At 40.7% G+C, this 70,101-nt stretch overlaps 1 protein-coding gene across 2 annotated transcripts; it reads right to left on the bottom strand.

The window, feature by feature from the left end:
• Positions 1 to 25,960: 25,960 nt before the first annotated feature.
• On the bottom strand, positions 25,961 to 69,883 carry GXYLT1 (glucoside xylosyltransferase 1). 2 transcript variants are annotated; one of them, XM_037514138.1, is made up of 8 exons: positions 69,482 to 69,883; positions 59,827 to 59,919; positions 48,622 to 48,793; positions 44,117 to 44,242; positions 38,643 to 38,894; positions 34,336 to 34,459; positions 33,863 to 34,035; positions 25,961 to 26,661 (listed from the first exon to the last, which is right to left on the bottom strand). In XM_037514138.1, exons 1-8 carry the CDS (start codon positions 69,700 to 69,702, stop codon positions 26,500 to 26,502), a joined length of 1,323 nt encoding a protein of 440 aa, XP_037370035.1. In that variant the 5' UTR covers positions 69,703 to 69,883; the 3' UTR covers positions 25,961 to 26,499. The 2 variants fall into 2 exon arrangements, with proteins under 2 accessions (XP_037370035.1, XP_037370036.1); XM_037514139.2 differs by lacking the exon at positions 59,827 to 59,919 and having other exon boundaries at positions 69,482 to 69,762.
• Positions 69,884 to 70,101: the final 218 nt, after the last annotated feature.

Raw genomic sequence — 70,101 nt, 5'->3', positions numbered from 1 at the left:
CTTCGGTCTTCTCTGCTCCCTGCTCTGGTTCTGGTGAATTCTCTCACCCTCCCACGCTTATGACTGTATCCAGTGCTTGTATAAATAAGTAAATAAATCTTAAAAATAAAATAAATAGGTAATTTATTAAAAAATTAAAAAATAAAGATATAATCCTAAATAGAAAACTGTAGTAGTATTCCTTCTTTTTCAATTTTTGAAAGAGTTTGTGTAGGATAGGCACTAATTCATTTCTGAACATTTGGTAGAATTCATTGGTGACGCCATCTGGTCCTGGGCTTTTGTTTTGGGGGAGTTTTAATTACTGCTTCAATTTCACTGCTTGAATTGGTCTGTTTAAGTGTTCTATTTCTTCTTTATCTAGCATTGGATGATTATCTCATTCTAGGAATTTGTCCATCTCTTCTACATTGTTGAATGTGTTTGCAATAAATGTTCATAGTAATCTGATGATTCGTTTGATTTCAACTGAGTCTGTTTAATTTTTCCTCTTTCATTTATGATCTATTTATTCGTGTTTTCTCCCATTTTGTCTTGTGAGTCTGGCTAGAGGTTTGTCTATTTGTTTTGTTTGTTTTTTTTTTTTCCAAAGAACCAATTTTTGGTTTCGTTCATCTTTTGATTGTTTCTTTAATTTCTATTTTGTTTATTTCTGCTTTGATTTTTATTATTTCCTTTCTTCTACTGGTTGTTTGGGTTTTTTGTTGTTCTTTTTCTTCTAGTTCTTTGAGGTGGGAATTAGGTTGTTTCTTTGAGTTCTTTCTTGTTTCTTGATGTAAGACTGTATTGCTATACACTTTCCTCTTCTTCTGCTTTTGCTGTATCCATACATTCTGGAAAGTGGTGTCCTTATTGTCATCAACTCAAAGTACTTTTTTAATTTCTTCTTTGATCTCCTCTTTAATCCAATGGTCTTCAGTAGTGTGGATTTCAATCTCCATGACATGGGATGGCTCCTTTGCTTTCTTTCATGGTTATTTTTCTAGTTTAGTGTCTTTATGATCAGAGAAGTAGTGATTCTGATCTTAATGTATCTATTGATGTTTGTCTGTGGCCCAATAAGTCATCGATTCTGGAGAATGTTCCATGCACACTTCAGAAGAATGTGTACTCCGATTTTTTGAGGTACAGTGTCCCATAGATGTCTGTTATGCCCATGAGCTCTAGGCCTTATTTAGGGCTCTAATGTCTTTGTCTATCTTTTGTCTTATTGATCTGTCCATTAGTGAGAGTGGGGTATTGAAGTCCTCTACTATATATGTGTTTTCTTCAATGTCTGTTTTCTGAGCTGAAAATAACTGTCCTTTATATTTTGGTGCTCCTTCCTTTGGGAGTTATGTTGATGAGTGTTATATCTTCCTTATGTATTGTCCCCTAGATCATAATGTAGTGACCATCTTTGTCTTTTTTTTACCTTTTTTAGTTTGAAGTATATTTCTTCTGATGTAAGTATAGCTGTTCCTGCCTTCTTTTCTGGTCTATTTGCTTGTAGGATTGTTTTCCAATCTTTGACTTTCAATCTTTTGTAGTTAAATGTGTTTCTTATATACAGCAAAAGGTTGGATTTTGTTTTTTAATCCATCCTGCTACTCTGTGTCCTTCTATTGATGGATTTAGTCCATTTACCTTTAGAGTTAATATTGATATGTCGGTATCTGTATTTGCCATTTTGTTTGTCTTTTTGTGGTTTTATTTCCTTGCCTTATTCTGTTCTTCTTATTCATTCCTCTGTTGGCTTTAGTTTTAGGACTTCTTCTAGTATTTTTTGGAGTAGGGATTTAGTCGTAATGATTTTAGAAGATTCTGTTTATCTGATAAGGTCCTTATTTTTTCTTTATAGAGGAAGGAGAGCTTTGCAGGGTAAAGTATTCTGGTTGGAATTTGTTGTCTCTGAGTTTATTGAATACATCACTCCATTCTCTTCTTGCCCATAGTGTTTCTTTGGAGAAGTCTGAGGTCAGCCTGATTAGTTTCCTTTATAGGTTATCTCTTTCTTCCCCCTTGGCAGCTTCATTATGTTTTCCTTGTCTTGGACTCTTAAAAGCTTTACTATTATGTGTCTTGTGTAGTTTTTCCTTTCATTGTGGTAATTTGGTGTTCTTCTCACTTCGTGTATGTGTATTTTTCATCTCTTTTTTTCATGCCTGGAAAGTTCTCTTTGATTATCTCCTTGAGTAGTTTCTCGGTCCTTGCTCTCTCTCCTCACCACCTTCTGGGATTCCTATACTCTTGTATTTCCTCAGGGTGTCAGATATTTTCAAAGTGTTTCTTCATCTTTTTCCTTGTACTTCTCTTTCCTTTCTTTTTTGGTTCTTTTAATAGCTGTATCTTCTGAGTGTACTAATTCATTCCTCCATTTCATCTATCCTGTTTTCATTGCTTTTTCCAGAGTTCTTTATCTCCTCCATTAATCTTTTGATCTCCTGTGTTTCTTTCATTTCCTTTTTTAGGGACTCAATTTCATTCTTTAGTTCATTATTTATTTTTCTCATATACTTCTTTTCCTTTTCATCTTCTTTATGTTTTTTAATCATGATAATTTTAAGTTCTCTATCTGGCAGACAGAGAAATTCTTCCATGTCATTGTTATTGAGTTCTGGTTGCTGGTTTTCTTTTTTGTGGTGTGCCTTTCCCTGAGGTCTTACTTGCTTATTTGTATTTTTCCTTCTCCCTGTTGTTTGTTTTCTAATTTGTTCTATGTGGTGGAACACTGTGCTACTGCTATTGGCAGGCATCTCTTTGGAGTGCTCCTTTTGGGATGTTGGCAAATGTTGGCCAGGGCCAAGTCCAGCACTGTTACACTAAAACTCCACAAGGGTGGTGATGCTGTGGGTGTGCTGGTGGGTGCTGTCCTGAAAATCCCCTCCCTCTGTATTTACTCAGTTCCACAAGGGGAACTTGTTGTCCCTAGCTTTGTTTGCAGACTCGTCCCTCTCTCAGTTCCTGAAGGGGATTGTGGGGGCCCCGTCTTCCAATAATGGTGCTGTGCTTTCCTATTGCTCACAGTTTACCTTGATTGCAGATCCCACACCCCAGTTTAACTCAGTTCCACAGCTCAGGCAGGCACCAGAGGCCTGCAGCGGCTTTGCTCTGCATGCACTTCCCTACTGACCCTGTTTCGAGGCCCTCCTTCTCCCAGATCCAGAGGGTGATTGTGGGGGTCACTGACTTCCCCCAATGACACAGGGACTGTGCTTTTCTGGTGTCTGCAGTTTACCTTGATGGCAATTCCATGCCCCAGTTCAACTCAGTCCCTTGAACTTGTTAGTTTTTATGGTATTTTTTATAAAGAATGAACTGATTTTTATAATGGTTTCAGTAAAAACAATAGCTTACTGACCTCTCTCATATTAGGAAATGAGAAAATTAAAGGAGGAAAGAAAAAGAACATATCTTTTAACATTTCTCTTAAAAGAACTGAGAGCTCAAAATATACTTTCATAAATTGAGTTATCAAATTTTCAGAAATAGGACAAAAATTAGCACAAAATGCAATCAATAGGACTTAGAAGTTTTACCCTGACATGCTGATTCTATGAAATTTCCTTACATCTATACAGTATAAATCATCTAACCATATTAAAATTAAATGTAATTTGAAATTAATGATGTGAAGAATTTATTTCAGTTATCATTTAATCAAACCACTTTCATAATTTAGCTATTCACCTTGGCTTCCCAGAAACTAATGAAAGAGTCAGACTCTAAAATGGAAGGTGGGTAGGCTTTGGCACCTGATATTTTATCACGTATCACTGACCACTTCTGCAACCTTGAACTAGTCTCTCCACTTCCCTGGGTCTAGGTTCTCCTCTAAAAGAAGATACAACATTACTTACATCATAGATTATGTTTATCTCTAGGACCATATTTATCAAGTGTTCACTAGGAGCTAGTTACATCTAGAAATAGAATGGAATTTATATTATAGTAGGACAGGGAAATAAGAAACGGACAAATAGGGCCTCCCCTGGTGGTGTAGTGGTTGAGTGCTGGACTGCGAGGCTGCCTCTGCAGCGCCGGTTTGTACTCCGGCCACCAGCGAGGGTCCCAAAAAAAAAAAAAAAAGAAACAGACAAATAAGATAATTACATATCATGATCAAAATTATACAGGACAAACACCAGGGGTAAAACACTGGGAGTAATAGATAGGATCCAATTTATATTAGCTGAGTCACATTAAAGAAGAGATGATAGTAAAATGGAATCACAGGTATAAAGCACCTGGGATGTGAAAGGCATTTAACAAATAGTAGGTTTTGTTATTACATTGCTTCAGAACAAGATGTGGAGAAAATTTTGAAAGGTAAATAAGATTAGAAATTATTTTAAAATAGCAGATTAGGTATTTTCAAGAATTCTCCAAGATTCCAAAAGAAATTGGATAAATGTAATCACCACCCTTTCTAATGCATACCACAAATAAATTTCCAAAGCTGTTATCACTCACAGTTGCAGGGTGACACCCAAGGACAGTGGCCTTAAAGTGATTGCCAGTTTCCATTGTCTAATGACTTGGTCTTAATGGCACTCTGGGGCAGGAAACAAGGCAAAACTTTCAAATATAGGGTTTTGGAAAAGACATTCTATAAACAGTACTCACTTTCTATTAAAAAGGCTAGGGAAAAAATGTCCAGTAGGTAAGCAAGGATATTTTTCAAGATTCAAGATATTTTAAAACAAGTATCTCCTCAGAGATTTATAATTACAGGCTTGTCCTCATGCACATGGGGCTACAATTCACTCTGATTGGTTTTGGAAATGCCAAAAAGAAATGAACATGCCATGTTCAAACAGGATTTCACAATCCAAAATTACAAAGCACACCAGGAAACAAGCCACCATGAATGAAAATCAGCAGAAATAAAAAATTGCGTCCTCAGAGTCTTTAGCTACTGAAAATGTCCAATAAGAGCATACAAATATAGACTATACAAAAGAAGCAAAGTGACTATATTGTTAATTCCTGGACCCAATTCAAGTGGCAGTGTGGAGACTTGGTCACCAGCAGGGTGTATCAGTACTGAGACTATCAACCCAAAGATAGTGTCAGTTTCCAAATGCTAAGGGTTGGTCTCCCATGATATCCCTCCACTTGAGAGGCCAGCTGCAAGACCTAGGCAAGCCTCAGGCAGTGACAGACAGATTGGATGTTACCACCTCCTCTCAGATTTCAGGTACCTATTGAAAGTCCAGGCTAGAAATCAGAGATTCCCACAACCTGCTTCTCAAATTGAATTTATTTGCTAAAACAGCACCCAAAGCTCAGGGAACACGTTTACTCACTAGATAGCCAAGTTATTCCAAAGCCTATGGAAAGGATACAAATCAGCAGCTGGATGAAGTGAAACATAGGGTGATGTCCAGGAACAAAGGTGCTTCTATACTTGTGGAGATTGGGCTCAGGCCAGACAACACATGGATGTGCTCTCCAGCCTGGAAGCTCTCTGAAACCCTCTTGTAGGGTAAGGTAAAATGTATAAGGCTTTTCTGCCCTCCCGCCATCAGGATAGATGAGGGAACCCTGTGATCCTGAATGCAGGCACCTGAAGTGGGTACACCTGGGCTAAGACTGTGCTTTTAAGGGCGGCGTCACAGGGACACCAGAAGCCCAGAAAGCAGCAGCAGAAGCCGAAAGAGAAGCAGCAGCAGAAGCCGAGAAGCAGCAGAACGAACGCCAGAGAGCCCAGATAGAGTGAAGACTTGCTGGGGGCTGGGAGGCCTGCCAGCCTCCCAGCCCCCAGCCAGCACCCCTGCCTGCCATATGCCTGGTGAACCCCAATAAAAGACCTGCAAAAAACCACTGAGGACTCTGACTCCTCCTTTACCCGGTCTGCATGGGATCAGAAAACCTGCACTGTGGTCATTCCTGCCTTTACACCTCTCCTCTCAGATTTTTATGGAGCGTCATTACTTAGGCATGATTGATTAAATCATTAGCCATTGGCAACTGAACTCTACTTCTGGCCCCCTCCCCTCCCATTAAATCAAGGTGTGGGAAGGAAAGCCTTTCATACCACTCCCATTCATATTGGTTTCCCTAGCAACCAGGCCCCATTCCCAGGTGTTTTTAAGACTCCATCATTGGGTTCCTCTGGTGGTGCCGGGCTTAAAATCTCAGCACTATCAAGCTATTGACAGCCATTGTGGCACGAGTTTAATACCCAGGCATGGAGTTAACCCACATGGCACAGCAGACCTCTCCCATCTCACCTGCTGCTCCCCTCAGCAGTGGATTTCAGTAGATCTGCCTGTTCTACTCCCCACTCTGTCTCAGGTGAATCCTCTTATGCCCCCACACCTCTGGCCTGCACCCCGGTTCTTCTATGCAAAAATAAATAAAATCTTTAAAAAATGTAAATAAATAACAAGCACCCATTTAAATGCTCTGACTGAAATTTTCTCAGGAACTGAGGATCAGCAATTAAATATTATGACAAAAGTTGTTCCCAAAGTCTGTAATAATCAGGAATCTCTAAGGTTTGGGGAGAGCCATGAGAAAAACGATGTTCTCACTGGAAATTCTAAGCATTGGGAGTGGTGGAACAGGACTGTAGATAAAAACCAAATGTGTATGATAAGCAGGCTTTGGTCATCTGAATGGCAAAATATATGTTTCTTATAAATCATATCACTGTATACCCAAAAGTAAAAATATGGAAAAGATTACACTGTTGAGGTGGAACACACACAAATATTTAATCGGAAATATAAATTAAACTGAAAAAAATATGGGGAAAATAGGTGACTACAAAATATAATGGAATTTCTAAAGAATGTCTGAAATTTATTTATTTATTTTTTTTTTTTATAGAGGCATGTTTTATTTATTTGTTTGTTTGTTTGTTTTGTTTATACAAGCACTGGGTACACTCAGAAGCGCAGGAGGGTGAGAGAATTCACCAGAGCCAGAGCGGGGAGCAGAGCAGGCAGAAGGACTGAAGTACACTGCTGAGGGGAGCAGCGGGCGGCAGGAGAGGTCTGCGCGCCATGTGGGACCCTCCTTCGGTGGCCGGGGAGCAGCTGGGGATCGAACCGGCACCACAGAGGCTGCAGGCAGCTTCGCAACCCAGCGCTCAACCGCTGCGCCACCGGGGGGCCCAGAATGTCTGAAATTTAGGCAGATGTCCCAAACTGACTTGAACAGAATGAAATATAACACATCACAAATTTTAGAAAAAAATAAACTGTTGGAATAGTCTCTTCTTTAGTGAAGCAAAACCTCTTGAGCCTTTAGATATTCATTAGAATTACCTTTGAATTCATTAGAATTAATTCATTTAAAAATATTGATCAGGATAATTTTTACAAAGATCTCGAAAGGAGGATCTTTACAGTGGGGTCTCCAGTAGGAAGCCAGCATTTGCTCTTTGCTGGAAGGGCATCACCTGCTGTCAGCATCTCCAGAAAAGCAACCAGAAAAAGAGGTATTTGCCTTTCCCTGCATTCTTTTCCCAATGTCTAGATAGAAGGCAGAGAAGAAATCTAAGGGACACTGGGTGGGAGTTTTGAATCAGATGTGAAATTGCACTTTTGAACTGAAGTAAAGAGTTTTAATCACAGAAAGTGACGAGAAGGTTATGGGTTCTGCCCAAGATATTAGCAGATTGGAAAAGGACATAAAGGACATAGAATTATTAAAAATTACTTATAACCCAGTTTATTCTCATCTCAATAATGTAGTTACGATTACATAAAAATCATAGAAAACAGGGCCCTCTGGTGGCACAGGGGTTAACGCTTCAGTGCTATCAAGCTATCACCAACCACTGCTGAATGAGTTCGATCCCCAGCCAGGGAGCTGACCCACAGGGTATAGCAGACCACTCCTGTCTTGCCTGTTGCTCCCCTCAGCAGCATATTTCAGTCAATCCCCCTGTTCTGTTCCCCACTCTGTCTCTGGTGGATCCTGTCACCCCTGCACCTCTGACTTGTACCCCAGTTTTTGTATGCATAAATAAAAACAAATCTTTTTAAAAACCAGAGAAAACAGTAAGTACTCAGTTTTCAAACCCTCCATTGAATATTAGGCCTGCTTTAGAATAATTAATTTTACTTATAATTACAGTTTATAATCTATCTAAAAAGTAGAAGCATGGGAGCATAAAGTATTAATGCAAAATACTTCACATCATGACAGATGATTGCATGTTGACTGAATGGCATGTATTATGAGTTAAAAGATGGAAAAACACGTGAGCTCTCCAATGAGATTGTTGGGCAACAGGACCAAACTGTCCCTAGAGAGGTGGATGGAATTTGCATTGATAAAGAGACATGGGGTCGTGCAGAAAGAAGGGGTGGTGTGAACCAAAGCATAGAGGTAAACAACTAAGCGTTATGGTCCACTTTGCTGCTACTAGGTTCGTGTGAGGGAGTATTGGACATTAGTTTGGACAAAGAAGGCAAAACAAGATTTCTAATGTTATGACACCTCAGCCGAAGGAATTTGCATTTGATTGCATAATAAACCTTTTGCACGTAAGACTTTGAGATAATCTTCAAAGGAAAAACTGAGAAAGCAGTATTCAGAAAAGAAAAGAAGTGAGAGGGTCAGACTTCAGAAGTCCCAGCTGCCAAAAGTATTTCAGTTTAAAACTGCAAACTTTTCACATGCATGGAGCTGGAAGGGATTGTGATGAAACTCAACAAAAACAAAGAAAATAAGCCAGTCAAAAAATGGGCAGAATAGCTAAAAAGAAACTTCTCCAAAGAGGAAATGCAAATGGCCAACAGGCATATGAAAAAATGTTCAACATCACTTGTAATCAGGGAAATGCAAATCAAAACTACCATGAGATACCATCTTACACCAGTGAGAATGGCACTAGCAACAAAAAATGTTGGCGAGGTTGTGGAGGAAAAGGAACTCTTCTGCACTGCTGGTGGGAGTGCAAACTGGTCCAACCACTATGGAGAGCTGTGTGGAGATTTCTTGACCTACTAAAGACAAAACTTTCATATGATCCAGCAATTCCACTCCTAGGTATTTACCCAAATGACACAGAAACATTAATTCCAAAGGGCACCTGCACCCCTATGTTTATAGCAGCACTATTTACAATAGCTAAGCTTTGGAAACAACCCAAATGCCCAAAAATAGATGACTGGATCAAGATGTGGTACATTTACTCAATGGAATATTACTCAGCAATCAAAAAAGGTAAACACAAACAGTTTACAGCAACATGGATGGAACTAGAAGGGATCATGCTCAGCAAAATAAGTCAGAAAGAGAAACAAAAATACTGGATGGTCTCACTCATAGCAGGAATTTAGAAAACCTAAATAAGGAACCAGGAAAAAGACTAATTAATACAAAGTAAAAATCAAAATCAACAAGTAACTATAAACCAGAGACACACTATGGGAGGGGCAGGGAGAGGAAGGATTAGAGTCAAAATAAGGGGGGTGCAATTGTATGGGGAATATAACCAAAATGAAAATGCATACCATGTGCAAAAATGAAAAATGATGTAAGAATTATATAAAATAAAATATTTTTTAAAAAAGTAAAAATAAAAATGGCTAGTTATACATTTATAAATAAATAAATAAATAAAACAGCAAAATTACCCACATTAGCAAGTTTATATTATTCTGTCTGTGAAGGAAAAAGTTGCTTTCTTATATGATTATCCAATCTCCAGACTCCAAATGTAAGGGTAAATGGTTTACAGGAGATATTCAAGGTTTTACTATTATAAAGACAAAGCCCAGTCAAGGTGACCTTGTTTTTGTTATTCCAGAGAGTCCCTTGTTTTCTCTGTTATATGTGCAGCACTTAACGATATCGGAAGCCTGTCAGCATGTCCCTTTTTGCTTCCATTTGCTCAAAGTGGAATTGGGCCATGGATGAAAGGGGTGCATATGCATTTATTATTTTATTATTTATTATATTAATTTCATTATTTGTGGTTATTTCTGCAACCTTTTTTTAAGATTTATTTAAAACTGGGGTGTAGGCCAGAGGTACAGGGGGTGAGAGGACCTACCAGAGACAGAGTGGGGAGCAGAACAGGTGGATCGACTGAAATCCACTGCTGAGGGGAGCAGTTGGCAAGACAGGGGAGGTCTGCTGCGCCATGTGGGTCAGCTCCCTGGCCAGGGATCGAACTCAGGCCCCGGTGGCTGGGGATAACTTGATAGTGCTGAGACTTTAACCCCTGCACCACCAAGAAGGCCCCTATTTCTGTACTGCCTTTGACACTGGTGTTCAGTATGGGTAATTTGGAAGAACAGGTACATCTTCGTGCATCAGAGATGTGATCTTTTCCAGTTTCACCACAGAGAAACTGAGGCTGAGGGATGGACTGACCTGCTTAATAAATATGTTCCTCAGTCTAACTAGACCACAGCAAGCAACTGCAAGTGTAGCTTCTGGCTCCACTAGTCCAGCCCTTTATGTGAGCCTGCTGAGCCGTTTTCCTTCTCTTTCAGTAACCACCAGTAACTTAATTCAGGTTTGGGTTGTTTGTGCATTCTCTACCAACAAGGTAAACGACAAGAGCCTCCTAAGTACCTGTAATTCAATTATTCTTAATTAGGCATCGCTAATCGAAGGAGGAATCATCCTGCAAGATCCTGATGCCTCCCTGGATATATATCAGCACTGTTGTCAGAGCATCTGCTTCTTTAATTGCTAATTCCAAAACAGATGATGTACCTTTCATTTTATTATATGGTGGCGTTTTCTCCCAGAACCTGCAACATGCAATCAGTGTCCTGTTGTTATGTTTTTAATCTGGGCACAGAAGAAGCAAAGTGAAGAAACAAATATGCCTCGGAGGCGTCCTACTGAGTCAGACACGTAGCGATTCCCATTATTTCTGCTACCTGGCTCCATCTGTTTCTGTGCAACTGGAAGGAAGAGCTTTCTGAAATCTTGACTGTATTTGGCCTCTACTACACACACAATGAACTCCATGTTATTCAGCAATCATTAGCATAAAAAAGTATGATACTTCTCAAAATGTGATTTATTAAGCAGAGAATAATTTCTGAAACTGTTATCCAAAGATACAAAATTCAGACTTTCCCAGCTCTTCCTTTGGGTCACACGATGATTTTTTCAACAATATTAACTGGGACTTCTTGTTCTGATGGTGACATTCGTTCAAATTGCTCTCTGTCCCAATGATGCTCAGGACATCTTCTCATAACTTCATAACTTTGCATACACTTAAAACTGCATCCCAGCACTGATAGTTGGTGGTAGAAGTAGGAAGGGAAGAGAGAATAAAATGTAGATGTTTAGGACTTGGGGGTAAAAAAGGCCATCAAAATGTTCTAATAAGGGCCTCCCGGGTGGCACAAGGGTTAAGACACAACCTATGAAGCTATCCGCAGCCTCTGCAGCATGAGTTCGATTCCCAGCCAGGGAGTTACCCATATGGTGCAGCAGACCTCTCCTGTCTCGCCCACTGCTCCCCTCAGTGGCTGGACGAGTTTGCACTCCCACTAGCAGTGAAGGTGAGTTCCTTTTTCTTCACATCCTTGCCAGCATTTGTTGTTGCCAGTTTTTTTTTTTTTTTTTTTTTTTTTATTATGGGCTGGAGAAAACGGGACAGTCCCCTGTGCCACAGGAAGCTCCAAGGCCAAGGGGTGTGGAGAAACACCTGCCTACAAGGGGTTCCTGCAGGGCTGGACCTAGCCACCCGCCTCCCTGCTGCTCTTGGGATCTCACAGCCAGGTCCGCGGCCATCCACCACCCCACCCCTACCTACCAGGAGAAGGACAAACTTCCAGGAAAAGGATGAGGCCCATGGGCTGACCAGCGAGGGAGGAGCCGGTGTGATGGGAGCAGGAGAGAGAGACGGGGGAGGGGTTGGGGGTTGGGGATAAGTGGGTGATTTATTGGTGGGAGGGCTGCACCTAAGGGGAACAATAACTCTAGAAAGTGATCCACAATGTAAGAAAATAAATAAATATATAATATATATATATACACACATTTAAAAAATAAGCAAAAAACGAAGTTCCTAATCCCTGTTTCCTCAAGTCCTTTTCTTTCTTCATAAGGGTGGATGGATGTTCTTTGGCTGCTGATTTGTCAGTCATCACTACACTGTTTGAAAGTGACCAAACTTGGGCCTCCCTGGTGGCACAGGGATTAAGTCTCAGCATTATGAAGCTATCGCCAGCCACTGCGGCCTGAGTTCCATCCCTGGCCAGGGAGCTGACACACGTGGCGCAACAGACCTCTCCTGTCTCACCCGCTGCTCCCTCAGCAGTGGATTTCAGTCAACCCACCTGTTCTGCTCCCCACTCTGTCTCTGGGGAATCCTCTCACCCCCACACCTCTGGCCTACACCCCAGTTCTTGTATCAATAAATAAATAAAAATCTTTAAAAAAAAAAAAAAAGTGACCAAACTCTACTGTTCCTTCCAAAAGGAGGCCACAGTCAGACAAATTCCCGGCCTCCATGACTCCTCCACCCCACAGCCTGCCCCGTGCCCAGTCTTGTCAGTTCTGTCAGTTTAGGTCAATCAACATTCCAGACACTGAAACCCTGGCCAACCCACCCTGTCAGCAGGAAGAGTTGGGGTGATTTTTTTTTTTTTTTTTGAGCTTGTTTTCACAGAAGCAACAGGGTGTGATGCTTTGCTCTCCATCAAACAGCTGGAACCAAGAGGCCACTGAAACAGAACCAAAAATAACACATAAAATGACATATAGCAGAAGCAGGAGTGCAAGAGGGTAAGATGATGCCCAGCCTGAAAAAAGCAGCTCCTGAGAAGGAGCTTGGCTGCTGATCTTACTGGCTGGTGCAGCTGCCTCTATAAATTCTCACTGCAAAACAAACAGGTGAAAACTGTTCTCATCTTTCACTTTTTGCTGAAGACACAAAAAACCTTTTCAGATGTCTTTCAGCTGACAAAAACAGACATGATGTGAGCTCTCGAAGAGGGTACCCCTGTCTGTACACACACACTTACCCATACCCATTCACACACACCCCCACACCCCCACACACATGACTGCCAGCTTCGTCCACCTGAACTGCACTCCCCAAAGCCCCCGTCCCCGCTGCCTCGGGTTAGAATCAGCAGCCGTTCTCCAAGGGAGTTCTTAGATCCAGGCACAGACAGGCTTGTCCAGTGAGCTTCATCCTGTCCCCACTCTCCCCACTCCACACCCAGTTCTTCTGTGGATGCTCTCTGTCCAGCCTGCACCCTGAGAGGAGGTAGCTACACAGGGGGAGCAACCTCCAAGGACCTGCCCACAAGCTTTGGAGTGGGATAGGCTGGGGCGTCTCAGGTGTCCCTGCCAAGTTCCCACGTGTCTATCCACAGCACTTCAGGAAAATTGGTTTATGGTTCTTTTTATTTAGTTTTTTACATACAAGAACGGGTGCAGGCCAAATGTGGGGGGTGTGTGTGAGGAGATTCACCGGAGACAGAGTGGGGAGCAGATTAGGTGGATCTACTGAAATCCACTGCTGAGGGGAGCAGCAAGACAGGAGAGGTCTGCTGTGCCATGTGGGTCAGCTCCCTGGCCAGGGATCGAATTCAGTCTGTCGTGGTGTTAGTGCTGAGACTAACCCCTAGACAGTTGAGTAGCACTCTATTCTTAACCATCTTTTAGACAGGAACTCTAGCAGGAATGAGAAGGACAAGGCTGGCTGTTGCTGAAGCCAGGACTCGCCATTTGGACGTGTCCCACAACAGACCAGACCCAAGGCTGTCAAACAAAGAGCAGTTTTCATACTTGTAACCAATAGGAGGCTTGAGGTAGATCTCCAAAGACTGCCTCTCTAGGCAAAAGATTTTAAAGGAGATGGGAGGATGGGGGGTTGTGGAACAAAGAAGTCTTGGGTGATCGGCTGGTGGAGTAATGGGTGGTGTTGGGGTATCTGCGCAGGTGCTAAAGGGAGAACATGTTTCCACGTAGTTCCCACTGAGTCACAGGACAAGTTAGGGTTAATTAGGCAGCTTCTGGGACAGTGCAGGCAGGGACTTGGGAGAGTTAAAGAGGCTTCTGAGATAAGTAGAATAAATTCTAAGAGTTGTGCTAACCAAAACATGCCCCAGGGACAAGGTCAGAAAGTCCAGGAGGCCTAAACAAAGGCAGTAAAACTTGAGAGAGTAAGATCTTGGACAGGGGAGGTAAACTCTAAGATAAAAGAGAAAAAGATTCAAATACCTCTAGACATGGGCCCACAACGGCTTCCTTGACCCTTACTTTCTTCCTTTAAATAAACTTTACTTTCTTAAACAAAGTCTGTTTCCCTCTGCTTACTATGTAAAATGTCTACAGATTCCTTTTTATGGCTTTACGGGACAAGAACCAGCGGTGATTCAAGGGCTAAATTAACAGCGCACACCGGCATCACCATGTCCCAAAAATGGTGTCAACTTCTTCCAGGGCAAAGATTTCCATGAGCTGTTGAAGCCGATGGCTATTTCAGGTGGCTCCAGGTTGGAATCACATATGCTTGGGTCCTCCCTATGTCAGCTGGTTGTTCGAACACAGTAGAGGTGGTTAGAACCAGATTAGCAAGATAGGTTGAGATTTTGTTGAATGTAAATCCATTAGGCGTTTTAACTGCTGGGAATAAATCAAACAGCTGACCGCCTTAGCCATTTGCTTCTCAGTTCCCTGGCTCCAGGTTTGATAACACCCAACACCCATATCTTTAATATATGCAACCAGAGATACTAAATTTGTTCTTTAGTTCAATTAAGGCACCTCTGAAATACTGTGGTTTTTTTTTTAAGGGAAGGAGACACAACAATAATTAAATTTCGAGTTTGATTAACTCTACACTTTTTCATGAATTCTTTTCTCTCCTTGCAAAATAGATAATGTCTTAATTTTACAAAGGTTGCAGCTAACATGCACAGCAAATGAGTCAGTTCAAGAATTTGTAATAAAAATTTTATACTTAATGTTGCCTAAAACCATTCCAGATAAAAAAGGAAAAATTTGTTCAGATACACAAATTCTATACCTATTTGACCAGTCTCGAGGTCAAACCTCGTGGGGAGGTTGCTGTCAGGAATCCTTGTTTACTTTTATACTGTAAGTTGTTTTTTCAACAAAGTGGGCACATTTAGAATAATTCATATAATATTATAAATTAATTTACAGACATATTTTAGTATAAAAAATTTGGCAGTGATCAACAGACTTGACATTTCTTTACAAATGAACATTCTATGAACTCTTTGTGTGCAGTAAATAATTACAGAGCTATGGATATGGTACTATATATTAAAAGTTTGAGATAAATTGACCCCCTGGAGCATGAAGGTAGTGAAAAGCACATTGAGCACCTTAATAATTTGCCCTTCTCAAATGTCCTGAAATGGTATTAATAGAAAAACAAAGAGAAACTTCCTTTAGAAATGAAAATTAAATAATTCATTCAGTAATTAAGCCACATTTTCTCAAAAAGACAATAGAAGAATAGGAAAAAAAAAAACAACAAAAAAGGCAAAACAATGCAAATTTGTGTGCTGAGATTAAGAAACAAAAGTCTGGTTCTGCCATTTACAAATTTCTTTTCCTCAGGCAAATAGGAAACCATTCAGGTTCCCCAGCTGTAAAGTAGGATGATACTAACTCTGAGAACTGCCATGGCGATTTTATGAGATAATAAAAATAAAGTAAAAAGCATCAAAATTAGTGCTCAATAAGTACAAACTATTAGAAAAAACTTAGCTCCTGTAGTAAACTCTTTTGTGTAGAGTAAGGTTAGGCAGAGTAAGGTGTTTTCTGGAAGGAGACAGAGCTTAAAACAGTCAGAATTTAGTGACATGAGTCTTTGCCTGTTAGTCACTAAGATATTTGCAAATAATAAAATGAGGGGCCTCCCTGGTGGCACAGGCGGTGAGCGCAGCGCTGTGAGGCTGTCCACAGCCTCTGCAGTGAGGGTTTGGTCCCCGCCTGCTGCGGAGCAACCCACATGGCATGGCAGACCTCTCCTGTCTTGCCCCCTGCTCCCTTCAGCAGTGTATTTCATCAGTCTGCCTGTTCTGTTCCCTGCTCTGTCTCTGGTGCATCCTCTCACCCTCCCGCGAATCTGGCCTGTACCCTGGTTCTTATATAAATAAATCTTTTTTAAAAAATAGTAAAATGAGAAGCATGAATTAAAAAAGAGAATTAAACCTCCTATTTTAAATGGATGGAGCTGGAAGGGATGATGCTCAGTGAAGTAAGTCAGAAGGAAAAGAAAAATATCAGATGGTTTCACTTATAGGAGGAACAAAAGGGAACCATATAAGGGATCGGGGGTAGGGGGGGAAAGACAAAACTTGCAGGGAGCTATAAATCAGAGACATTCTGCAGGGGAGGAGGAGAGAGAGGGATCAAAATGGGCGGGAAGAGCACCAGGGACTATGGTGATGGTGCACGGGTGACTTGGTGTGGGAATTCTATGGGGACTACAGCTGAGAGGAGAAAACATACATTGTACAAAAATGAACAATAATGTAAAAAATATAAAGAAATAAAAACTCCTATATTAAAAACAACAAATTGCTAAATTCAACATAGTGAACCATATTTATCTTCGCTTCTAAAATCCACGAAAATGACAGTAAACAGGAAAGGTATAAACCCAAACACACAAAGAAAACAGGAAAGGAGATAAAAGCAGTAACAAAAATCCGAAAGCTGGAAAGTAAATGAATAAGCAGTTACTGACCTTTTGCCTTTGTTAAAATGCAGCAGGCAACAGACTTCCAGAAATAAGCTGCTTGAATCAAAGAATTCAGGGAAACATCAGGAGAGGGGAAAGAGCAGGACCTGGAGCCGTAGCGACAGAAATCGGGGGAGTGGAACTGAGGACTCGAGACCCCGTTTTTCACCTCTGGCTCAATTTTGTGCCATCAGGCACCTCCCTCCACTGTGGCAGAAGCTGGACTTGAACTAGCTAGAGATTTGAACAAAAAAAAAAAAAAAAAAGCAATTGGAGACACTCTTCACAGAGGGTGAGGGATACTTGGCAGCAGCCCCTTTCCCTACTTAGATCCCATAATGAGGAGTCAGACTCAAAACTATTGGGATGTCAGAAAAGTCATGAGAAATTTGTCTCGCCCTCAGCAGTGGATTTCAGTAGATTTCACCCCAGCTCTTGCATGCAGAAATAAAAAAAAATATTTTTAAAAAGAAAACTTAGAAAAACTACATGACGTTTCCAACAACCCAACACAGAAAAGAGGTGGTCAGGCCTGACCCCAGTCAGGTGCAAGCCAGGTACCCGAACATGCCCTGGGTCCTGGGCAGGGGGCCCCAGAACACCCCTGCATGGCCTAAGCTGCAGGTAGGAGTGAGGTAGGGTGAGCCCCGGGTCACCAGGATCTCAGGGTCTAGTGTCTTAAGAGTCTGAGGCTGGGGGAGCCCACTTTTGTACCTGTGTGTGTGTGGCGGGGGTGGGGGGGCATTGGGCTGCCTCCGCATGGGGTCTCAGCTGGGGGAAGGGAATGCAAGTCTCCTCCATTTGGTGGGAGCTGACCCCAGTCCCACTCAGGTCACAGGCAGTGAGTGGGGCCCCCCCGGTCTGACCCCCACTTCAATCACATGGGTGCAAGGCACCTGTAAGTCAGGCACCCCTTGCTGCAGACCTTCAGAAGAGAGGGGCAAATAAAAGTCTGGACACAGTCATCGCCTGGGGCAGACCCAAACAAAGCTCATCAGAACCACAAAGACGTGAGCTGGTGCGGGCCACGAGCTCCAACTCTGGTATCTCCAGGTGGGGGGCAGGGGACCCAAACCCTGGGTCAGAGATTCATGCAATGTGAGTAAGGCTTTTGCTTCTCCAATTCAGGGAGGAATGCATCAAGAGATGTGACTGGGGACTCAGGGCAGGGCTGGAAACCAGGAAAGGAGAAATACTTGGAGGAGACACATGCTTGGGAGCGAGTGGGCAGGCTGTGCTTGTTGTTAGCATGATTTGTACTTTTCTTTTATGGAATTACCAGTATTTTATATGCTTGTTCATTTTTTTTAAAGATTTATTTATGTATACAAGAACTGGGGTATAGGCCAGAGGTGGGGGGGGGGTGTAAGAGAATTCACCAGAAATAGAGTGGGCAGCAGAACAGGCAGATCTACTGAAATCTACTGCTGAGGGGAGCAGCAGGTGAGACAGGAGAGGTCTGCTGCGCCATGTGGGTAGCTCCCTAGCCAGGGATCAAACTCAGGCCTTGGTGGTGATAGCACCGAGACAACCCCTAGGGATGCCCTATCCTTGTTAATTTTTTGATTGCTTAAGATTCCTCCCCTTAGAAAATAAAGGACTAAATGTCCAACTCAAAAGGGTAAAAGTACCCAGCACAATAAGGGGAGAGGTACCTTCAAGGTACATACATCATGGTGAATTTCAGCATTCCAAGGAGCTTGAAGGAAAGTTTTTTTTTGGTTTTTTTTTTTTTATAGAGGCATGTTTTCTTTCTTTCTTTGTTTGTTTGTTTATACATGCACTGGGTACAGTCAGAAGCGCGGGAGGGTGAGAGAATTTACCAGAGCCAGAGCGGGGAGCAGAGCAGGCAGAAGGACCGAAGCACACTGCTGAGGGGAGCAGCGGGCGGCAGGAGAGGTCTGCGCGCCATGCGAGACCCTCCTCTGGTGGCCGGGAAGCAGCCGGGGATCGAACCTGCACCGCAGAGGCCGCGGGCAGCTTCGCAACCCAGCGCTCAACCGCTGCGCCACCGGGGAGGCCCTGAAGGAAAGTTTTTAAAGTATTTATTTCTATATATATTTTACACGATTGTTCATTTTTGTACAGTGTTTGATTTCTTCTCTCAGGTGTAGTCCCTATAAAATTCCCAGCACCAAGTCATCCGTACACTATCACCATAGCCCCTTGTGCTCTTCCCACCCCTGGTTTGATTCCTCTCCCTCCCTTCCCCTACTGAATGTCTCTGATTTAGTTTCCTGCTAGTTTTGACTTTATTTTCCTGATTCCTTATTTGGTTCTTCATAGGGAAATACATTTTTTAACTGTTTTCATAGTAAAGGCCATTAACACTTCCTACAGTCTTCTTGCTTTTCAACTTTTGTGGATTACATTATCATTATCAAAGTGTATTATATTAGATCCTGGTATATACTCATTATATCTGCACTGTTTCCTATTTGTTCAATAATTGGATGAATTTAATATTCATCGATTCGTTTATCATGGAGTCCGTATTGCTGAGGTCTTTATATTGACTCACCTGTTGGTAAGTAGGCTTTCTTTTTTTAAAGATTTATTTATTTTTATACAAGAACTGGGGTACAGGCCAGAAGGATGGGAGGGTGAGAGGATTCACCGGAGACAGAGTGGGGAACAGAACTGGCAGACTGACGAAATACACTGCCGAGGGGAGTAGCAGGCGAGACAGGAGCAGTCTACAGTGTCATGTGGGATTCTCACCAGCCAGCCGGTATCGATCCCACATTGGAGAGGCTGCGGACAGCACCACAGTGCAGAGCTCAACCACCTGTGCCACCAGGGAGGCCCTATAAGTAGGCTTTTTCAAGAAAGGCTCAGAATTTACAATTGCTTTTGTTCATGCATATTTGAGACTGAGTTTTGCCTATATATGAATCAAATCATGACTATGTTTATAAAATGTCAGGGTCACTTTCTTTTCATTCAAGACCTTATAGATATTTTCTCTGTGGCTGTAGAGATGTCTAGAAAACCTTGATTTCTTTTCGTTCTGAGTATGATTTGCCTTTTCTAATATAGTGCCTAAGAAATCAGTCTTTTTCACTTAGCCAGTATAACAGCATAATCAGTATATATCTAGCTGTTAGCACCCAGAAACAAACTTTCCTGGAATAAGATGTACTCTTTCAATCTGCTGATTATTCAGTATTTTTATTCTAAGGAAATTTTCCTGCATGTTGAAATACATTTTTTTTCTGTTCCACACGTTTATGAACTATTTCTAATCTGGTTTTATTGAAATTTTCTAAATATGACAATCTTTTTCTTTTCTCACATTTGATTCATTTTGTTACTTTCCTCTACTTCAGCAACTTCTCAATTGTCTTTTCCTTCCTATTTATCGGGTTTTAGTGTCATCTTTTTTACCCTGCATTTATTTCTTCGGTCTATATCTCTTTTTTATATCTTGCTCAATTATCACTTTTTTGCAGTATTCCCTTAAAGAATTATGACCTTAATAAGTTGTTCCAGAATATCAAACATTCATTGAAGATATTTCTTCTTGGGGTTTTATTCCCTGTAGCATGAACACTTTGTTGCCATTCCATTTTTGAAATATCTTGCTCATTTTTTTTAGCTTTGTTTAGAACTTTTATATACTCTGATAAAGTGTGGATGACTTTTCAATCATCCAGTGAGAATTTATTAACCACGTTTATTTGCCAAGTACATGTATATGAATAAAACAGGGGGAAAAATTCATGCATATTCTTAAAAATGGGAGACAGTTGCCAACTGAAGAGATAAAAAAACATAATAAATAAATGTTAGAAGATGATACTATAGGAAAAAATAGGGCAAAGTAGGAATTTAGAGTACTCAGAGACAGGTACAAAATGCAACTTAAAACATGTAGTTGGGCCTCCCTTATGGCCTAGGGGTTGAGTCTCAGCACTATCACCTCTGCAGCCTGAGTTGGATCCTCGCCCAGGGAGCTGACCCACACGGCACAGCAGACCTCTCCTGTCTTGCCTGCTGCTCCCCTCAGCAGTGGATTTCAATAGATCTGATCGCCTGTTCTGCTCCCCACTGTCTCTAGTGAATGCTCTCATCCCCTGCACCTCTGGCCTACACCCCAGTCCATCTACTAAATATTTTTTTAAAAAGACATATTCTACCTCCAGTTGTTATTTGCAACCTGGAATACTGTATGTCACTCTTGGCCACAGTGGCCACCAAGTTCTCACGGTGAGAATGGTGGTAGAAACAGAGAAGGCAGAGACGTTCCTATTGACATTGTGTTGCCCAATGAGTCCACCCAGGAAATGCCATTTGCCCAGTAATCAAGTACAACCACCAAGAAGGTTTCAAAACTGCTAAAAGTCAGATGCTTCCTGGGAGAAATGAAACATTTATTGAGCAGATGTTAATTTAGTAACAGCAACACACACATTCAAGAAAAAGAAAAGTTTAATTCCTCAAAACAGAATGTGACAAGTTTCCCTTATTAGGTTAGATGCAAATCTACTAAGCACAGACTCCACTTTAATAAATATCAAGATACGCAAAATACTTGAAGATATCCAAATAAGAAACAGTATTTTAAGGCAAGAACCAGTTTCAGGGTCGCCATCTACACACTACCACACACCAGCAGGCCTTCTACAGCTTTAGAACTATTACCACTGAAAAGACACAAAATCTTGTGAAAACTGAAACACCTACAGGCTTTTCCAGTTTCTGTTTTCAGGAACAGGTGCGAACCATCATCTCCTTCATAGCTCTTCTGTTATAGCATCCATCAAACAGCCCTGCTCCTGTTCTCAAATATTGATGAAAATGCGCATGATGCATGTGGGTCGTGCTAAGTTTTGAAGGATGACATATTCTACATCTATGCTTGAAGCCCTGAATTATTTTTGCACATTCCAATATTCCCTGAAGAGATTTTACACAAAGGCCGAAAACAGCTATTTTCCATCATAGTCAAAGTCAATTTACTTTGTAAATGGAATACAGACTGTTGTGTTCTCTTCAATTTTTACAAACAAGGAGTTGTGATGGTGTTATGTGTACAGATATGCTCACAAAATTCAGACTGTAGCTATAAATATACATCATCAGAGGCTCCACATCAGTTCTTAAGTGCTATTACAATGTCTGGCCACAGATCCTTCAAACAATATTTGCAGAATTAGAAATGACAGGAATTTTCATTTTTTAATCTTTTCCAAGGTCCTCTTGTTTAAAAACAACGTATAGAAAATTCTAGAGAAATAATCCCGTAAGACATTTGGAATTATTAGTAGAGATGAGAATATCTAATTTCCACATTTTCAAAGTACATAGACATTGATTTGCTATCAATTTTAAATTGCTTAGTTCATTCAATATACTATCCATGTTCTTCTGATGATTAACACCATATTGTGTTTTAGTTTAACTTTTTTGTACCACCTTTTAGACTTAAGTTTATATAACTTAATTTTTAAAACTTAGTTTCATATGCAATGAATTAAGAAACAACACCAGAACAGTTAGCCAGACTTTAATAGGCGAGAAAGGTTGCTTTGGCAATGTATAAAATGGCAACTATTGTATACAAATCATTATTCGGTCGACTTTTATTAAATATTAAAATGCAATAAGGCAACTGTGTTTAAGACACTTGAAATCACGTTTCATATGCCCAGCATCTGGCATATGCCGCCGCCACTACTTTTCTTCTCTAGTAACTCTAAGCGAACAAAAAAGTTAATTAAAAAGATATAGATCAGTGGTCTTCTGAAAACACCTCCAAGAGGTTCTCATTATGACTAAGGTATTTATTACTTACAATATAAACTTCTGAAAGAGAATACTATCTTTTGAGGCTTCTCCCTTATTATAAAGTATTTAATGGTTCAACTGAAAGTGAGCCTGTTGAGCAATCATAGGTGTCATTTATTGCTTCAGCTGACACTAAAGATGGTGGGACCCCAAACCTGGCTGTCATACCACCTGGGAAAATATCTGGATGCCCCCACTTTGGATTTCATTAAGCCTTCCCTCCCCCCAGCCTCTCTTGTGTTCTATGTAGTTAGTCCTGCTTAAGCCCAAATTGGAGATAACTAAAAAAGCCATTAAAGGGGAAAATACTGGTTCTTGGTTTTCCACAGGTCTTAGATCACAAACTGAGAACCAGTGGGGGAAAAAGACAACGTTGACTCATTAGCACTAAATCATCAGTGAGGAGAGTGACGGGAAATGACTCCTATGGATACAATAAACAAACATCACCTTGCTGCCCCTCCCGGAAAGCCAACTTGGATGAGCACCTCGTGGCATCGACAGTGGCAAGGGGTGGAGGCTACAATTCAGAAGAGACTGTTTCCGAATGTCTCTCTACCTTCTCCATTCTTCCACTTACAACCCATTTTTCCTTCTTGCTTCACCTTTTGCCATTCTCATTCACTTTTCCCTTCTTTCCTCACTTCCTCTTTCCTTCTTTTTTTTTTTTTTTTGACCATTCATTTACATCAGTCCTGTCTTCTCTGCTATCTCTTCCTTGCATAAAATAAGCAAATATAACACATGCTAGGAGACATTCGGCCTAAGGACACAGAAGGATCTACGCAAGAGCTGACCGGGCAACACGGAGCTTCAATGGGAACACGAGGGCTTCTAAAGCCGTCCTCTCTTCTGGGTCTCACCTTCCTGGGAGGCCGCAAGGACCTGATTGTTTATAAACCTAAGGCACAAAGAAGGTTTGGTGATAAGCCCAGTCCCTAACCAAGAAGAGAATCCAGATCTAATTCAGAATCTGAATTTTCTTCCATCACCACTAACATCTGACAGGAGGCAAAGCAGATAAAAATTAGTAATAACATTGTTTTGGGCACTAATAGGCCCACAGAGGACTGGGTTATCTCATACATTGTGTACTAGTCTTCTTAGGGGGTAGGGGAAGCAGGTAAATGACAATATGTGTTTTTAAAAAGTTTTCTAAGTTGTTTTAAAATGGCTGCTTCATACAAATGAAGTCTAATTGCATTTTAAACTCATTCCACTTTGGTAATACTGTAGCCCAGAGATAGTTCTGAGGTCAGAATTGTTCTAACACATATTCTCAAAGAATATATAATATGTAATTCCAAACTGCATAGATATACTGTTTTAAGAAAAGAACATTCACACTGGAAAATATATACATTCTCTACATTGTCCATCTAATTGCCCATCTAATCTCATTAGACTGAGAACCATATTTCTTGAGCGTTCTCAAGGAATAAGTTACCTAAAAGATAAATTTTAAAAACTCATTTTAATGTTGTAATGGACATTCTGTAGTATTCTAAAGTTTAGGTAAAAAAAATAGTCCCTAAGTGAAGAGTTATCATCATACCCAAAATATGGTAAGATGTCCAATTAGGTCAGGTCTAGGAAGTCAAGTCAGGTGAAAAACCTTCCGACTGACCCACAAGGGAGAGTCTCACAGTGTAAATAAGCCACAACGCACGTGAGAACACACCAGAGAGTCCAGTTGAATTAAACCATGACTACCCTCAACATAGTTCCAATTATATGAGGGTCAGTGGGACTCAGATTTTCTGATCTCTGAGGATATTCAACCTAAGGCATTTACTAATAATGTAAATCCCTATCTTGTCAATAACCCCAAGTGTATTCTCTAGTACAATATTTCAGAATCACGTTTACAACCCATCAGCTGTGCCAAGCATAGTGGTAAATCCTAAGTCCAACCCCACATTGGCAAAATAATTTCCAGTGGTTCCCAAACTGACATGGAAATCATCTGAAGTGTTCATTAAAGACAGAATCCTGTTTTGACTTATTTTTGCATCCTGATTCTCACTCTGGAGACAGTCAGGGTTTGTTTACAGGCTGGACTCCAGGAAGCCAAAGGAGCTGCAGTGTCATCGTAGTTACCAAAGGGCTCACAGCGGTGAAATAACATGTCTTGGATTCTTTAAAAATTTCAGCAAAGAAAAAAAGATCTATGACAAAATACGGTAAGATGTTGAAGAGTGTTTGATCTGGACAATGGATGGGTATCACTGTAGTATTCATTCAACTTTTGTATAATTTTTCAATCCTTTCATTTAACAAGGCTTGCTCGCTCCATCCTCAACACAGTATTCTGGAGTCTTCAAAGGGTGAAGCCCAGGAATCTATTTCCTATAAGCCCCCTCAGATAAAAAGTCTCATCTAGCTAGGCAGGCAACAGTCTCGTTTAGGGGCCACTAGAACTAAACTCTGCTGCCCTCCAAACTCCAAGTTTCTAGGATTCTCATTTCTACTCAGCAAACTTAGCTTCAGCACAGCTCACGAGCGTGTATATTCACTGGTCATTCTGCAGGAGGTATGAGCTCATGGTCTCTGAACATGCCTGAGCGCTTCAGGCTGGCTACTGACTTCTCATTTGCCTCACACCTTCCTATGTGTCCCTGACTGGACTGCAGAAGACAGCAGACAGCTCTTTCTGCAGAGTCCACACCCCCACGGAGGGCACTGTGTCCTCATGACACCAATCACTATTTTCATAGGCAGTATTTGTTCTCTGTGATTTTCTCATATCTATTTAGCATTAAAGTATCAAAAAGGGAACAGAAAGGAAGATGATCATATACCACTTAGGAAAATGAGACCTACACCCCAGCATAGTACATGCTAAGTACTCAAAAATCTATGACACAACAGTCCAGAACACTAAGGGAAGTAATGTATTTCTTGTTTTCAAGATAAAAAAAAAAAAAATTAACTGTCTTAAGTAATGTCCAAATAAGAAAGATACGCACATTAATCCAACCAAAATTGCTTTTCTAGAGTCAGATGTAACAATCTTCTTAATCCAAATCATCCATGAAAGGTGTCTAACTTAAAGACTCTAAGAAGTATCTGCTTCTTCTAAAATGTTTTGTAAACCCACTTTGAGGTAGAAGAAAAAAAGTTTAAATGGACCATTTTTTCTGCTCCATTGTAACTAAGATCACTGTTCACAGAAGTATGCAGCTTATGCATTTTGGTCCATCCCCTCTCTGCCATCGTAAGCATACTATTCAGATCCTCATTTTATTATCAGCATAGTAGTTTTTGTTTCCAGAATGCCCAGTAAAGCTGAAAGTCTTCATTTACAGTCCCACAAATTGGAAAATAAAAAATTTCCCAAAACACCTGTTGAACAATCTTCAATTTTCATTTTGGCAAGACATTTTAGAATACACAAAAAGAAAATACTACATTTCATAAACACAGAGAAACAAAAACTTCACTGCATTCCCTTTCTTATATAGCTCAATTTAAATGTGCAGCTTACTTAGAATCTAGAAATTATCTTAAACATGATTGTCACAAAAAAATATCTTAAAACAGAGATGAAATGCATAAAGGCACAAAGATTGTCAATATCTACAGCGGTCACATCACATTTCTTTAGAAAGAGAACCTTTTCTGCTCCTGTAAACAACTGGCTTCTCACACTTTTAAAGTGAGGTTAGTGCTGACATAAAATTATTGCTCTACTCACAGCTTGAGTGTTTCCACCATGCATGAGGTACATCTTTCCATACACCTGGACTGTTCTTGTTCACTGGAGAATAAGAATGAACCCAAGTGTGTAGGCCACAACCACTCAAGGTTTTCATCAATATTGGAATGACAGCAAAATATTAAAATGACATTACAAAACATCATAGATCAAAAACGTCTTTGAATGGGGCTTTATCTTGTTCTTCATTATATAAATATATTCCTTATTTAACTTCTTCAGGTGAAAAAATTATTCTGAAGATGAATAAATTCCTTCCCCAACATTTCAACCAAGACTACTCCTTCACACACATCCTATGATATCTTGTTTTAATTCACTTGATTTTAGCAGTCACCAAGAATCACCTTTCCTTTGGTGGTCGATCATAACGATCTCTTATGCTTTTTGTTAGCTGTTTGATAAATATTTTGTAAATTTTTCCACAGTATGTATGTACTGTCTTTTGTAGTTCCAGTTCTAATAGGTTTAATAAGGAACGGATGCTGTCATCTTCAAAAGAACACTAGAGAAAGAAAAAAAACAAATATGTAAGATATATATATATCATATATAATACATATATATAAATTTACTTGTAATCCAAACAACTTCATTTAACATTGACAACCGCCATTAAAAGTCTCACAAAAAGTCTGCTCAACAAGTATTTTCAAGGAATGAAACTATGATCTCACATTAAAAGAAGGAGAAAGTCATGGCCAATCTCTCTGGGTGATCAGGGATAGCTCTGCAGAGAAGTAATGAAGACAGGGGATGCCAAGCTGCGGCAAGAACATGTTTGAGAGCAGAGAAGACCCAGAGATACCAGAGCAAGAAGACACCCAGAAGCTGGTTGACGTGCAGAAGAAAGATGAGGCAGATGACCCAGTGAATGGACAGCTCCCGTGGAAGCCACAGGAGCAGAAACAAGGCAGGCTGGCACAATGCCTTGGAACGCACGCCAGTACTGTCCAGAACTCAAGTCTCAGTGAACCTAGAACATCTGTCACCCTCTGAGCGCCAGGACCACCCTGGAGAGACCCAGGCGGCTCGCACCAAAGCCAGTCCCTTTTGGTCCTTTGCCCTGGACCTGTGACATTCTGGACTAGTTCTGTTCTCAGCTGGCTGAACATAACACTGGTAAAATATATCATCCCTTCTGCTACCTAAGCGGGAGGAAAAAAAAATTCAAATAAAACGAAATGAAATAACTAAGGTGAGAGATCATTTCCCCATGACTACAGAGCAAGTAAGTGGGCCAGGCAGGATTCCGCCCCAGCTCCAAGCACTCAACCAGCACTCAGCACTGTTCATCCAAATAAACAAAAACACTGTACCACATCAGTGGCAAAAACCTTGCTGAAAGATGAAGCTCATTTTACAATGGGGAGTTTCAACAAATGTTATTATATTTATATGTAGATCTGTTTGGAGTTAATAATGGCCACCAGTTGAAGCAGGAAACCTTCATCAAGGTTTTTCACCTTTATCATGATACTGTCAAGAATCACTTCAACATGTACAAGAAACATACAAGAAATCCTCATTTAACTTCATTGGCAGATTCTTGGAAACTACAGCCTGAGCAGAAGGCAGAAGGGGTTTCTTTTTTCCTCATCAACATTATAATGAAACGATACTGAACTAAAAGACTCCATTCAAGGAACCCCTGAACCTAGACACCTGCGGTGGGGAGGCAGCTAAAGTGACAGAAGGCTACACCGTGATCTTTCCCTCACACCAGCATGACAGTAAAATGAAAACAGCAAAGGCGCTTAAAAGTTAATTCAGATACAAATAAAGTACTTGAGATTCAGTTCATTCATTTTGGTATAAATCCAAGTGTTTGCAGTTGACAGCTTTTGATGAGTATTCTCCTGAAATAGGAAGAGTGCCTCAAGAATTAGTGCTTGTTTAGTCACCATAAAACACCAGTGATTTGACCACTGTGGATGTTGATAAACTACCAACACTTCAACCTTCATGAAGACAGCCTGCAGTTTACGTGTCCTATATCGCATCCTCTGCCAGGCCCAAAGTGTGCACACCTGACCCACCTAGAGGTCATGTGACCTGCACCCAGAGGTCCCGTGCAAGCCTCTGTCTTTGCTATCTCATGCTGCGGTGACTCACCTTCACCTTCCACTTCCCTCCTCCAAGCACCATTTCCACAGTTCAGCAGTAGAGGAAGACTTCCCAAGACACAAATTTTTAGGAAGGTCATGCTTTATATACAAGACCATCAACTGAAATGCTATTGTAACCACAATCTGCCAATGCAAGGCATTTTCAAAAAACAGAACATGTTTTCAAAATATGGCAGCTCAATCCAACAAATGCTATGTGCCAACAGCCGTAGGAAGTAGTGGAAAGGGAAACATTCAAGACCCCCTGGCAGAAGTAGTTATGCAAATATGAGCAGGGTATGAAGTAAATCAAGTTAATACAGAAACACCAAGAAATACAATAATTCAGAATGAAATACTTGAAGCAGCAAATACCATATAGAGCAATAAAATGTTTTGTTCTCATTTTGAATTTATAATTTTTAAACTTACTATTTTTTACTTACTCAAGAACTAATATTTAGTAACAAGCATGTACAGACTGTAAAAAAGGATCTGCTGGCTGGCACAGCTATGCATTTTATTTAAAAATGGTTCACATGCTTTATAGTTCATATTGTCCACTGTATTCAATGGCTAAAACTAAGTTTCTGTCTGAAACTTGCATAAATGTCTTTGTCTGAATGCACTCCTTTAAAAAATCACACTTCTCATTAAATTATAGATAAGGGCAGATAAAAATACTAACCAAAAGCACCATAAAATCTGATAAACTTCATTAAGTTGAAAAATGGATAGAGACAAGCTATAAAGATCCAAAACAGGGCCTCCCTGGTGGCGCAAGGGGTTAAGACACAAACGATGATGCTATCCGCAGCCACTGCAGCACAAGTTCGAACCCCAGCCAGGGAGCTACCCATGTGGCAAAGCAGACCTCTCCTGACTCACCCGTTGCTCCCCTCAGCAGCGTATTTCAGTAGGTCCACCTGTTCTGTTCCCCACTCTGTCTCTGGTAAATTCTCTCACCCCCCACACCTCTGGCCCGTACCCCAGTTCTTGTATGTATAAATAAAGAAATCTTTAAGGGCCTCCCCTGGTGGCGCGGAGGCTGAGCACTGGACTGCGAGGCTGCCCACAGCCTCTACAGCACCGGTTTGTTCCCCGGCCGCCAGCTAGGGTCCCACCAAAAAAAAAAAAAAAAAAATCTTTAAAAAAAAAAAAAAAGAGCGCGCCTCCCCAGTGGCACAGCGGTTGAGCACTGCACTGTGAAGCTGTCTGCAGCCTCTGCAGCACCAGTTCGATTCCCTGCCGGTCAGGGAGAACCCACATGGCGCAGCGGACCTCTCCTGCTTCACCAGCTGCTCCCCTCAGCAGTGTCTTTGGTCCATGTGCCTGTTCTGCTCCCCCCTCTGGTTCTGGTGAATTCTCTCACCCTCCCGTGCTTCTGACCTATACCCCAGTTCTTGTATAAAATAAATAAATAAATCTTAAAAAAAATAAAAAGATCCAAAACAAACACACACAAAAAAATCATTAATTTAGTGTTTGAAGTCATTTTAAAAATGAGAGATTTATTTTTTTTAAAAATGAAGTGTAATTAATCAACTTAAAATCATTCTTCAGTATTTTTAAAGGTATATACTTATAAACCAAAGAAAAGATAAAACTAGGGAGATTTAACACCTTAATAATGAACTTTTATATTCGAAGGAAACAAAGAAATCGTATTTTTATAGGAATGTGTTTCTTTTCTATGCTGCAGTCTCAGAACCCCAAAAAGCACTTTTCTTCATTTTTATCACTTCCTGACAACACAAGATAAAACATCATTAAAATACACTATTGATTTTTTAAGACATACAAGGTCTGCCACATTAAAATAAATGAACATCAACACTAAATTTCATAATTCTTTAGTGAGTGTAGCTATATCCTGATAAACTGATTATTCAGAAACCCTGTCTGCTAAGTTTACAAGACACGAATCTTAGCAAATTATATACTAAACTGCAGCCTGCAGTGATTACTGTCTAAAACTAAGTCTGAGAAAAACCAATTTCCAGTAGAGAACTTCAATTCCTTATCACAGTGGACGACTACCTAACATGGCACGCCAGCTCTGCGCCCCACACCAGCCCTGTCACCTCCCACCTTTATTCACCATTAGGCCAAGCGGAACAGCTCAACACCCACACATCCTTCATGACTCCTGAGCCTTTTTCTCAGGCAGTTCTTGCCCATTTGGCAAACTTCCTCGTGCTCCCTTCAAATGCCTCCTCATCAATGACCCTCTGACCAGTCAGGCCAAGTGCCTCTCACAGTTCTAGTACAGCCTCTGCCACAGCAGGTTATTGGTATTTTTATCCTATTAATGAGGCTATACTAGGTCAGAGGATTTTAGTTATCAGTGATAAAAATCCAGCAAAGAGGAGCTTCAAACTCTTCTCTGACCACCACATTTTGTTAGCTAAACAAACATGCCTATAATGTACTTTGTTTTGTCTCCACAGCCACATAAGATCAGGCAGAATCTAGCAGAATGAAGCATATTTACATGAAAGTTAGGTGGATACCCCTGTAAATACGTCCCCCAAATCACTGAATTATACACTTCAAATGGGTTAACTTTATGGTATATAAATTATGTCTCAATAAAGTTATTTGTAAAAACCCAATGGGTGAAAGACTTGAAAAAAATTTCACCAGAAAAGAAAAATAAAATGGCTCAGAAACAAATATATCAGTATATAAATATACTCAATCTCACTCATAAAATGAATATGAATTAAAATTACACTAAGATTCCATTTCTCACCTATGAGAATACCAACATTTTAAAAACCAAATACACTCCACTGCTAAGACTGTGGGAACAGGTGTTCTCACAAACTGTTCACAGAAATGCAGACAATTTCCATGGAGGGGAAATCAGCAGCAGAATCTGATATTCCACTATTTTGAATTACAAAAATGTCCAAACATAATAGACTGGTTGAATAAACTCTGGTACACATACAAAAGGGAGTGACTTGCAAGTGTAACACACAAAAAAAAAAAAAATGAGGAAGCTACCTAGATTATTTTAAGTGGGAAAAAAGCAAAGAGAAAAATGAACAAAAGCAGTATTTATCCTCCATGCAAGAAAAAGACAATTACAAAACACACAGAAATCTGCTCATCTTACAAACAGAAACACAGGAAGAACAGACCAGAAATTGGTAACCTCTGGGGTGAAGTTTGAGGTGGAAGGGATGGGGTGGGAGTGAGAATTCAGAATAAACCTTTATATAGTTTTGACTTTTGCAATATATTAACATTCCACATAGCTGAAAAACTAAAATTAAATCAACAGGAACAGAAGGGGTCAAAGGACAAAAACTGAAAGCATACTAACACAAATGATCCCTTGTGTATTTCAAATGAGTAACATAATGTCAGTGAAAAGAGGATGGAAGAACTAATCCCAAGCTTCTGAACAGTGTTGAGAACACACCCTGCATGGGCGCCCTTAGGAGGGGATAAAGGGGCAGGGGAGAAGAGAAGGGAAGACGGGAAATAAATCCTGAACTTTTTTAGTTGGGTGGTTTTTTGCAGGGAGAGGAATGAAGGTGATGGTATAAATGGAACATTTTGGACATTATTTAAATGTCTTGGCCTCCCCTGGTGGCGCAGCTGTTGAGAGCTGGGCTGCGAGGCTGCCCGCAGCCTCTGCAGCGCAGGTTCGTTCCCGGCCACTGGTGAGGGTCCCACAAAAATAAATAAATAAATAAATAAATGTCTTACAGGATTAAGCAAATGAGAAAATGTGCTGATGTTAGGAACAGGATTTAACTAGAAGAAAGGGGAAGAGACTGGTTTAAACAAGAACCAACGATGTATGCTAAATCCAGTAGGGTCATTTTGATGAGAGCAGAGCACTCACATACTTCACAGTCTCCCCATAAAATGCTGACAAGAGGGAAAAAGGTAACTTTACAATAGTGGGGAACTCAAACTACATTCCAACTCAATCAAAATCAGCATCACCAATGAGAGGCAGTTCAGCGTCACGTCACTTATCCACCATTCTGAACAGGAAGCAGATCCTGAACCTAATCATAAGGAATGTTTAAAGGGGGGATTGAAAGGACACTGTTCTCTAAATATGTCCAAGTCACAGAAGACAAAGACCAAGAAACTGTTTTAAACCATAGGTGAGAAAAGACACATGGATGGTAGATTAAAGTGCTGTATCAATATTAAATTTTTGAACTTGTTATCTACACTGTGTTTAAAAAAAGAATTGGTGGGGCCTCCCTGGTGGCGCAGGCGGTTGAGTGCAGCGCTATGAAGCTGTCTGCAGCTTCTGCAGTGTGGGTTTGATCCTGGCCTGCCAGGGAGAATCCCACATGGCACCACAGACCTCTCCTGTCTCACCTGCTGCTCCCCTCAGCAGTGTGTTTCAGTCAGTCTGCCTGTTCTGGTCCCCGCTCTGTCCTGGCGAATCGTCTCACCCTCCCGCACATCTGGCCTGTACCCTGGTTCTTGTATAAATAAATCTTTAAAAGTAAAAAAATGCTTCTGAACGAAAGCTTTAAAAAAAGAATTTGTTCTTTACGCTAAAGATTTTAGGGGTAAAAGAGCACAGTCCATACAATCAACATTCAAATGTTCCAGGAAAAAATTGTGTGCGTGCGTGCGTGCGTGCGTGCGTGCGTGTGTGTGTAGAGAGAGAGAGAAAGGAAAAAAGCAATGATAAAGCATATAGGGTAAATACTAATGATAGAGGAAAGAATAGAAAACCTAAACTTAAAGGAGGCACCACAAGACTAAAACCTGACACACAAGGAAGTGGGGGTAGAGGGGATTAACATGACCATTAACCCAGCTTAGGCGCCAGTGCCTTATTACAAGCATAAGACCTAAGCAGGTATCAGAATACTGTAGGAAGCTTTGAGAGCACAGACCTGAGGGTAAAGATCTAGAGATTGGGCCCATTTTGGAATCTCCCACCCCTTTCTGATTCTGCGTAGTTATCCAAAATCAGCAGCAATCAGTCCACTGCACAAAGCAGTGAGCTCCTCCCAAAGAGAAGACGACGATATCAGTATAGACTCTGTAATAGCACTCTGTAATAGCACAGGGCAGCAGTCCTCCTGTGCACTGGTGCTTGTGCCCACCTCCACAGGGCAGCAGCCTTCCTGCCTGCCCCGTGACCTGTACCATGCTGGACTTCTCTTCTCTGACCTCCCTCAGCAGAGGCTGCTCTCCTCAAGGCTGCTTGTCTGCAACCATGCAGGCCTCTCTCAGCAAACCTGTCCCTTTCAGGGCAGCTCTTTCTGCCCGCTTGTGTCTATACAAGTGTACTTTATTCTTCTGTCCCCTTTTTCTAATAAATCTGCTTTTTTAAATATAACTAACGTCTCTCTTCTGTAGAGACTAAACTCGCCTGAGAAACTCACTGCATGCCGTTGAAAGGGGAGCTCTGGTGAAACTTTCCCCAAGTAAACCCAAGGATCTCACTCTCTAAACCCATCATCTCCAAAAACTACGTCATCAATAACTGATAAACTTGAGTAAATGATGCCAAATTCTTAATTCTTTGTACTGTTCTTTCTTATAACTCTCTCTATAGGCTTGGAAGTACTTATACACATAGACACACAGACAAATGCTTACATTTCTGAGTGCTTCATAAATAGTTCTAAATGCTGGTTGCTTATCATCATGGTAAACACCTCTGTTCCCATGAAGAATAAAGATTCCTTCTTCTTCTGCTTCTTGGCAATTGCTTCCATATATACAATGATCTGGTCGATAATTCCATTGACATGGAAAAACAAAAAGGCTTTCTGCATGAAGAAAGACAAAACAATGAAGCAAATAACCCTAATTTCACAGATTTAACACTTTTCCAAAAGATGTAGTTTAAAAACACAACTCTTACAAGATAAAATTCAAAACAGTGAAACATGTTTGGCATTTAGCTACTGCCCAAATAAATCAATATTTAAAAATGTTTTACTGTCTTAAATATAAATAGTAATAACCACTGATATAAGCTAAAATCAAATACATTTCTTCATTTTTTACTAAATATTACCTATGCCCTACTATAAATTAAATGCAAAGAATAAAATTTAAATGATTACCTGGATTATGAAAAAATATGATGTTCAGCAGATCTTGATCACCCCATGTGATGTTCAACTTGTATTTTTTAAGCAAGGGCATAAGGATGTCCCCCCATCGTAATCGGACAGTCGTCATATCATTCTGTTTGGAAATGCATTCAAAAGACCCTCAGACATCCAGTTTAAAACAGCAGCACCTTGATAGTTCCCATTCCTCCCACAGCAATTATGGCAGGCCAACAAAGAAAAAGGCAAATTTTTCTTGGTATCATACCCCTAAAACCGAGGAAGGATGTCCAGCAGGCGTGGAAAAAATAGCAGAAGATCTCCAAAGCTGTACTTAGCAGTGATAAAACTAGTAAGTCAAGAAAGAAAGGGAAAGTACATGAAAGCTTAAGCACTTTTGCTGTGCCCTCATCGTAAAATGCAGATGGTTTCAGTAACCGAGTCTGAGACTGTGCTATAGAGCTGCTGAGGGCTGTCAACAGAAACCTAAGAGCACCTCAGAAAGCACCTGGCACACAGTACATACTCCGTGTTAACTGTTGTTTCTGGTGCCAGGATCACTATTATTCTTAAACTGATTTGCTAATCTTTTAAATTGGCATTTATTTCAAAGATCATTTGAAATAGATAAATCTAGCCAAAAAAAAAAAAAATACACACATAAAAATAAAGGTAAATAGTAAAAAACAATATGCCGGACAAAAATTACATCGTATAGAGATGAAGTAGAAAAGTATCCATTTTGTGTATATTTATAGTTTACAATTCTCATTGATAACTGGCCTCTTTATAAGCTGTTCTCATCCAAGAACATGTATCACTTTCTATCTTCAAGTTTTCAACTGTCCTCTCATTAGCATATTAAAACTTTCTTCCTATCTATCTTGCCAATTTCCTTCAAGTTTGTTCTTTGGTATAGTACCTATTTTAACACCATTTTAAATGGAGCCTTCTAAAAGGATGTTATTTGTATATTACAAAATTCAAGAGCCTATAAACAGGCATCACAAATGACACACACACAGATTTGTTAGGAAAAGTAACTGGACCCCTTCCAGCAGGACATAAGAGTCTCACAAGTCTCCCCATCCAGCGGCATGGCTAGCAGTCTTGAAGATTACATTCCAGAAAAGCGCTCCATTGTGCCCCTGGAGTCTCTCACGCAACTGAAGTACTTACAGGAGGGACAGACTCATCCGACTCATTTTGAAGACGTTAGGCTTTGCTATCACAGAGTTGGAATTATGCCAGCACAAAAACTATCCTAGGTGTGGGTGTTGATTAACTGAGAGGTCTACACATCATCACAGTTTCAGGAGGTTGTCATATGATGCTCTGCCACAGGAGAACTACTACTGGGTCAGTCAGCAAAAACACTAGTTTGTCTTTCCTTGGAAAAATTGGGATTCCTATACTTTAATTTTCAAATTAGCCATATACTTCATAGTTCATTATAGTTTGTAATTATGTTATTCTGGGTTTTTCAGTTTAGAGAGATGTCAACAGCATGTAGCGATGATCTTATCTTCTAATGTTTCTACCTGTTCTGTCACATGTCTAACACGGGGCTTGTCATTCATCAGGGCTGAGAACCCCTGATGCAGTGTCAAGTGATAGCTGTGAAAATCAAGACCACTTTGGTCTTGACTTTAACTGGAAAGCGTCTCCTGTTTCCCCACTAAGTACAATGCTGCCTTTTGAGCTAAGATAAACATCTTAATGTTCCATTAATTTATATTTTAATCTTTTTTAAAAATCAAATACAGATATTGAATTTCTTCAGGGGCCTTTTCAGCCTCAATGGGGTAGCTCATGGCTCATTATTTAAAAACACAAAGTCAAGTACCCAAAAAAACTAGAGTAGAAAGAGCACTCTGGATGTGAGAATCTGGGGTAGGCAGGGAAGAATGACATTGAAGCCTTTTAGGACTCTTAAAAGCTCTCGCCTAAACTTGTACTCCTCATAGTGCAGTTCACAGAATATCAACCAGAGAATTTTTCACATCTAATAAGATTAAGAACAGAAATTAAGAGTAAGTTTGGAAACGCTTAAGCAATTTAACAGAATAATTGTGTCTATGTAATCTAATGCTTTTCTATTAATTTATTTATATTACTTTTTCAAAAGCAGTGGCTCATGACAGATTAGAAGTTTTTAAAAAAGTAATCCTTCTTCATGGTTCACAAAGCACTGTCATGAACTACTCTATGATACATCACAGACTCAATGGAGGTATAAACAACGTCCTTCAAGAGAGAAAGAGCCAGACTTTCTGAGAAAAAAATGTTTGTACTTAAACTAAGTATGGTCTTCTATAATTATATTACCCTTAGGTGAAGTCTCTCAGAATGCAGTGCAGTAATTAAAAATAATCAAGCCCCTCCCAAAAAAATCTGGAAAAACAACAAGAATAAATTTCACTTAGCAAATTATTTTTTAAAAAACTACTGAAAGGATGGCTCTGAGATAAATCACTGAGCATGTTAACTACATTCCTCATATTCCAAGCAGGAAAATAAGAATTTCCTCATTAAGTGAAGAAAATCAAAGCTTGAAATTTAGGAAAGACCATACAAAAATAAAAGGGAAAAAAAAGAAACTGTTACAATATTGAAGAATGACATTTAAGTAAAAGATTAAGTAAAAAATAATCATAGGTTTGAACTACATCGCTCTATTTTTAATTTTTTTAATCAAATAATGTTATTACTAAATTATCGCTAAGGTTCTTTGCAACACTATTCATAATTCTATGAATCTCAAATGAATTACTGAGAACTTAAATCCTTCCTTAGCAGATAATCTTAGAGCACCATCTTCTGGTATAATATTACTCTGCATACCCAAGTCAATAATCAGAAAAGAAAGAAACTCATGGAATTAGATCTATTTTATTTGGTAAAACTTTATGGTTGATGAATTACATGAGTTCTTAAAACTCAAGATGTATTTACAAATTGCATAATATAAGAAATTAGTTCCCTATTAGGTGACAACACAGGTTACACTGGCTTCATTAATACATTCATTTATGGGAAACAAAACTGAAATGAAATCAAGATCTGAGAAAGTCTCAGAAAATGGAAGTATTAAAAAAAAAAGTTTTTATATTTACAGAGGATATGCATAATCTGTCCTAAGACAAAATATCAACGTAGATGGGTGGTGATGGCTGCAAACAGTACTACCACCTATACCAAAAACATCAAGAACAATCAAGAACACCACCAAATATTAACAGGGGATAACACTAAATAAGGTAAAAATTAAATCAGAGATGTAGAAAATAATAATAAATAAATAATGGTACAAATTCTAATTCATGGGACAAATACAAATGTGGTAAATACATGCACGCAAACTTGTATACTCAGCTCATGAAAGACGTACTGTCCTTTAATGTTTATTTTAGCCATAACTAGATTTAAAAGGATAAACATTAAGGCCATATGGGTACTCATAAGTCACTACTTTGAGTTAACATTTAATTGCCTGTTATGTGCCCTGCTCTGACCTAAGAATTTTAAAAGGACCTCTTTTAAACTGACAACCAGTACACAGGTGGCAAAGCTAAACATAAAATCAAACATTTTGACTCCAGAATCCATAAACTACAGTGAGTTAAAATTCAGCACGTAAGACTCACTGACATGAAACTGGTAAACAGCACAACGTACTCACGTATTCAGAATGGACAGTTAGAGAACTTAAACAATCTAACTTCCACTGACTCCACAAACTCAGAGCTAAGAAACATGCAGGGATTTTTTTTTTTTTTTAGGTTATTTTATTATTTTACACTATCTTCTATGTTAACGATTTTAATTGCACCGAAACAGCCAACACCTTTACTTTGTGTTGGGACTGTCTCAATTCAGAAGGTCCTCACTCAGGCCCTGGAGGCAGGTACTATTATCTATAATCCTCATTTCACAGAAAACTGAAGCCCAGACACTTTCAAACATATACAAGGTCCCAGGACCAAGGTTTGAACCAAGCCACCAGGTCACAGAGTCCCCCAAGATACAGCACACTTCAGAGTCAACCACTCTACAGCTGCACAACCGCAAACCATCACCACCGCTCCGGACAGCAGACTAGGAAGATGCTCCATGCTTAGGGCGCTTTCACCTATGCCCTGCGATGCCTTCTGGTCTGAACTAGCTACTTTCCACTCTAATAAAGAGCTTCATGAGAACACACTTCTCTTCGATTATCACAGATCAGTGGGAAAATTCTGAACAGTTCTAGGTTGGAAACTAAACAACCTGAAGGAGAGAGAAAGAAATGTTACACAACTACTGTATCAGTGACTTACCTTGAAATACTTCCTTCTCATTCTGGTCATATTCATCAGCATGACCCCGGAGTTCACCCCAGTCTTGCCATAGTAAGGATGCCTGGCAAAGCGGTTATACCAGCCTATCCGAGGCTCTTCATGTTCTGGTGCCATGGCAGCAATTTGTGTGGAATTGAATTTCTTTAGCAAAGACCAAATATCATCCACGGGCCGTAAAAACAGGATATCAGTGTCGACATACAATAATGAGTCAACTTCTTTCAGGATTAACTATGAGGAGAGAGATTTGAATCATTAACTAGAATTCTATGCATTTAATATAAAACATAAAAGACATTGATTATGAAAGATACCTAAGACATAAGCTAACTTATATTTTTAAACAGTATTTTTTCCTAAACCTGTCATTTCTTACAACAGTGTAAATACTATGTTAATCTTTATCTTAATGTTCACAAAAGAAAAAACTATAAAATCACATTAGAAACGACATTATTCAAAGAAAAATAAAATATAAGCAATATCCACAAAGATCAGGGAAGAAATGATTTTCATAATGAAAAGTAACATTAAGAGAACTTATACAATCAAATCCTAATTTCCTGACATAAATACAGAAATAAGCCAATATAAATGAAGATCTAGTGAACATATTAACTTATAATAACTTGTAACATTAATGGCTGGTACTTGTCTATCACTTTGGTCTCAACTAGGGAAGGATGGAGCCAACCCATATCATCTAGCTTCAGCGTGCTGCTCTTCCTGTCACTGTGCTGTCTCCCAAAAAATCAAAGAAAATGTGCACTTAGCAAGGACAAAGACTTGTCTTGGGAAAAAAGACTGGCCAGGTTGTTATTTTATGAGATATGTCAAATCTCTAATATATGCCTTCTCCAGGGACTTTCAAGGGTAATTATCTCTGCCTCTCCCCTGGGCTTTTGAATTTGACTCCTACAAATTTAGATTTACTGCTTATTGCAGTTTATTAGTAGGAGTCAGTGATGAGACTAATCTAAGCCTATTTTAGATTACAGGATGTTTACAGAAAGTACCTATAGCAGACTCAGAAACACCCCATAAAACTAGAGATAAGACATAAGGTTGAATAACAATCACATCAGTAATTTTCTGATTATTTTGATGGAAGGATTTCACATAGTTTACATGAGTTCTTTTCATCAACTTTTTTAAGCATAACAAAATAGCTGTTTTAAGTCAGTATGTTTGAGGGGCATTTGTTACATAACAATAGTAAATATCGAGGACAAGTGGCTTGCTCGGTGGACAGAGCTAGACAGATGAACAGATTATATGTGATATATAACAATAAAATGTTAATTGTAGAATCTGGGTGGAACATGTATGGGTGTGTCCTGTACAATTCTTTCAATTCTCTGCATTTGAAAACATTTACAATAAAGTGTCAGTAAGGAGAAAAGACTAGCAACAGGAGATGTGTTCCTCATATATCACAACATGCTGGATCCAGTGCCAAGCACTTTTATATTTGCTATCCTGTTTATTCTTCTCAGCAGTCACAAAGGTTGGTGCTACTATTGTCTCCATTTACAGATGAGAAAACTGAGACTCAGAGAGGCCAAGGCCCTTTTCTGAAGTAAGCATGTATGAGAGGAGGTAGGACTTCTGGGGCAGGAGTGTGTGATTAAGTCACTCAAGCTCCGGGCCCCCCTCAGCTTCCCTATCTACTGTGCACGTGTGTCTTGGATAGAAAAAGTTAATAAAATCAGCAAACGATCCCTTAATTTTTTCTTTCCCAATACTGGATAGGAAGAAAAATAAGTCTTCATTTATGTCCCCATCTCCCCATTCTTTTTCAGGTGCAAAGAAAAGCTGCCTTGTGATGGGGCTCCAGGGGTGGCGACGGCTGTGGTATTCATGGTCTCCCATCTGTTCCTCCATGCCCTGAAGTCAGGCCAGACCCGCTCCTAGATGGTGAACACTGTGGGCTCAGGGGACTTAAATGAGCTGACCAGTCATCAAGGACAAAGGTTAAGCACAGATTTCACACTCACGCTTCCTGCTGCAGAGGCCAGTGCTCTGGTTTTGCGGGGTTTTTTGTGTTTTTTTAAAGATTTTTATTTATTTATTTATACGAGCACTAGGTATAGTCAGAAGCGCGGGAGGGTGAGAGAATTCACCAGAGCCAGAGCGGGGAACAGAACAGGCAGACTGACGAAATACACTGCTGAGGGGAGCAGAGGGCATGGCAGGAGAGGTCTGCATGCCATGTGGGACCCTCGCTGGTGGCTGGAGATAGAACCAGCGCTGCAGAGGCTGAGGGCAGCTTCGCAGCCCAGCGCTCAACCGCTGCGCCACCAGGGAGGGCCCTTTGCGGTTCTTTTTAACAGGTCTCCAAATTGGATTCTGACTAAACTGAAATGTACAATTAAGTGGCACTTGCTCTCAATGCCTGAGATTTCTGTCGGTACCTTCCAGAATAGCATGTTTCCGGATCAACATTCCTCACCTGACACAACCCTGAAGTGCTTCTGAAGCAGGAAAGCGGAGATGTCCCATCCCCTCTGTGCCTCTAGGGAGGCTGCTGGGAGACCTGGGGGTCCCCACCCTCTCCAGTCAGGAAGAACTCCTAGTCTGTGGAGAAGAGGCAGTGCTTTGTCCGTGCTCGGAAGGGCCACAGCCTGGCAGGAGGGGGGACGACCTCCCTGAGTACTGGCTCCCTGACTAGGTAGCCCAGCAGATTCCCCCAGGCAGACCAGCCTGCATGTGGCCAGCCAAGAGAGGTGGCTGCTTAATGCCTGAGCTTAAGGGGGGAGTTGGGTTTCTTGGCAATGTGCTCCCTACTCAAGTCAGACCCCACCATCTCTCCCCAGCTATTTTAAATAAAGAGAAACTGTAAAAGTTTATTTGCATCAACTTATTTAAAACTGGTAAAAGAAAAAGAAAAATACAGATGTAACAGCAAAGTATGAGAACCACTGGACAGGTTTCAATATTTTATTTATTTAACAACTCCATTACATCATTAAATGATCCAGCAAATTTCATGTCACAACAGCAATAATTATATGTGTTAACAGTGCAGGAAGAAACTGAAAGAAAAATGGCTTAATTTATGCTTCTTTCTCCTGTTACCGCTTTTTTAGTAACATATCTGAGTTTATTTAATGTCATATTGGGTTTAAAGTTTATCTCCCACATCGGAAAATTAGCTCTATGAAAAAAGAAATTGGTCTGGTTCATTCATTTCTCTCTTTCTCTCTTTTTTTAAGGTTATTTCATTTGTTTCTCTGGCCCAGCACTTCAGTACAGATGTTTGGCAGAAAACAGGCACTCAAGTATTAATTAAATGAATGTGACACTGCAGTGAGTCAACATAATTTTTTAAAGAAACCTTATAAAGCCTACACCAGCCTTAGTAAGCCCTTTTGTGGGTTCCTTACAATGGAAGGAAGAGTAAGAGTGATCCCAGCATCTAAATTTTTTTAACCACAGCAAAAAAAATGCTGGTCAGACAGTTTAGCTATCAAAATCTTGTATTAACTCTGACATCTGGATTCAACACACTATAATATTAAAATGCTAATAGTTTTAATCCATTTAATAAGTAACTCGTGTTTATTCCCCCTTATTGATATACTTTCCAAACACTGTGAACATCTTGAATTAATATTTCTAATACTACTAACTATTTCATTTTTTAAGATTTATTTATTTATGCATACAAGACCTAGGGTGTAAGCCAGAGGTGTGGGAGGTGAGAGGATTCACCGGAGACAGAGTGGGGAGCAGAACGGGCAGATGTACTGAAACCCACTGCTGAGGGAAGTAGCATCTGAGACAAGAAAGATCTGCTGTGCCATGTGGGTCAGCTCCCTGGCTGGCCGGGGATTGAACCTCATGCTGTAGTGGCTAGCAACAGCTTGGTAGCATTTTCTTTTTAACCCCTGCGCCACCAGGAAGGCTCCATTATTTTATTTTATTTATTTATTTATTTTTTTAATTTTCTAGAGGCATGTCTTTTTTATTTTTTATTTGTTTGTTTGTTTTTTTTTTTGTTTGGTTTGTACATGCACTGGATACAGTCAGAAGCGCGGGAGGGTGAGAGAATTCACCAGAGCCAGAGCGGGGAGCAGAGCAGGCAGAAGGACCGAAGTACACTGCTGAGGGGAGCAGCGGGCGGCAGGAGAGGTCTGCGCGCCATGTGGGACCCTCCTCTGGTGGCCGGGGAGCAGCCGGGGATCGAACCGCTGTGCCGCAGAGGTCGCCGGCAGCTTCGCAACCCAGCGCTCAACCGCTGCGCCACCGGGGAGGCCCGGCTCCATTATTTTAAACATTATAGTGGTCCTAACAATTACTGTGAATTTTAAAATTGTGGGTGCAATCAAGTCAAAATGTTTTTGAATATTTTTATATGAAAAGAAATCAGGGTTTATCACCAGATACTATCACTAAGAACAGCCACGTTGAATAAATGGTTCCCACCCCCCACACACCTTAAATTTTGTTTCTCTTTTAAAAAACGTCAGTTAAGGACCTCCCTGGTGGCATAAGGGTTAAAGTCTCAGTGCTATCAAGCTACTGCCAGCCACTGGGGCCTGAGTTTGATCCCCAGCCAGGGAGCTGACCCACATAGCGCAGCAGACCTCTTTTATCTGCCTGCTGCTCCCCTCAGCAGTGTGTTTCAGTCAATCTGCCTGTTCTGCTCCCCACCGTCTCTGGTGAATCCTCTCACCTCCCACACCTCTGGCCTATATCCCAGTTCTTATATGCATAAATAAATCTTTAAAAAATAAAAAAAGTCAGTTAGAAAAGGTTGACTGACTTGGTTTAAAACATCGATAGTTAATGGTGCTATCTGTCCCTCCCCCAAATTATAGACGTAGCCTACAACTTGAGGGTATGCCTGTTTCTGAGCTCTGCTGGAAACAGTCCTAGCTCCCCTAAGATCCCCAAACCTCAATACCCTCTTAGAAGTAAAAGTTCTTAGAGCAACTGAATAAATTAAAATGTAAGAAATGCCCTCACTTTCTTACTCTTCACATTGCACTTTTCAAAACTAAAGATTCGTGGCAGCCTGGCAGCAGCCCCATTTTCCCACCAGCACGTGCTCACACATCTCTGTGGCACCTTTAATCACAGGATGTACTTTGTGCTTCTAGACCTACTGTCACGGCACACTTAATACAATATAGTGTGAACATAAACCCAAAAATGTGCAACCGCTTTACTGCAATGGTCTGGAAACAAACCAGCATCTCCAAAGTATGCCCATAATACTGCCACAGAAATTACATTTTTCATCTTTCACAGATGCTTTTATCATAGCTTTTACTTGTTCCATGAGAAATTTTTTTCTAATATTCAACAGGAAAATCATACATGTTGCATATGTCTATTTATTTAACTGAATTCATATGTAACTCTTCACTACTTCACCTGTGTAAAAGCATGGCACAAGTTAAAAAGGAAAAAACAAACCAAAAAAACCCCTGAGGAATAAAACTTACCGGCAAGAACAATCTCTGGGAAGCACATGGTTTAAAGAGTTTTTTCCATTCTGCTGCATTCTGACTTGGAAAAGTTATTGGGTATAAGGAATAATTAAATGTTTGTAGGAATGACCAGCTGTCGAGCTAAAAATAAAATTAAAAAAGTTAAGATTTGTTTCACTTCCAATTCTTTCTATAAAATCACCTATTATGCAACAAAATTAAATTTAAAAAGTGCACACTTTATTTTGTACAAAGTTACATTCTTCTTTCCCACCATTTGCTTTCACTCAAAATCTTAAAATCACAGTAACATGCCATTAAAGTGCCACCATCAAGATCTGAGGCACAATGAGAGTTGTAAGGTGTCGATCAGAAAGTTGAAAGGCCATACAAGTTGTTCATCTCCCTCAACGGTACATAATGTTTAATGCTTTCAATCCCTGAACAAATCAAACTCGGCAAATTTAGCAATAATTATTACAATTTATAATAAAAAAAGTTAGTCAGACCAATATGACTGTTTAAAAATATCTGTCCATTCATGTGGTCTTAATAAACATAGATATCCCTGTTAATAAAACATTCTGAGAAAACATCCAATTCATCACAAAAAGCAAAACAGATCCAGTCTATAATGTATACTGTTTATTCTTTAGTATCCTAAATGCATTTCAAGACACTGAATTGTTTAAGATCAGTTTTATTACTGATTTTGCTTCAATAGAACTGATTTTTTTAATTGAAATAAAGCTGCATTTTAACATTATTCAATATAATTGTTGATTCAACTTTCCTAATGAGCATCACAATCTATAGGGGAAAAGACAGGAACTAAGTTTCTATAACAAGCTGAAGTTCTCTTTTTGAATTATGACTGTGTTCACGTAATTTTTAAAAACATTAATGCCTTCCAACATAATTTAAAGGAAGTCTTTCCTTCTAACACTATTGCTTTGATTCTCTATTAGTTCAAAACACTATTATTTTATTTTCCCTGCATAACTTACAAATCACTTAAAGGTACCTTCAATATCAACTTCAAAATGAAATCATAGGCATTTTTAATTTAATATTCTAATACTTTATATCTTTTTCTAGTAAAAGCACAGTCCATACAATATTTGATATTTTTTGTATTATATTTATCATCATCTTTTTTTAAATTTAAATTTTATTTTTTATATTCCCCATACAATTACAACCCCCTTATTTTGACCCCACGCCTTCCTTTCCCCGCCCCCCATCCGCCATAGAGTGTCTCTGGTTCATAGTTGTTTGCTGATTTTGATATTTTCTTTCTTATAGTTATTCGTTTTCCTGGTCTCTTATTTAAGTTTTCTAGATTCCTGCTATGAGTAAGACCATCCGGTATTTTTCTTTTTCTTTCTGGCTTATTTCGCTGAGCATGATCCCTTCCAGCTCCATCCATGTTGCTGCAAACTGCATGTGTTTATCTGTTTTGAATCAATATTTGATATTCTTTCATCAAAAGCAAAACCAAGTATTTTCAGAGCTGGTTATAATAAGCAAAGAAAAACTAAGTTTAAAAATATAGTATCTTTACACAAGCAGTAAGTCAGATTTGAACACAACAAGCAGACTACATCTAAGATGAAGCAATAAATTCAATTTATTTTTTAGTAATCTTTTCAAAGATTTCCACAGTTAGTAGCAATCTACTAGTAGCAATCACAGTTAGTTGTCATTCTCTGAACTACTAGGATAAACGATACTAATTTTTTCAGTTAATATTTCAGAAAATCTGATAAGAAATCAAGATCACAAAAGCACATATCAAAAATAGATACTAAAACGTTTTAAAATAGTAAAGTTTTATGCCTATTGGAATCAAAGATTTTGGTTAAAAAAATGAAAAGATTTAAAGTCACAAATAGTATTTTTTTACTTAATATGCAAAAATAAACTAATTTAACTTGAAAAAACATCAAATATATTTTTTTACATAAATTTCCACTGAATAGTTATCTTTTTTAAAATAGTTTTTTTTTAATTTTTTATTTATTTATACAAGCACTGGGTACAGTCAGAAGCGCAGGAAGGTGAGAGAATTCACCAGAGCCAGAGCAGGGAGCAGAAGAGACAGACTGCTGAAATACACTGTTGAGGGGAGCAGTGGGAGCAGCAGGAGAGGTCTACCGTGCCATGTGGGACCCTCGCCAGTGACTGGGGATCAAACAGGCGCTGCAGAGGCTGTGGGCAGCTTCGCAGCCCAGTGCTCAACTGCTGCGCCACCAGGGGAGGCCCTGAATAGTTATCTTGCAGGATAAAGCATTCTATGCTGGAAGTCTCTCAGAATACTTTAAATATTGCATGCCATTCCCTTCTTGCCTGTAGTTTCTACTTAAAAATCTGTGAGCCATCTAATTGTTATTCCCTTACAACTAATGCTTCTCTTGATGCCTTTAGTAGTCTATCCTTGTCAATGACTTGTAACAGTTTATTAAAATAATCTTAAGAGTGCATCAGTCTACTATAATTTTGTTTGGAATTTTTTGGGTCTCTTATATCAAGACATCTGCTTTATTTCCAAGATTGAAATAGTTCTCAGCAATATTTCTTATTTATTTATTTATTTATATTTATTTATTTATTTCTACAAGCACTGGGTACAGTCAGAAGCACAGGGGAGTGAGAGAATTCACCAGAGCCAGAGCAGGGAACAGAACAGGCAGAAGGACCGAAGTACACTGCTGAGGGGAGCAGCGGGAGGCAGGAGAGGTCTGCATGCCATGTGGGACCCTCGCCGGTGGCCGGGGATTGAACCGGCACTGCAGAGGCTGTGGGCAGCTTTGCAACCCAGCACTCAACCGCTGCACCAACGGGGAAGCCCAGCAATAACTTCTTTAAATAAATTTTCTGTGCATTTCCTCTTTTCTCCCTGGGTCCCCCATGATACAGATGTTATTTCTCTTTAAGAGCTCTTACACTGCTTTCTTTTTTTTGTTTTGTTTTGTTCTTCTTTTCTCTTGGCTGTTCTGTCTGTATGTTCTCTGCCACTCTGCTGTGCTTTCAAATTAATTCTCTCCATTATTTGCCTTAGTTTACTGTTGAGGTACTCGATTATATTTAATTCAGTTATAGCATTTTTTGAACTAGTTCTAGCTGTGGCAGTCTAATATTTTCTCAATCTGTGTTGTGTTCCTGTTTTATATCATCCAGGGTTTTTTTAATTCAGCAGGCACGGTTATCACTATTCCCTTAAACTCCTCTCCAGGTATATTCCAGAGTTCTGCTGGAGACTTCTCTTGGGATGTTTTTGCTCCATAATTTATATGTTCTTTTACATCTTCATACTTAGTTTTTAACGAGTTGTAATAACGGGTTTTCTTAACAAACTGGCTTTATACCAATCCTGCAAGAAGCTGGGTGTAATCCTAATTTTTTACCTCTGATGATTAGGTGCCTAATTATTTCACAGACCTATGCCACTGCACCTGTTCAGATGGTTGGGGCACTGATAGGAAGGAACCACGGCAATAGAGCACAGAAAATCACTTTCAGTGAGCATCAATAGTTCAAGTTTCCCAGACCTCCCTGGTGGAACAGGGATTAAAGTCTCAGAACTATCAAGATATCACCAGCCACTGCGGCATGAGTTTGATCCCTGGCCAGGAAGCTGACCCACATAGGGAGGAAGACCTCTCATGTCTTGCCCACTGCTCCCCTCAGCAGTGTATTTCAGTGGATCTGTCTGTTCTGTTCCCTACTCTGTTTCTGGTGAATTCTCTCATGCCCCACAACTCTGATCTACACTCCTGTTCTTGTATGTATGCATAAATAAAAATGAATCTTTAAAAAAAATTACCATTTTAAAAAAACAAATAAAAACAAACAATTCCCTTCGCTCAAAAGAAAATTAAAACTGAGGCCTCCCTGGTGGTACAAGTTCAGACACAACCTATGACACTATCGACAGCAACTGTAGCACAAGTTCAATCCCTGGCCAGGGAGCTACCCACATGGCACAGCAGACCTCTCCTGACTCGTCCGCTGCTCCCCTCAGCAGTGTATTTCGTTCGGTCAATCTGCCTGTTCTGTTCCCCACTCTGTCTCTGGTGAATCCTCTCACCCCCCGCACTCTGGCCTATACCCCAGTTCTTGTATGCATAAGTAAATCTTTTAAAAAAAAGAGAGAGCGAGAGAGAATTAAAACTATTGTATACACTCTCACTGAGGCTCTCCCAAGTTATGGATGGGCAAAAACTTAAATCACAGGACTTCTCAATCACAACATTCTGGAAATATAGGCAGTAAAACAAAACCTCCATATTTGGCAAAGGATTTCAATGAGCCTACTCCTTCCTGTACAGGAACTCCTCTTATACCCTAAACCTGGGTTCACAGATGAACTTGTATGGGAGAACACTCCTTATTCTGTGAGAGCAGCCCTACAGAATAAATATTTTTGTTCAGCAAAGGATTAAAATGCATTAAATATTCCACTAAATATACTGTTAAATATTCAACTCAAAAATCTTGACTATGTCTCAAATACTTACTATGCCTTTAAAACTATCATGTAGCTGATCTTCAGCAAAAATATGGAACTGAAGAGGTTTGATGCTGAATATGATGGCTGATTTCAACATGGTTATAGTTTCTTCCAGTCTTTCTCCACAGGCAACTACGGCGAGGTGCATTCTCTTAACAGGCTGCCTTTTCAGACTATACCTAATAAAAAAGAAAACAGCATTTTCCAACAGTTTCAACATATAGTATGTTTACAACATGCTATTTGGAGCATGTTCAAAAACTGAAGTTCAAAACTTCTATTTAAAAAGCAAAGAAATGTCAAATGAGAAAGCATTACAACATTACAATCATATTTCTACACTCTCAACTACTCCTTCTTAGCCAATGTTCCATACTTAGCATCAACATAAAACAAAAATGACTATTTTTTCAGTTCTCCCAAGAACAGTACATTAGAGTTTAATTCTCTTACGAACCTCCTTCTTCTCTCTCCTCCCCCTCACCTCTCAAAGTTGAGAAAGGGTACATCACTGATTTGAGGATCTTCCATTCAATTTTTTAATAATTATTATTTTTCTAAGAATTATTTATTTATTTTATGCAAGAACTGGGGTACAAGTCAGAAGCGTGGGAAGGTGAGAGAATTCACCAGAGCCAGAGCGGGGAGCAGAACAGGCGGACAGAGTGAAGGCACTGCTGAGGGGAGCAGCGGGCGAGGCAGGAGAGGTCTGCTGCACCATGTGGGGTTCTCCCTGGCCGGCGGGGAATCGAACCGGCGCTGCAGAGGCTGCGGACAGCTTCGTAGTGCGGCACTCAACCACTGAGCTACCAGGGAAACCCCAGTTTTTTAAACTTTTTTATTTAGAAAAAATCTCATTGACACATAAAAGAGAATATAGCAATAAATCCTTATGTAGCCAACCTCCATATGCAGTTATCCATTCAAAGGTATTCATACTTCATCTAAAATTCCTTCCCCTCATCACCTTTCACAAACAGATCAATAACTTTTTTTTTAAAGATTTATTTATGCATACAAGAGCTGGGGTAAAGGCCAGAGGTGCAGGTGGGTGAGAGGATTCACCAGAGACAGAGTGGGGAACAGAACAGGCAGACTGACTGGAATACACTGCTGAGGGGAGCAGTGGGCGAGACAGGAGAGGTCCGCACTCGTGCTGCAGTGGCTGCGGACAGTCCCATAGGCTGCGTCTCAACCCCTTGCACCACCAGTGAGGCCTGCAGATGAGTAACTTTGAAGCAAACTCAGACATGCATTCATTCATAAATATTTCAGTTAGTATATCCAATCTTAAACAATGCTGGTAAGAAAAACTGTTCTCGTAATTTTTCTTCACTGACATATTCAGTTCCACTCACCAACTAATTAGTGAGAGGTCAAAATTTCTGAGATGGTCTAAAACATAATAATCAAACACTTATGTCTTTCTGGAGGGAAAAATTCCCTAAACTCAATTTATTAGTCTGGGATATGTTAGACTATTTCTAACACAGAGTAGCAGCGAACAGCAGCAGGCCTAGGAAAACTTAGAAACCATTGTGCCTTAACACTCTCAACTAACACAATCCACTAGCATAAAGAGGACAGAATTAGGTATGACTACATTACTATTAAACAAAATAACATTGTAATATGAAAATCTCATTTATAATTATGGCATAAAATCATTTTTTTGGTGTTAAGAGCCAAAGGAATGTAATGGAAGACCATATAAAACAAAACTAACAACATATTAAAGAACTATAAAGTACAAAACTCTGAACTAGAAATATTCAAATTTGACTTTAACTCAATTTTTGCTACAGAGATCTTTTCTGTGAAATGTGTAAGAATTAGAAGTTACACTCTTTAATGATAACAGTTGTAGTTATACATTACTGAGATCTGTAGTAGAGGCAATGGGTGATTAATCATTTTTCTCATATTTATAAACTAAAACTACTTTGGAATTGTGAATATACATATGTCCATGTGTTAGAGTGGACGCAGAACTATTTTCTGTGAAAAATTTTGGTTTTCTTCATGGGGAGTCCCTCAACTGACTAACATATCAGAAAACAGAAAATCATACTAAACAATATTAATTACACACAACTGCCTAAATAAAATATATGTGCATTTTAAAATCTTCACATTTTCACATTAAACACATGGAACTACTTACAGGATGACAAGCTAAGTCTGCCCGCACATCATGGCCATGTGGTCTACACATTCCTTCCTATTAACAAGCTTGTTTTGCTAAGGGCCTGGAGATATTTAAGACAGCAGTTGGAAATGATGTGTTTCTGCTCTGCCTGGGTTCATGAAGCCCAAAAACGGACTAATTTCTCGAACTATGGGACATTTCCCATGCACACAACTGCTGGTACTGTTCGGCAGCAAGGCAGAGCAGCTCTTCGGCAGACATCTGACTCCTGTAAAACACACAGAGGTCGCTTCTTTCATGGATCCCTTTCCTAGGAAACTGCAAAGTGAACACCTCAATATCATGACAGCCCACCCTTTTTAATTCGAGAAAATGGGCCAAGTATTCAAAGTGAGGGTCTTTGAAAAAATACAGCAGAAAGAAAAAAACTTGTTTTCATGAAAAAACTTGTTTTCATGAAAAAACTTCCCCAAATAATTCATAGTTAAATATTATTATACCACTTTATTTGTTAATGGCATTAAGTTGGAGAAGTTACTTACACAGTGGTATCCTTGCAAAAAGCATATTTACTGTTCTATTATAGAAGCTGTGGTGGTATTTCATTCTACACCCAGGTATTAAGATTATCATTAAGATATAATATTAGGTACGGTAATACTGTGATATACAAGAAACCTATATTTGGCCATTTAGATAATCAACAGATAATTCGTTTTCATCCACAGGCCCTGGCACACAGTTCCCAAAAGCCTTGCAATTTCCTAAGTGTAGTGAGAGATAAAGGGAACTCTTGAGTTAATGAAGGTGACTCTTAGAGAGACACCCACAGGTGAAGTCAGGTTACCAGGAGGACCAGCCCATGAGATTAGAGGATGGGAACTTCCAGTTCCACCTCCTCACCCTTCCAGAGGAAAGAGGGGCTGGAGGTACAGGTCACTGAGTCAATCAATTATGCCTGTAATGAAGGCGCCATAGAAACTCAAAAGAATGGGCTTTAGAAGAGGCTCCTGGCTGGTAAACATGCACATTTTGGGGAGAATGGCACAGCTGGAGAGGGCACAGATGCTCCAGGTCTTTTTCCCACATCTTGCCCTCCACAAGTCTTGAAACTGACTGAGGATTCTTATTCATTTTCCAGTAAATGTGGTATTCTAGGAAATTAATCAAAACCGAGAAGGGTGTTCTGTAAACCTCTGATTTACAGCAAGCCGGACAGGAGCAGATGATAATCTGCACTAGCAATTGGCACTTGGAGTCTGAGGAGGCGATGGGGGAAACTCTGATTCAGGTTGGCTACTCAGAAGCTACATAGCAGCATGGACTTGCAATAGGTGTCAGAAGTGGAGGGCGATCCTGGGGGGCTGACTGTGGGACTGTGGAACCTAACGCCATCTCTGGCATCAGTGTCAGAACTGAGCTGAATTTGCCGACATCAGCTAGTGTCCAAGGATCACTCATTAGTAGGGGGAGATCTAGCTACTCTATTGCTGCAACTAGTCTCAGGACACCAACATACACCGCCTTTGGTACTTAATCTACTTTTATGAATGACTTAAGGTAGCAAGCAAACTGCACAATTCTGCACATCACAATACACCTGTCCAAGCTTCTTTCATTGGTTACCACAAAGTCTATCCTTTCCCCCATGACCTGCTGGGCCATTTCTTTCATTTATCTGGTATTAGCATAAACATGGGTCTTATAAAGCTCTATTCTTTTCCACTGACAGCAGCCAGAAACAGCAGCTCATCTCCAAGCTCCATCTATACTCATTTTCTGTTGAGTCCCTAAGTTAATAAAACTTTACCCACATCACAGATATTAACTTTACCCACATCCCCTATAAAACAAGGGGACATGAACCCAGCTCATCTCAATGCAATGGAAATCACCATACACAAGCAAATGTCAAGGCAATCGAGACACAATTTTACACACTCTAAATAATCTTTTCTTTTCAGTAAATGCTTCCAGATCCCACTTTTCATGACATAAAGGCCCTCACTGAAGTTCCAAGATTTGAGGCTCTGATTGCATAACTGATTGCAATAAATAAGTCACCGAAACAGACTTATTATTGTAACACTTCTGCTACAAAAGAATCTCAATAATTATTCTATTTTTTAGGCAACATGAAAGATTTCCAGTGTTTGTCTAGCCTATTACTAATGTTCTCTCTATAAAAGAAAACAATGTGCAATGATATCTAAACTAGAAATTAGCATTATAATGACATACACAGTCAAATTACACAAAGTGAATTTCTAATGATAATCTCCCCAAACTAAAAGATATCAGGAACTGGTCCTTAAACATCTACACAAGCCACTCCTCCTTCAGTATGAAAGGAGGTGGGTGCTGAGGGGAGCTATCATGGCCCCAGTGATGACACAAGCCCCATATGCAGGTCTTTGGCCACCAGTCTGCAACCTTATGTTCCTGGGGGAAGTCCATGTCTCCCAGGGGCTGCAGCATCCTATAGGTCTGCTGTGGCTGCGTCAATAAAGGCGGCATATACAGATTTCTACAGCTCTATGACTCTACCAAAGATTGTGAGAAAATGAAAAAGGCTAGTATCTTTAGAGTGCAAAATGATTTTGGAAAGTAAGTAATTTCTCTGGGTTAAGAAAACACGTTCACACTCTGACTCTGGTGAATCCTCTCACCCTCTCGTGCTTCTGGCCTGTGCCCCAGTTCTTGTATAAATAAATCAATCTTTAAAAAAAAAAAAAAGAAAACATGTTCAGGGGCCTCCCTGGTGACACAGGGGTTAAAGACAGCACTATCACCAGCCACTGGAGCACAAGTTCGATCCCTGGCAGGCCAGGGAGCAACCCACATGGCTCAGCAGTCCTTTCCTGTCTCACCCACTGCTCCCCTCAGCAGCGTATTTCAGCAAATGTGCCTGTTCTGCTCCCCACTCTGTCTCTGGCGAATCCTCTCCCCCCACCCTGCACCTCTGGCCTATACCCCACTTCTTGTATGCATAAATTAAAAAAATCTTAAAAAAAAAAAAAAAGAGGGCCTCCCTGGTGGTGCAGGGGGTTGGGGTGCAGCCTATGAAGCAGTCTGCAGCATGGGTTCGATCCCCAGCTGGCAAGGGAGCAACCCATGTAGTGCAGCAGACCTCTCCTGGCTCACCTGCTGCTCCCCACAGTACTGTGTTTCAGTCAATCTGCCTGCTCTGTTCCCCGCTCTGTCTGTGGTGGGTCCTCTCACCCCCCTCACCTCTGGCCTGTGCCCCAGCTCTTGTATATATAAATGGATAAACCTTTAAAAAAAAAAAAAATGTTCATCACCAACTACTATCTGGGAAAGACAAATCAAGACCACAATGAGGTACCACCTCCCACCTGTGAGGACTGTTCATCTCAAAAAGACCGGAAGCCACAAGTGCTGGCGAGGATGTGGAGGAAAAGGAACCCTAGATTCACTCTGAGTAGGAAAGTAGAATGGTCCGCCCCCATGGAAAACAGTATGGAGGCACCTCAAAACATTAAAAATAAATCCACCATATGATCCAACAATCCCACTCTTCAACATCTATCTGAAGAACACAAAAGCATGACTTCAAAGAGTTATCTGCACTGCAATGCAGATATACTAGATATGACAAGCAAATTGCGTAATTGGACTGCATTATAGTATTCTGTAATAGCAGTACTATTTACAGCAGTCAAGTTATGGGAACCACCTCAGTACCCAGTGACAGATGAGCAGATAAAGAAGATGTGGATTTTACATATACAATATCACTCAGGTGTACTAAAAAAAAAAAAAAAAAAGGAACTATAGTCATTTGCAACAACGTGGATGGAGGATTATACTACATGAAATAAGTCAGAAAGAAAAAGACAAACACTGAATGATTTCACTCAAAAGTGGAATATAAAGAAACAAAATAAAGGAAATGACAAGACTAAAGTAAAACAAAACCTAGACATTTGAGTAAAGAATTAAGGCTACCAAAAGTGGTTGAGGAGCAATCAGGGCAAGAGATCCAGTGGACGAGGGGGCAGGATTAGTGGGGCTTTAGGGATGGGTGTGATAACATATGTCTGAAGAGGTTATGAACTGCTATCCCTAAATCATATACAGTACTGTAAACCAATGTAACCTTAACAAAATTGATAAATTTTTAAAAAGGATTTCTTTGGGTTGATTTCCACAGAATTTTATCACTCACCTGTGTTCCGGAGCTATGAAACTGAATACCTGGGCTAAGGAATAGTTTTTCCTAATAGACAAAAAAAATTTAAAAACTCACTGTTGAACAAAATGGAAAATTATATTCAGAAACACTAATAATTTCCATAGTGTGTAGTTTTGTATTAACTTTCCCTCTTACTATTAAAAAAAAAAAAGTTGTGCTAAATTATCATAACTGGGTAAAAGTACTTTAAAGAGTTGTACATAAATCACTTGACACAAAATATAATATAGCATTACAAAATCTGAATATTTAACATGAACTATAAGTACTAACTGCTAAACTATAACTTAAAATAATCTACAAGCATTTATTTCTTAAATCTAGTAGGAGTCCATTTAAGATAATATAGTTAACATTACATTCACCAATAACCAAAGACTTCCTGAACCCAATTTGAATTCACTATAAAAAGAATATTTCAAGAGTTAAATATTTCAAAATCTCAAAAAACAGAATTTCATAATACTACTAAAATTAAGAGAATATGCAATGAAAGGGCCAAAAAATTAAAAAATGTAATAAATTAGGAAAATATTTATGATCAGTTAAAATGCAATTTAGTTGACAGACTTCATTTTTCATGGATATTTAACTTCTTGCATATACTAGATGGAAGCAAGCAACCTGACTTCATACAACTTATAGCCTGTTATGAAAAGACAGAATTTTAAAAGATTTGATCAGAATTTTAAAAGATTTGTTTCTGCTTAAACAGAAAACACTCAATCTTGCTAAGCAGTAAGCAGTTCACCATGCACATCAAACCTAGTTGGGAAGTGCTGGAGAAAACATTAGTTACTTTCTGGTTGCCAAGGACCCAGCTAGGCATGGGGCTTGCACACCACATGTTATCTGCAAAGTCAACAGTCTAGAAGTAGAAAAAGATTCACAGCCACAATGGAAGGGGTAAGCACGCCAACAGAGAGGACACAAAGAAGGGAGAAGCAGTGGGCTAGCAGGGAAATCATACTGATTGGATAAGAAGCCATGAACAGAGTCAGGAGAACAGAAAGTTCTTGTCACACTTGTCAGGAGCAAGCGTGAGAAGACAGGTAAGAAGTGCCACTACGAAAATGACATGTGGACAGTCAATCATCCACAAACATACAAAACACAGGTGAGGAAAGGTAAAAGGAGCTCATCATGAATTCAGCTTTGAACGAGCATTCCCAAGGCATCTACATCAGCAAGATAAAAATGCCCGATGAGCAGCACATAGCAGAGTTATGGAGCTCAGAAAAGAGCTCTGGGCTGGAGAAAACAGTTACAGATTACCCTGCGTCTATCCAAGGAGTGCAGAGAGAACACAGCTGAGTGTAAGGAACATCAATATTTAGGAAAGAGGAACAGAGAGAAGTCCAGGAGCAGAGAAATCAAACCCTGAGACTCAGGGCCTTGAAAGAAAAAGTGGTAACCAGCATCTAAAGGACAAGAAAAATAAGACTACGCTCCAGAAGAATGACTCAGAGGTTGTGCTAACTTGCGCCAGGTGTATAAGCCTCCTGCTTAGAGAAGGCTGAAGTGTAAAGTTATATGTATGTGTTTGTTTTTTAGGTATATGAAAGTAAAGCCAGTAGATGCCCTTATAAAGAAGTTGCTGGTGGAGCGAGAGTGAACAAAAAAATGCTTGAAGAAAAAAAGGCTGTGCAAGGATTTTGTATTCAGTTTTGTCTCAGGGGGAGAAGAGGCGAAGGGAAGTGACCCGCTGGGAAGCCTCAGTCAGAGGATGGCTCAGCAGATGCAGGTACAAATTACTAAAAGCGCATGACTTGAGATGAAAACACTTGATCTTTCTTTTTTATGTTATTTTATATTCATTGTATAATAAATTACTTGGGAGAAAAGTAATTCCCCAGGTAAGTTTAATCAAAGTAAAACTACACAAAGAATTCAAACTAGGAAAGGAGGCCATTCAAGATGACCACAGGGGAAGATCCTGAACACCTACCCAAAGTACAGCAAATCTGCAGCAATATGTTGGAACAATCTCCTCTCAAACTGGGAAAGCTGGGACAGCCCTGGGGAAAAGAAAGTGGGGCTTGTCAGGGCCCACTGTGCAGGCAGAGCGTGAGAAAGGAGTTACAAAGACATTTTACCGAGTATAGACAAGCTCTTAGAGTTGGGCAAAAATGAGGGATTCCTAAAATGCTGAAAGGGAGGGTGAAATTACAAGACAGGCGGCAATGTGGCTTGTCTGCATCTTCCATACAGTGATTAAATGTGAGGGATATAAGTGCTAAATAAGAAACTAAGTTTGAGTGATTTTATGTAATTATACAATGCATTTAACAAAATGGCTTCAGACAAAGACTCTGAACGCAATATCCTATGTTGAAAGTCTAAAAAAACAGTATAGCTTTCTTAAATTTCAAATTCAGGAGTGAAACAAGTACAAGGATGATGACATTATGTGTCCATCCAGTGCAATTTGTTCTGGGGCATACTTGAGAACATTAGAAAAAGAATGAGTGAGGTCAAAACCAAAGGGATAATCAGCAGAGGCTCCAGAATTCGGACTCTGCCACTGTCAACAGGTGAGGCACTCTCTACAGCCTGGGAGGAGAGAAAAGTATTATCTGGCTGTACTTACAAAAGGACATGGACTGCAAAAATCAGTAAAGGAATTTTCAAGCTTGCCCAGCTTTCACAGTGAGATCCAAGCCACAAAGCTGGAGCTAGCAAAGTGATGCTTGTCAATATGTAAGCAACTTTTAATACGCATGAGAAATACGAAGTTCTAATAACCCAAAATTATGAGCAGGCTAAAAGGTAAAGTTATTTTTGAGAACTTCTGAAAATTTGAATCATGTGATTTGACAGACCTACATTAGATTTTCAACCACCCAATCTGTTTCATGGCAATAAAATATAAGGTCTGATTTCAAGCATTCTCTTCCAGTAGTTCATGGGATGCATAATGCATTGGGAATACAAGAACTTAAAAATATGTACTGCTAGTATATACTTTCTTCTTTGTTTAAATAATTTTATATAATATTTACATCATTCATTTCTGTACAATGTATGCTTTCTCCTCTCAGGTGTAGTCCCCATGAAGTTCCCACCAACAATTCACCCGTGCACCATCAACATAGTACCCTGTGCTCTTCCCACCTGTTTTGATCCTACTCCCTCCTTCTCCCCTGAAGAAAGTCTCTGATTTATAGTTGCCTGTTGATTTTGATTTTTAATTTATAATTACTTTTTTTTTCCCTGATCCCTTATGTGGTTCCCCTACATTCCTCCTATATTGAAACCATCCCATATTTTTCTTTTTCTTTCTGGCTTATTTCACTGAGCATAAACCCTTTCAGCTCCATACATGTTGCTGCAAATGGCATAAGTTTATCTTTTTGGATTGCTGAGTAATATTCCATTTTGTGTGTGTGTGTGTGTATATATCTACTTGATCCAGTCATCTATTTTGGGGCATTTGGGTTGTTTCCATATATTACCTATTATAAGTAGTGCTGCAATAAACATAGGGGTGCAGGAGTTGTTTTGAATTTATCTTTTTGTGTCCTTTGGGTTGATACCTAGGAGTAGAATTGCTGGGTCATATGGAAACTCCATTTTTAGTAGTCTGAGGAACCTCTACACAGCTTTCCATAGTTGTTGGACCACTATGCATTCCCACCAGCAGTGCAGGGGACTTCCTCTTTCTCTACATCCTCGCCAACATTTGTTACTGCTATTTTTTTTTAATATGTGCCATTCTCACTGCTGTAAGGTGGTATCTCATTGTGGTTTTGATTTGTATCTCCCTGATTACAAGTGATTTTGAACATTTTTTCATATGCCTGTTGGCCATTTGTATTTCCTCTTTGGAGAAGTCTTTTTAGCAATTCTGCCCATTTTTTAGTATACATTTAGAATTCAGTTCTCCCGCCCAGGATACTCTGCCTCCTGTCTTTGTATCTGCTAACTTCTTGTCGGTCGTGGCTACTCTCCCTTATGATAATCCCCTGCAGCTGACTCCTGTTTCTCCCATTATCACAGTTAAAAGGAATCACCCCTAGGTGATCTCAGGTTTACCAGCATGAAGGGTCTTTCAAAAGATAAGTCTCAGACGGATGATGCCATGGTACCTAACTCAGTGTGGATCTCAGCACTTAGCAAATGGAATGAGGAGAATTAATTAACATTTAAGCGAAATCATTAAAGATACATAAAAAATGGGTGGCTCTCAGAGAAATTTTATTCTTGGGAGAGGCCTTTCAGGCTACTGCCTCACTCTCCCCCAAGACCTTCATTCCTATCAACAATTCTTTCTTTCACTGAAGATCAGAGCAGACAGACACCTGAGAAGTCAGTTCAACGCCTCCATTACCCAAGGACATGAACTAAGTCAAATTATTCAGTAACTTAAAAGGTCAATAAACAATGTCGCATCATTTGCTCCTTCATTAAATACTTATCTTTATCCTCCCATTCCCAAGCATTCGATCTTTCTGCTAATAACCATCATAATCCTTCCCCAGTTAGCTCCTTCTACCTACAAGGTGCTATTTTAGAATAACAACATTAAGCTAGATGAATGACACATATATATTAGTGGTATCATCTGTTTATCACTTTATCACCTCTTAACTACAATTAGATAATAAATTCTCCAAAGAACAATATTATAACATCAAAAAATGTACATTTTATATGCAGCATGAACTAAAACTGAGTAATAGTTACCAATTGAAGAAAAATTAAAAACCTAATCAGAAAATGATTTACTTGCATGATATTAAATTACAGAAAAAGGAACACTTTTGTCTCCTCCTATAGTCAAAAGTTTATTATCTACTATCTAATCTTATCTACACTGATCTACCAGTTAAATATTAAGTGCCTACCTAAAAGCCGCTTCCCAAAAGCAGTTCATTCCACAAACATCAGAGGGCAGCATCCAATAGGGATTCCAGTAACACACAGAGAAATCTTTACACCTAACAGAGTAAGACAGAAATAAAGTCCTACATGAATAATTCAGTTCAGAACAGGAAATTTACTCAATATAATAACTTACTGTTCTATTTTGCAGCAACAAAATTGTAAATCCAATTTTGCAAATCCAATCACTATGTAAAGATGTTTGGAAATCACTGGAGAATGATTTCTTCATTAGTGAGGGTACCATTATTTTAAACAGAACTTAAAAGTTTCAGGTACAATACAGTACACTGGGAAACAGTATTCTAGTCAGGAACTCTCATGATATATTAAAACCCCTTCCTCAGATGTCACAGACAAAATGGGAAAACTTCTAAAATTTCCCTTCATGAACTATGCCTATTCTTCCTGGAATAAGATCCATTTCAGCAAAACCAAGTATTTGCTTATCCGAAGCAAAATTAAAATGCTATAAATACTAACATGGGGAAACAGAGGCTTTCTAAATTTTTTAACTCAATCCTCAAAGGTATTTTAAATTGAAAAACAGGTATCCTTTTGATATTCATGGCTCAGTTTCATGACCTACATTATCTCAGTTTCATTATTTCACACAAGTTAAAATGGAGGACCAAGTGTGATCTTCCTTCCTAGAGTGCAGATTGGAGCTTAAAAAAAAAACCCCAGAGAGGCCTCCCCGGTGGTGCAGCAGTTGAGCCCTGGGTTGCGAAGCTGCCCACAGCCTCTGCAGTGCTGATTCAATCCCTGGCCGCCGCTGGGTGAGGGTCCCACATGGCGCGCAGACCTCTCCTGCAGCCTGCTGCCCACGCCCCCACCCTCCCCCAACCCCACCCCACCACCCCACTGCAGTGTGCTTCAGACCGTCTGCCTCTTCTGCTCCCCGCTCTGGCAAATCCTCTCACCCTCCCGCGCTTCTGACTGTACCCAGTGCTTGTATAAATAAATAAATAAATCTTTAAAAAAAAAAAAAAAAAAAAAACCCAGAGAGGAGAAGGGAGAGGGGTCACAACAGGGAAGGGAAGCAGTGATGGGTCACGGTGCTGTGGTGGTGGGAGAACTACCAGGACTACACCTGGAGGGAGAAACCAATTACTGTACAAAAATGAACAGTGTAAGAAAATAAATACATTGAGAGGGAAAAAAACCAGTCACCTCACATTACAAAAAGTATGGTTTCCTTTGTTATTCCTTTTCAAAACAATAGTCTAGCTTGACGTTCACTTCCAAGGAGTCCTGTGTAATAAAGCCAGCAAGTACCAAGTCAGAGTGAGTCACCACACCAGGTCAACTCCTGTCCTGGTAGCTACGCCAGTGTAGCTTTGTTTTGTCTCTATGAATTTTCTTATAGCGAATTTCTATGAAATTTCAGATTTGCAAAGTTCTTAGATCACTCCTCTCACAAATGTCAACAGATTAATAAAGTAAAGCAGGGGAGTCTCAGCCCCACTGCAGAGTGAAATCACTTGCCCTACTAATTCAGAATCTGGGGGAACAAGTTCAAGCGCTGGAGATTTCTATACATCCTAAGAAATTCTGTATAGCACTGCATTAAAAACTACAATGTTGGAATGGAAAAAACAATGGAAAAACACTTATTTTTAAACTTAAACAGCTTATGAGTCAGGCTCAGTGGTGGTTATTAAAAATTAAAAGATTCTGGGCCTCCCTGGTGACATATGAGTTAAAGTCTCAGCACCATCAAGCTATCCCAGCCACTGTGGCCTGAGTTCAATCCCAGGCCAGGGAATTGACCCACATGGTGCAGCAGGCCTTTCCAGTCTAGCCCACTGCTCCTCTCAGCAGTGTATTTCAATAGATCTGCCTGTTCTGCTCCCCACTCTGTCTCTGGTGAATACCCTCAACTCCCTGCAACTCTGGCCTACACCCCAGCTCTTAGATGCATAAATAAATAAAAATTTAAAAATTTAATTGAACAGATTTCTTCTATTTGAATGTTTTCACTTCCATTAAAGCCACACAACAAACCTGTTGAGACAGGTATTTCCATCTTTGGGATAGACATTAGGACAGACATTCTTCCAACAAAGCCACAGTTCACCTTTGTTTCAAGAAGAAAAGAATTAACCTTGTTATTCCTTACCCCATCAAACCTTAAAACAGTGGAAAATCAAAATGCAAAACGAAGTCTCAAAGAAAATGACTTAATTTTTCTATGAAAATTACAGCTCAAAATGATGTAACAAGAGCATTTTCTGTCCCAACTTGCACTGTGCAATGCACCCGCTTTAGACAACCACAATCTATTTTCTATCTTCACAGATTTCACATAAATGGAGTCATATAGTATGTGGCCTTTCAGGCCTGAATTCTTTCACTGTGCATATTTTCAGGTTTCATCCACTGTAGCATTTATCAGTGCACATTATTATTGCTTTTTCTGCCCAAATAACATTCCATTCCGTGGCTGGATCTACATTTCTGTTTATCCGCACTTCAGTTGATGAACATTTGGGGTGTTTCCCACTTTGAGGAAACATGTCCATGCTGCTATGGACATTCATGTACAGAATTTCTGTAAAAGCACAGCCTAGAAGTGGAACTGCTGCTTAATGTAAAGTCATTAATGCAGGGCCTCCCCTGGTGGTGCAGTGGTTGAGCACTGGGCTGCGAGGCTGCCTGCAGCCTCTGCAGAGCCAGTTTGTTCCCCGGCCCCCAGCGAGGGTACCACAAAAATAAATAAATAAAGTGATTAATGCAGATGAAATTTGCAGCACCAAAGTTTCAGGTCAATTTCTTGACAATAACTCAAGAAAGCATAGCAAAATTCCACAGAAGGGATGTTTTCTTCAAATTTGAGATCTGTTATTGTGGTGAGTGCTACCGTCAAATGCTCTGTCTTTTCATCCAGAATAAAAAATGTCTCAAATTTTGAATCATTTCTCAAGTACTAAAATTATGAGGAATATTTTTTTGATCAGTTTGTGATTTTTTTTCTTAAATATTTGAAATATAAGCTCACAGGAAGTTGTAGACACTCCACTCGGTTTCCCCCAATGGTAACATCTTACCTGAGCACAGAGCAATACCCTATTATCTGGAGTATGATTCCATCAATATAGAGACTATTTCACCACAGAAACTGATACTGTACAACCCCCAGACCTGATTCAGGTATCACCAGTTTTACATGTACTCAGGTATGTATATGCGTGGCCTCATGAAGTTTTATCACATGTATAAACTGGTGCCACCAACCTCACATTCAGGATACAGAACTGTTCAAAATTACTGTGAAGATCCCTTAATCACACAGATCTAGAAACACTAAGCCATAGAAAACCTGTTGTTGAACCACTGTGAAGTTCTATTTCAGTATGTCCACAAGGAAAACATTTTGCTTTGATGAACTGCACTGATTTGGGATTTCTGTCATATGTCTACTATTCCATTTCCAATAATTTTAAGAAATAAAAGCAAAATCAACTAATAACAAGGGCTTGTTTAACTTTTCTACCTTTTTTTCTGGCTTTTTCTACATTTACATTTTTTTCTGGCTTGAAAATGCAAGTGCTGTGTCCAGATTAGTTGCTTGTCCTAATTTACTGCTTATAATAATGGTCACCAGTATGTAATGAGTTCTCATTATGAGCTTTTACTCTCAGCCTTTAAAATCAATTTTTATAAGAGAGAATGTGAAATTTGGAAGTCAAAAGAGTTATGCTACTTCTTGTCAACTGTAGTCAGTATTTTTTTGTAATAACATTATATGTACTCATTAGTGCATGTTTTTATATTTCATTAAAGACTTAAATCCAATGAGATTGCCCCAGGGAGGCCAAGTCCTTTATACTTTTAAATGAAACTGGAAAAAGTATTATTCATTTCTAAATGTCCACAGTAATGAGATTTTATACACCTTTCAGAGTTAGGGTTAGGCTCGGGCATATCCCACACAGGAGGGAGCCTGCACCAGGCACTGCAACCCAAGAGTGCAGCTTCAAGGCACAGATACCTGCTCAGAGATTGTGCAAGAGGAACAAAGAGCTCATGGGCTCAGGAGGAGACCTTCCCATGACCCTGACAAATCACTTTTTTTGAAGATCAGTGCCTGGATCACTCATCTGCAACTGAAAGCTGCCTCCAGATAACTCAGGTTAATTTCTAGCTCTAAAGCAGGCCTTCACCTCTCTTAAATCTCTAATTTCATGAATACTAAGTGGAAAAGGGTCTGCTTATATGCAAATGTCTTTCAATAACTTACCTATTTCAAAAATAAGCTATAGGGCCTCTCTGGTGGTGCAGGAGTTAAAGTCTCAGCACTATCAAGCTATCACCAGCTACTGCTGCCTGTGCTTAATCCCAGGCCAGGGAGCTGACCCACCTGGTGCCAGCAGACCTCTCCTGTCTGGCTCACTTCTCCCCTCAGCAGTGGATTTCAACAGATAGGCCTCTTCCGCTCCCCGCTAACTGCTCCCCTCTAGGTCTCTAGTGAATCCTCTCACCTCCTCTTCCCCGCACCTCTGGTCTACACCCCAGTTCTTGCATGCATAAATAAAATTAATCTAAAAAAAAAAGCTATAGCATCACACTATAACATGCACACACACACACACACACAAACTGGATTCAAGTTTTAAATATTAAGAAAAAGTGGGGGGAATCAGAATGGTACAAAGCTTTTCTAGGCAAGTAGTAACAATAAAGGAAAAAAAAATGCCAATCTGAATCATAATTTTCAACTTCACATGGTATAGTCACTGAAAAATGTCTAAGTCAACCCTCTAGAAGTATTTCCAACAGTTATTGGACATAATAATCTCAATGTTTTAAAAGAGGATTTCTAAATCAAAAACATCGTTTCATTAGCCTAATCACTTTTCTCTCTCCAAAAGCACAGATTTTCATTAATTACAGTTAGAATTATGCTACGCACTTTGCAACTATATGAAGTATGATCACTAATGAACTAAAACACAAGTCACAGAGTACTGGTTTTACATGTCTCTGCATTAACAAAGCAGAGATTAAGGTGGCTTTTGCATGTAATTCAACTCTCTTCACAGTTCACTAGCCCAACTCCTCTCTTCTTTAAAAACAATGGCAGGGAAGGAGGAAAAAAATTCTCCATTAAAAACAGCAGTGTGAAAACAGTGGTTGAACCTCAATCAATGGTTCTTAATCTTTTGATTTTTAAACCATAACCTGAAGCACCTATCGAAAACATGAAAACACAGATTTCTGATCCCAATACCAGGCATTCTGGGTTAGCAGATTTTTCTCCGAGATTAGAAATTGGGGGAAAAAAAAGCCAAAATTTGAATGTTCAACGCCATCGGCATTACTGACTACCATTTTATTATGCCAGTCAGGTTACTAATCTATACGAGCTATTTTCTTCTCAATTCTCACCAACACCCAATATCATATGCTAACCTCTGTTTAATTGATAAGGAAATGTGTTCAAGTCTGACTCCAAAGTCCTTCCTCTTTCTACTCTTCAATTTCTCACCGTGTCCTACCAATGTCCACAGGACCCAGCACAGATGACAACTAGCCAGACATGAAAGGGGGGGTGGTCACAGCAAAGGTCACAAAACAGTATAAGTACTAACACTGACGTACTAATGCCTGGTAATAAATAGCGTCAGAGAGTCTCTCTGCACGGAAGAGCCCGCAGCTGCCCTGTGCTTCCCTCACCTAAGGTACCTCTCCTCTCCAACACCCCCATCACCCTCTTCGCCTCAGGGATGTGCAAGTGATGGAGCCAGAGCAGCAGAGGTCCCCACGCTGGGCAACACTGACTGATCCACAGATGGGCATGTAGTGCAAGCAAGTCCCTAGAATTATCTATTTGACTGCAAGGAAAACCCCATAAAGCCTGTGGACAGCAGAATCCAGTAAGGTCCCTGGAAATGCTTGGGCATTTTTCCTTCAATTGTGCTCCTTCAGCAATCCGTGTAAGCTGATAAATAACCATTCTACCTAGGTATTACTGGATTTTAATCACTGACAACTAAGAATTCTGACTATTACAAACTGACTATATTCACAGGTGAGAAATGGAAGTAGCAGCAGAGTTCACAGCAAAACTAGAGGTAGAATGAGAACACAGGTTTTTCTGCAACTAAGACCTGCACATTTCCTAAATATCGAAATAATGGATTCCAACAGAATGTATTCATTAATTTCACTGAAAAATTACTCTATCATTTTAGAGCTTCTACTTTGAAAACTTGTATTTTGCTGTCCAAGTATTTTGCTGTCATGGATTTCTACTCAGTGAGCACTTTCCGTAATATCTGCCTAATGGAACCTGCTGGCCATATAACCCTAGATCCCATGTTGTGAATGAAGAAAAATAATAGTTTCAATCTTTCAGGTAAGACTTTCCCAAAAATTAAGGATGCAATGACTGAGTCCTACAACCACAGGGAAGACAGTGCTAATTCACAGCCCCATTCCCCACTGACAGAACACTATCTAGACTAGATTCTGACCATAGCAGCTGCACAGATAATCACAGGTAGGGTAACTCCAGGCCACATGGTTTCTAATCCTGGTCCAATCACTGATGCTCTCTGGACTGCAACAGGAAGAGATTAAGGATAACTACTCCATATCTCATGGTAGTCAAAAAGGGGAATGAATTCTGTGAGAAATCTAAAAAATTGTTATAAATGATTGTGACAGGAACTTTGTTGCCACTTTGCAGCTGAACACCATGAGGGACACAATAGTCATGGAGCAGGTTTGCAAGGCAAGACTCTGCTATTTTAGTTGAAGTTCTTGTGCCATATATTGAAAGCACACAGGCCAGTAAAGCTGATCACGCAACAATAGTATCATGAATAAGGGAGGGTGGGACAGGAAGGGGGCAAAGTTTTCCCAGGCACAGGGAAGGGGACATGGTGACCAAACTTCAAGAGACATCTGCATCAGCAAAGTGTAAGTGCTGATGTTATCACAAGCAGAGTAAACCTGAGACCACCATGGAGATAGTCACCTAATGAGGCCAAGGGTGGCCTAGGCATCCCGGGGTCTGCCTCAGAATACAGGCTATTCTCCTAGGTAGTCAAGGAATGCTCTGCTGTGATTTGCAGATAGTAAATAGGTCACACTTGCCCATAAGTGCTCAGCTCATAGGAACCCACAAATGATCATACCTAAAATCCAGAGTCCTGATATCTTAGGAATTCTCTTGATCTTAACCAAATCACAGGATTAAAAATATGAAAATCCAGGATGTCTATGCACTAAGTGTACTTCACATTTTTACAAAGACTGGTAACATCTTCCATTTTAACTCTGATGTACTCCACACTGAAAACAAGGAGTTATGCTATTCAAAGAACGTGCAATATAGTTTTATAGTTGACTGGACTGTGACACATAAAACCTAAGATTTCAAAAAAAAATAAAATAGGAGCCTCCCTGGTGGTGCATGGGTTAAGTCTCAGCGCTATCAAGCTATCCCCAGCCACAGTAGCATGAGGCCATGAGTTCAATCCTCTACCAGGGAGCTGACCCATATAGCCCAGCACACCTCTCCTGTCTCACCTGCTGCTCCCCTCAGCAGTGGATTTCAGTCAATCTGCCTGTTTTGCTCCCCACTCTTGTCTCTGGGGAATCCTCTCACATCCTCCACGCAACCCCCCCACCCCACTCCCACCGCCAGCACCGCTAGCCTACATCCTAGTTCTTGTATGCATAAATAAATTAAAAATAAATAAAACTTAAGATTTCAGTAATGGCGCTACATGTCTATTAAACCTCAGCACTTATTTCCAAAATTTCAAGCAAACACAGTAAAATTCTGTCAAAATGTCAAAAGTATGAGACAAAGTCCTTAATAAGGATGCCACTCTTCTCAAACTGAAATGCTAACCCCATGTCTAATTTCTCTCCATGTTCTAAAATGTTGCTTCCTTAAAATTCTACCCAAGACAAAAATTAGTGTAATTTTTCATAAGCTCTAAAGTGTCCTTTTTCATAAGCTCTTCCAGATATCCAGTCACTGTCTCTCCCAGGACAGACATGAGAGCTGGCAAATCAGCCCCCGGGGAGGTAGTTCTTTTAGGAATGTAAATCCTGACATTGTAAGTCTTCCTGGCTGAAATCAAATGGCAAATCCAGGTTTTCCATGATGCTCCTCTGCCCAAAATTCCCCCTCTCCTTTCGGGAATGACCATCAACTCTCAGAGGAGGTTAAAACACACTGCAGCTCACCTGCACTCTCAACTCCTGCCAAACCTGTACTTTGCAGTATCAAAGCAGCCTGGGCCTCTTAAGGGAGCACACGGTCGTTCCTCGAGAGGTGACCACAAAGAGAGGTGCCTGTTTTTCAAAGTGGAAACGCTCAGATCTTGGTGAGCATTCACAGTACGAGGCATGCCTTTTTCCACTGAATTTCATGTTGATTTCAATGCCAGCAGTAACTAAAGTGCATCCCATGAAGACACCACGCTGCTCTGAAACGCATTTTTAAAGATCCCTCCCGCCCATCTTACAGAAGCCGCGTCAGCAAGTTCAGTATCACTCCTTTTCCTCAAAGGGCTCGAAGTTTCAGAACAGACTGTTTCCCAAATGAGTCTTCAACAACCCTCATAAAGGCTCTGTCCAGATTTCACTGGCCGACGAATCATGAAATAAAATTCAAGCGTCAACGCCAGAAAATTAGACGCCCCCTTCAAGAGGCAGAAAAAAACAAAACAAAACTAGGACGCTGCCAGCCTGGAGTTTAAATCTCTCAACTTGAACTCCATGGAAACAGGAGGGTGTTCCCACCAGCCCGACAGCAGGAGGCTCTTTGTTGGACACCTCGTATTTTCACGAAATCCTTCATTTTGGAAAAACTGTCAAAAGTTGAAAATTCATTTCTCGCCGCTTTAAAGAGCGCCTAAGAGATTGGTCATTGAAACAGACACAGGGTGGGTCCCGCAGGCTGAGGGGTGGCGGAAGGGGGCGCTGAGCAGGCCTGGAGAAGGGGCAAGGGGAGGGGGGCGCTGAGCAGGCCTGGGGCGCAGGGGAAGGGGCGAGGGGAGGGGGGTGCTGAGCGGGCCTGGGGTGCAGGGGAAGGGGCAAAGGGAGGGGGCGCTGAGCGGGCCTGGGGAGCAAGGGGTGAAAGGAGGGGGGCGCTGGGCAGGCCTGGGGCGCAGGGGAAGGAGTGAGGGGAGGGGGGCGCTGAGCAGGCCTGGGGCGCTGGGGAAGGAGTGAGGGGAGGGGAGTTGAGCGGGGCTGGGGCGCAGGGGAAGGGGCGAGGGGAGGGGGGCTGAGCGGGGCTGGGGCGCAGGGGAAGGGGCGAGGGGAGGGGGGCTGAGCGGGGCTGGGGCGCAGGGGAAGGGGCGAGGGGAGGGGGGCTGAGCGGGGCTGGGGCGCAGGGGAAGGGGCGAGGGGAGGGAGGCTGAGCGGGGCTGGGGCGCAGGGGAAGGGGCGAGGGGAGGGAGGCTGAGCGGGGCTGGGGCGCAGGGGAAGGGGCGAGGGGAGGGAGGCTGAGCGGGGCTGGGGCGCAGGGGAAGGGGCGAGGGGAGGGGGGAGACGGCGGCGCAGAGCGCGCGGCGAGGGGACCCCAGGGGCGGGACCCCGAAAGCCGCCGGGCGGCCGCGCCCCGCGCCCAGCCCCAGGCGGGGCAGTCCGTACCTGTCCGACCGGCCGGGAGACGCCGCGGGGCCCGCGCCGCCCGCCCCTCTGGCGGCGCCGCGTCTGCCGCCCGCCAGCCAGGAAGCCTCTGCGGCCTGCGGCTTCCCGCCACCGCCGCCGGCGCCCTCCTCCAGCGACACGGCGAGCTGGCTGAAGGCGTAGAGCAGCGAGCAGAAGCCGCAGGCCACACACAGCAGCACCACGCGCAGGTAGCGCCGCATCGCTGCGGCCGGGCCCCGCACCCGCCGCCGTCGCCGCGCCCGCCCGGGCGAACTGGAGCGGAGGGAGCCGCACGGCGCAGCCGCGGGCGCAACAAGTTCCTCCGCCGCCGCCGCCGCCGCCGCCGCCGCCGCCGCGGCCTCGCGTACGCCACGCCCCGCTCGCCCCGCCCACCACCTCGGCCGGCGCGCTGAGCCCGCGACCTCGCCTCCGCCGCCGCGGACCCACCCGGTGGGCGGGGCGACGCCGGCACGCCTGCGCACTGCGCGCGGAGGCCCAGGACGGTAGGAAGTGGGGTCGCGGCCGCTGACCCGTTCAAATTATGGTTCTTGGGGCCTCCCCGATGGCGCAGGGGGGTGAGCGACGCGCTGTGAAGTTGTTCGCAGCCTCTGTAGCGCGGG

This window comes from Talpa occidentalis, unplaced genomic scaffold (genome assembly GCF_014898055.3).
Source record: "Talpa occidentalis isolate TD23 unplaced genomic scaffold, MPIMG_talOcc4v2.1 talOcc4.16, whole genome shotgun sequence".
In the NCBI taxonomy this organism is placed as follows: domain Eukaryota; kingdom Metazoa; phylum Chordata; class Mammalia; order Eulipotyphla; family Talpidae; genus Talpa; species Talpa occidentalis.
This window is presented reverse-complemented; position numbering and strand designations above follow the sequence as displayed.

Coding starts and splice junctions, on each gene's coding strand:
- GXYLT1 (XM_037514138.1), bottom strand. CDS start 69,702: ATGCGGCGCTACCTGCGCGTGGTGCTGCTGTGTGTGGCCTGCGGCTTC. Junction 34,460..38,642: donor TGAGAAGGAAGTATTTCAAG/GTAAGTCACTGA, acceptor ATTTCCAAACAG/AATGATATGACGACTGTCCG. Junction 34,036..34,335: donor CATATTTTTTCATAATCCAG/GTAATCATTTAA, acceptor TTCTTCATGCAG/AAAGCCTTTTTGTTTTTCCA.